The sequence below is a fragment of the Pseudophryne corroboree genome, unplaced genomic scaffold (genome assembly GCF_028390025.1).
Source record: "Pseudophryne corroboree isolate aPseCor3 unplaced genomic scaffold, aPseCor3.hap2 scaffold_184, whole genome shotgun sequence".
NCBI lineage: Eukaryota > Metazoa > Chordata > Amphibia > Anura > Myobatrachidae > Pseudophryne > Pseudophryne corroboree.
The window spans coordinates 297,995-368,718 of record NW_026968477.1 but is presented as its reverse complement, the minus strand read 5'-3'; the positions used below and the strand labels follow the sequence as shown (position 1 = coordinate 368,718).

The window sequence follows — 70,724 nt, the reverse complement described above, 5'->3', positions numbered from 1 at the left end:
TGTCCTTCGTTTGGGAGAAAAATGCAAAGGTACAAGACAGCTTTTCCTTGCCAATATCTCTCTTTTGCAAAGAGCTGCGCATTGGAAAATTCAGGGCTATGTCGTGTAGATGATGGCCTAACAGGAGGCTTTAAAATTTTCTTTCTAGTGTCCTTCGTTTGGGAGAAAAATGAAATGGTTCAAGACAGCTTTTCCTTGCCAATATCTCTCTTTTGCAAAGAGCTGCGCATTGGAAAAATCAGGGCTATGTCGTGTAGATGATGGCCTAACAGGAGGCTTTAAAATTTTCTTTCTAGTGTCCTTCGTTTGGGAGAAAAATGCAAAGGTACAAGACAGCTTTTCCTTGCCAATATCTCTCTTTTGCAAAGAGCTGCGCATTGGAAAATTCAGGGCTATGTCGTGTAGATGATGGCATAACAGGAGGCTTTAAAATTTTAATTCTAGTGTCCTTCGTTTGGGAGAAAAATGCAAAGGTACAAGACAGCTTTTCCTTGCCAATATCTCTCTTTTGCAAAGAGCTGCGCATTGGAAAATTCAGGGCTATGTCGTGTAGATGATGGCCTAACAGGAGGCTTTAAAATTTTAATTCTAGTGTCCTTCGTTTGGGAGAAAAATGCAAAGGTACAAGACAGCTTTTCCTTGCCAATATCTCTCTTTTGCAAAGAGCTGCGCATTGGAAAATTCAGGGCTATGTCGTGTAGATGATGGCCTAACAGGAGGCTTTAAAATTTTCTTTCTAGTGTCCTTCGTTTGTGAGAAAAATGAAATGGATCAAGACAGCTTTTCCTTGCCAATATCTCTCTTTTGCAAAGAGCTGCGCATTGGAAAAATCAGGGCTATGTCGTGTAGATGATGGCCTAACAGGAGGCTTTAAAATTTTCTTTCTAGTGTCCTTCGTTTGGGAGAAAAATGCAAAGGTACAAGACAGCTTTTCCTTGCCAATATCTCTCTTTTGCAAAGAGCTGCGCATTGGAAAATTCAGGGCTATGTCGTGTAGATGATGGCCTAACAGGAGGCTTTAAAATTTTCTTTCTAGTGTCCTTCGTTTGGGAGAAAAATGCAAAGGTACAAGACAGCTTTTCCTTGCCAATATCTCTCTTTTGCAAAGAGCTACGCATTGGAAAATTCAGGGCTATGTCGTGTAGATGATGGCTTAATAGGAGGCTTTAAAATTTTCTTTCTAGTGACCTTCGTTTGGGAGAAAAATGCAAAGGTACAAGACAGCTTTTCCTTGCCAATATCTCTCTTTTGCAAAGAGCTGCGCATTGGAAAATTCAGGGCTATGTCGTGTAGATGATGGCCTAACAGGAGGCTTTAAAATTTTCTTTCTAGTGTCCTTCGTTTGGGAGAAAAATGCAAAGGTACCTGACAGCTTTTCCTTGCCAATATCTCTCTTTTGCAAAGAGCTGCGCATTGGAAAATTCAGGGCTATGTCGTGTAGATGATGGCATAGCAGGAGGCTTTAAAATTTTAATTCTAGTGTCCTTCGTTTGGGAGAAAAATGCAAAGGTACAAGACAGCTTTTCCTTGCCAATATCTCTCTTTTGCAAAGAGCTGCGCATTGGAAAATTCAGGGCTATGTCGTGTAGATGATGGCCTAACAGGAGGCTTTAAAATTTTCTTTCTAGTGTCCTTCGTTTGGGAGAAAAATGCAAAGGTACAAGACAGCTTTTCCTTGCCAATATCTCTCTTTTGCAAAGAGCTGCGCATTGGAAAATTCAGGGCTATGTCGTGTAGATGATGGCCTAACAGGAGGCTTTAAAATTTTCTTTCTAGTGTCCTTCGTTTGGGAGAAAAATGCAATGGTACAAGACAGCTTTTCCTTGCCAATATCTCTCTTTTGCAAAGAGCTGCGCATTGGAAAAATCAGGGCTATGTCGTGTAGATGATGGCCTAACAGGAGGCTTTAAAATTTTCTTTCTAGTGTCCTTCGTTTGGGAGAAAAATGCAAAGGTACAAGACAGCTTTTTCTTGCCAATATCTCTCTTTTGCAAAGAGCTACGCATTGGAAAATTCAGGGCTATGTCGTGTAGATGATGGCCTAACAGGAGGCTTTAAAATTTTCTTTCTAGTGTCCTTCGTTTGGGAGAAAAATGCAAAGGTACAAGACAGCTTTTCCTTGCCAATATCTCTCTTTTGCAAAGAGCTGCGCATTGGAAAATTCAGGGCTATGTCGTGTAGATGATGGCCTAACAGGAGGCTTTAAAATTTTCTTTCTAGTGTCCTTCGTTTGGGAGAAAAATGCAATGGTACAAGACAGCTTTTCCTTGCCAATATCTCTCTTTTGCAAAGAGCTGCGCATTGGAAAATTCAGGGCTATGTCGTGTAGATGATGGCCTAACAGGAGGCTTTAAAATTTTCTTTCTAGTGACCTTCGTTTGGGAGAAAAATGCAAAGGTACAAGACAGCTTTTCCTTGCCAATATCTCTCTTTTGCAAAGAGCTGCGCATTGGAAAATTCAGGGCTATGTCGTGTAGATGATGGCCTAACAGGAGGCTTTCAAATTTTAATACTAGTGTCCTTCGTTTGGGAGAAAAATGCAAAGGTACCTGACAGCTTTTCCTTGCCAATATCTCTCTTTTGCAAAGAGCTGCGCATTGGAAAATTCAGGGCTATGTCGTGTAGATGATGGCATAGCAGGAGGCTTTAAAATTTTAATTCTAGTGTCCTTCGTTTGGGAGAAAAATGCAAAGGTACAAGACAGCTTTTCCTTGCCAATATCTCTCTTTTGCAAAGAGCTGCGCATTGGAAAATTCAGGGCTATGTCGTGTAGATGATGGCATAACAGGAGGCTTTAAAATTTTAATTCTAGTGTCCTTCGTTTGGGAGAAAAATGCAAAGGTACAAGACAGCTTTTTACTTGCCAATATCTCTCTTTTGCAAAGAGCTGCGCATTGGAAAATTCAGGGCTATGTCGTGTAGATGATGGCCTAACAGGAGGCTTTAAAATTTTAATTCTAGTGTCCTTCGTTTGGAGAAAAATGCAAAGGTACAAGACAGCTTTTCCTTGCCAATATCTCTCTTTTGCAAAGAGCTGCGCATTGGAAAATTTAGGGCTATGTCGTGTAGATGATGGCCTAACAGGAGGCTTTAAAATTTTCTTTCTAGTGTCCTTCGTTTGGGAGAAAAATGCAATGGTACAAGACAGCTTTTCCTTGCCAATATCTCTCTTTTGCAAAGAGCTGCGCATTGGAAAAATCAGGGCTATGTCGTGTAGATGATGGCCTAACAGGAGGCTTTAAAATTTTCTTTCTAGTGTCCTTCGTTTGGGAGAAAAATGCAAAGGTACAAGACAGCTTTTCCTTGCCAATATCTCTCTTTTGCAAAGAGCTACGCATTGGAAAATTCAGGGCTATGTCGTGTAGATGATGGCCTAACAGGAGGCTTTAAAATTTTCTTTCTAGTGTCCTTCGTTTGTGAGAAAAATGCAAAGGTACAAGACAGCTTTTCCTTGCCAATATCTCTCTTTTGCAAAGAGCTGCGCATTGGAAAATTCAGGGCTATGTCGTGTAGATGATGGCCTAACAGGAGGCTTTAAAATTTTAATTCTAGTGTCCTTCGTTTGGGAGAAAAATGCAAAGGTACAAGATAGCTTTTCCTTGCCAATATCTCTCTTTTGCAAAGAGCTACGCATTGGAAAATTCAGGGCTATGTCGTGTAGATGATGGCCTAACAGGAGGCTTTAAAATTTTCTTTCTAGTGACCTTCGTTTGGGAGAAAAATGCAAAGGTACAAGACAGCTTTTCCTTGCCAATATCTCTCTTTTGCAAAGAGCTGCGCATTGGAAAATTCAGGGCTATGTCGTGTAGATGATGGCCTAACAGGAGGCTTTAAAATTTTAATTCTAGTGTCCTTCGTTTGGGAGAAAAATGCAAAGGTACCTGACAGCTTTTCCTTGCCAATATCTCTCTTTTGCAAAGAGCTGCGCATTGGAAAATTCAGGGCTATGTCGTGTAGATGATGGCATAACAGGAGGCTTTAAAATTTTAATTCTAGTGTCCTTCGTTTGGGAGAAAAATGCAAAGGTACAAGACAGCTTTTCCTTGCCAATATCTCTCTTTTGCAAAGAGCTGCGCATTGGAAAATTCAGGGCTATGTCGTGTAGATGATGGCCTAACAGGAGGCTTTAAAATTTTTTCTAGTGTCCTTCGTTTGGGAGAAAAATGAAATGGTTCAAGACAGCTTTTCCTTGCCAATATCTCTCTTTTGCAAAGAGCTGCGCATTGGAAAAATCAGGGCTATGTCGTGTAGATGATGGCCTAACAGGAGGCTTTAAAATTTTCTTTCTAGTGTCCTTCGTTTGGGAGAAAAATGCAAAGGTACAAGACAGCTTTTCCTTGCCAATATCTCTCTTTTGCAAAGAGCTGCGCATTGGAAAATTCAGGGCTATGTCGTGTAGATGATGGCCTAACAGGAGGCTTTAAAATTTTAATTCTAGTGTCCTTTGTTTGGGAGAAAAATGCAAAGGTACAAGATAGCTTTTCCTTGCCAATATCTCTCTTTTGCAAAGAGCTGCGCATTGGAAAATTCATGGCTATGCCGTGTAGATGATGGTCTAACAGGAGGCTTTAAAATTTTCTTTCTAGTGTCCTTCGTTTGGGAGAAAAATGCAATGGTACAAGACAGCTTTTCCTTGCCAATATCTCTCTTTTGCAAAGAGCTGCGCATTGGAAAATTCAGGGCTATGTCGTGTAGATGATGGCCTAACAGGAGGCTTTAAAATTTTCTTTCTAGTGTCCTTCGTTTGGGAGAAAAATGCAAAGGTACAAGACAGCTTTTCCTTGCCAATATCTCTCTTTTGCAAAGAGCTGCGCTTTGGAAAATTCAGGGCTATGTCGTGTAGATGATGGCCTAACAGGAGGCTTTAAAATTTTCTTTCTAGTGTCCTTCGTTTGGGAGAAAAATGCAATGGTACAAGACAGCTTTTCCTTGCCAATATCTCTCTTTTGCAAAGAGCTGCGCATTGGAAAATTCAGGGCTATGTCGTGTAGATGATGGCCTAATTAAAATTTTCTTTCTAGTGTCCTTCGTTTGGGAGAAAAATGCAAAGGTACAAGACAGCTTTTCCTTGCCAATATCTCTCTTTTGCAAAGAGCTGCGCATTGGAAAATTCAGGGCTATGTCGTGTAGATGATGGCCTAACAGGAGGCTTTAAAATTTTCTTTCTAGTGTCCTTCGTTTGGGAGAAAAATGCAAAGGTACAAGACAGCTTTTCCTTGCCAATATCTCTCTTTTGCAAAGAGCTGCGCATTGGAAAATTCAGGGCTATGTCGTGTAGATGATGGCCTAACAGGAGGCTTTAAAATTTTCTTTCTAGTGTCCTTCGTTTGGGAGAAAAATGCAAAGGTACAAGACAGCTTTTCCTTGCCAATATCTCTCTTTTGCAAAGAGCTGCGCTTTGGAAAATTCAGGGCTATGTCGTGTAGATGATGGCCTAACAGGAGGCTTTAAAATTTTCTTTCTAGTGTCCTTCGTTTGGGAGAAAAATGCAATGGTACAAGACAGCTTTTCCTTGCCAATATCTCTCTTTTGCAAAGAGCTGCGCATTGGAAAATTCAGGGCTATGTCGTGTAGATGATGGCCTAATTAAAATTTTCTTTCTAGTGTCCTTCGTTTGGGAGAAAAATGCAAAGGTACAAGACAGCTTTTCCTTGCCAATATCTCTCTTTTGCAAAGAGCTGCGCATTGGAAAATTCAGGGCTATGTCGTGTAGATGATGGCCTAACAGGAGGCTTTAAAATTTTCTTTCTAGTGTCCTTCGTTTGGGAGAAAAATGCAAAGGTACAAGACAGCTTTTCCTTGCCAATATCTCTCTTTTGCAAAGAGCTACGCATTGGAAAATTCAGGGCTATGTCGTGTAGATGATGGCTTAACAGGAGGCTTTAAAATTTTCTTTCTAGTGACCTTCGTTTGGGAGAAAAATGCAAAGGTACAAGACAGCTTTTCCTTGCCAATATCTCTCTTTTGCAAAGAGCTGCGCATTGGAAAATTCAGGGCTATGTCGTGTAGATGATGGCCTAACAGGAGGCTTTAAAATTTTCTTTCTAGTGTCCTTCGTTTGGGAGAAAAATGCAATGGTACAAGACAGCTTTTCCTTGCCAATATCTCTCTTTTGCAAAGAGCTGCGCATTGGAAAATTCAGGGCTATGTCGTGTAGATGATGGCCTAACAGGAGGCTTTAAAATTTTCTTTCTAGTGTCCTTCGTTTGGGAGAAAAATGCAATGGTACAAGACAGCTTTTCCTTGCCAATATCTCTCTTTTGCAAAGAGCTACGCATTGGAAAATTCAGGGCTATGTCGTGTAGATGATGGCCTAACAGGAGGCTTTAAAATTTTAATTCTAGTGTCCTTCGTTTGGGAGAAAAATGCAAAGGTACAAGATAGCTTTTCCTTGCCAATATCTCTCTTTTGCAAAGAGCTACGCATTGGAAAATTCAGGGCTATGTCGTGTAGATGATGGCCTAACAGGAGGCTTTAAAATTTTCTTTCTAGTGACCTTCGTTTGGGAGAAAAATGCAAAGGTACAAGACAGCTTTTCCTTGCCAATATCTCTCTTTTGCAAAGAGCTGCGCATTGGAAAATTCAGGGCTATGTCGTGTAGATGATGGCCTAACAGGAGGCTTTAAAATTTTAATTCTAGTGTCCTTCGTTTGGGAGAAAAATGCAAAGGTACCTGACAGCTTTTCCTTGCCAATATCTCTCTTTTGCAAAGAGCTGCGCATTGGAAAATTCAGGGCTATGTCGTGTAGATGATGGCATAACAGGAGGCTTTAAAATTTTAATTCTAGTGTCCTTCGTTTGGGAGAAAAATGCAAAGGTACAAGACAGCTTTTCCTTGCCAATATCTCTCTTTTGCAAAGAGCTGCGCATTGGAAAATTCAGGGCTATGTCGTGTAGATGATGGCCTAACAGGAGGCTTTAAAATTTTCTTTCTAGTGTCCTTCGTTTGGGAGAAAAATGAAATGGTTCAAGACAGCTTTTCCTTGCCAATATCTCTCTTTTGCAAAGAGCTGCGCATTGGAAAAATCAGGGCTATGTCGTGTAGATGATGGCCTAACAGGAGGCTTTAAAATTTTCTTTCTAGTGTCCTTCGTTTGGGAGAAAAATGCAAAGGTACAAGACAGCTTTTCCTTGCCAATATCTCTCTTTTGCAAAGAGCTGCGCATTGGAAAATTCAGGGCTATGTCGTGTAGATGATGGCCTAACAGGAGGCTTTAAAATTTTAATTCTAGTGTCCTTTGTTTGGGAGAAAAATGCAAAGGTACAAGATAGCTTTTCCTTGCCAATATCTCTCTTTTGCAAAGAGCTGCGCATTGGAAAATTCATGGCTATGCCGTGTAGATGATGGTCTAACAGGAGGCTTTAAAATTTTCTTTCTAGTGTCCTTCGTTTGGGAGAAAAATGCAATGGTACAAGACAGCTTTTCCTTGCCAATATCTCTCTTTTGCAAAGAGCTGCGCATTGGAAAATTCAGGGCTATGTCGTGTAGATGATGGCCTAACAGGAGGCTTTAAAATTTTCTTTCTAGTGTCCTTCGTTTGGGAGAAAAATGCAAAGGTACAAGACAGCTTTTCCTTGCCAATATCTCTCTTTTGCAAAGAGCTGCGCTTTGGAAAATTCAGGGCTATGTCGTGTAGATGATGGCCTAACAGGAGGCTTTAAAATTTTCTTTCTAGTGTCCTTCGTTTGGGAGAAAAATGCAATGGTACAAGACAGCTTTTCCTTGCCAATATCTCTCTTTTGCAAAGAGCTGCGCATTGGAAAATTCAGGGCTATGTCGTGTAGATGATGGCCTAATTAAAATTTTCTTTCTAGTGTCCTTCGTTTGGGAGAAAAATGCAAAGGTACAAGACAGCTTTTCCTTGCCAATATCTCTCTTTTGCAAAGAGCTGCGCATTGGAAAATTCAGGGCTATGTCGTGTAGATGATGGCCTAACAGGAGGCTTTAAAATTTTCTTTCTAGTGTCCTTCGTTTGGGAGAAAAATGCAAAGGTACAAGACAGCTTTTCCTTGCCAATATCTCTCTTTTGCAAAGAGCTACGCATTGGAAAATTCAGGGCTATGTCGTGTAGATGATGGCTTAACAGGAGGCTTTAAAATTTTCTTTCTAGTGACCTTCGTTTGGGAGAAAAATGCAAAGGTACAAGACAGCTTTTCCTTGCCAATATCTCTCTTTTGCAAAGAGCTGCGCATTGGAAAATTCAGGGCTATGTCGTGTAGATGATGGCCTAACAGGAGGCTTTAAAATTTTCTTTCTAGTGTCCTTCGTTTGGGAGAAAAATGCAATGGTACAAGACAGCTTTTCCTTGCCAATATCTCTCTTTTGCAAAGAGCTGCGCATTGGAAAATTCAGGGCTATGTCGTGTAGATGATGGCCTAACAGGAGGCTTTAAAATTTTCTTTCTAGTGTCCTTCGTTTGGGAGAAAAATGCAATGGTACAAGACAGCTTTTCCTTGCCAATATCTCTCTTTTGCAAAGAGCTACGCATTGGAAAATTCAGGGCTATGTCGTGTAGATGATGGCTTAACAGGAGGCTTTAAAATTTTCTTTCTAGTGTCCTTCGTTTGGGAGAAAAATGCAATGGTACAAGACAGCTTTTCCTTGCCAATATCTCTCTTTTGCAAAGAGCTGCGCATTGGAAAATTCAGGGCTATGTCGTGTAGATGATGGCCTAACAGGAGGCTTTAAAATTTTCTTTCTAGTGTCCTTCGTTTGGGAGAAAAATGCAAAGGTACAAGACAGCTTTTCCTTGCCAATATCTCTCTTTTGCAAAGAGCTGCGCATTGGAAAATTCAGGGCTATGTCGTGTAGATGATGGCCTAACAGGAGGCTTTAAAATTTTCATTCTAGTGTCCTTCGTTTGGGAGAAAAATGCAAAGGTACAAGACAGCTTTTCCTTGCCAATATCTCTCTTTTGCAAAGAGCTGCGCATTGGAAAATTTAGGGCTATGCCGTGTAGATGATGGCCTAACAGGAGGCTTTAAAATTTTCATTCTAGTGTCCTTCGTTTGGGAGAAAAATGCAAAGGTACAAGACAGCTTTTCCTTGCCAATATCTCTCTTTTGCAAAGAGCTACGCATAGGAAAATTCAGGGCTATACCGTGTAGATGAAGCACTAACAGGAGGCTTTAAAATTTTCATTCTAGTGTCCTTCGTTTGGGAGAAAAATGCAAAGGTACAAGACAGCTTTTCCTTGCCAATATCTCTCTTTTGCAAAGAGCTAAGCTTTGGAAAAGTAAGGGCTATGTCGTGTAGATGATGCACTAACAGGAGGCTTTAAAATTTTCTTTCTAGTGTCCTTCGTTTGGGAGAAAAATGCAAAGGTACAAGACAGCTTTTCCTTGCCAATATCTCTCTTTTGCAAAGAGCTACGCATTGGAAAATTCAGGGCTATGTCGTGTAGATGATGGCCTAATAGGAGACTTTAAAATTTTCTTTCTAGTGTCCTTCGTTTGGGAGAAAAATGCAAAGGTACAAGACAGCTTTTCCTTGCCAATATCTCTCTTTTGCAAAGAGCTACGCATTGGAAAATTCAGGGCTATGTCGTGTAGATGATGGCCTAACAGGAGGCTTTAAAATTTTCTTTCTAGTGTCCTTCGTTTGGGAGAAAAATGCAATGGTACAAGACAGCTTTTCCTTGCCAATATCTCTCTTTTGCAAAGAGCTGCGCATTGGAAAATTCAGGGCTATGTCGTGTAGATGATGGCCTAACAGGAGGCTTTAAAATTTTCTTTCTAGTGTCCTTCGTTTGGGAGAAAAATGCAAAGGTACAAGACAGCTTTTCCTTGCCAATATCTCTCTTTTGCAAAGAGCTACGCATTGGAAAATTCAGGGCTATGTCGTGTAGATGATGGCTTAACAGGAGGCTTTAAAATTTTCTTTCTAGTGACCTTCGTTTGGGAGAAAAATGCAAAGGTACAAGACAGCTTTTCCTTGCCAATATCTCTCTTTTGCAAAGAGCTGCGCATTGGAAAATTCAGGGCTATGTCGTGTAGATGATGGCCTAACAGGAGGCTTTAAAATTTTCTTTCTAGTGTCCTTCGTTTGGGAGAAAAATGCAATGGTACAAGACAGCTTTTCCTTGCCCATATCTCTCTTTTGCAAAGAGCTGCGCATTGGAAAATTCAGGGCTATGTCGTGTAGATGATGGCCTAACAGGAGGCTTTAAAATTTTCTTTCTAGTGACCTTCGTTTGGGAGAAAAATGCAATGGTACAAGACAGCTTTCCCTTGCCAATATCTCTGTTTTGCAAAGAGCTGCGCATTGGAAAATTCAGGGCTATGTCGTGTAGATGATGGCCTAACAGGAGGCTTTAAAATTTTCTTTCTAGTGTCCTTCGTTTGGGAGAAAAATGCAAAGGTACAAGACAGCTTTTCCTTGCCAATATCTCTCTTTTGCAAAGAGCTGCGCATTGGAAAATTCAGGGCTATGTCGTGTAGATGATGGCCTAACAGGAGGCTTTAAAATTTTCTTTCTAGTGTCCTTCGTTTGGGAGAAAAATGCAAAGGTACAAGACAGCATTTCCTTGCCAATATCTCTCTTTTGCAAAGAGCTGCGCATTGGAAAATTCAGGGCTATGTCGTGTAGATGATGGCCTAACAGGAGGCTTTAAAATTTTCTTTCTAGTGTCCTTCGTTTGGGAGAAAAATGCAAAGGTACAAGACAGCTTTTCCTTGCCAATATCTCTCTTTTGCAAAGAGCTGCGCATTGGAAAATTCAGGGCTATGTCGTGTAGATGATAGCCTAACAGGCGGCTTTAAAATTTTCTTTCTAGTGTACTTCGTTTGGGAGAAAAATGCAAAGGTACAAGACAGCTTTTCCTTGCCAATATCTCTCTTTTGCAAAGAGCTACGCATTGGAAAATTCAGGGCTATGTCGTGTAGATGATGGCTTAACAGGAGGCTTTAAAATTTTCTTTCTAGTGACCTTCGTTTGGGAGAAAAATGCAAAGGTACAAGACAGCTTTTCCTTGCCAATATCTCTCTTTTGCAAAGAGCTGCGCATTGGAAAATTCAGGGCTATGTCGTGTAGATGATGGCCTAACAGGAGGCTTTAAAAGTTTCTTTATAGTGTCCTTCGTTTGGGAGAAAAATGCAATGGTACAAGACAGCTTTTCCTTGCCAATATCTCTCTTTTGCAAAGAGCTGCGCATTGGAAAATTCAGGGCTATGTCGTGTAGATGATGGCCTAACAGGAGGCTTTAAAAAATTTTTTCTAGTGTCCTTCGTTTGGGAGAAAAATGCAATGGTACAAGACAGCTTTTCCTTGCCAATATCTCTCTTTTGCAAAGAGCTGCGCATTGGAAAATTCAGGGCTATGTCGTGTAGATGATGGCCTAACAGGAGGCTTTAAAATTTTCTTTCTAGTGTCCTTCGTTTGGGAGAAAAATGCAAAGGTACAAGACAGCTTTTCCTTGCCAATATCTCTCTTTTGCAAAGAGCTACGCATTGGAAAATTCAGGGCTATGTCGTGTAGATGATGGCTTAACAGGAGGCTTTAAAATTTTCTTTCTAGTGACCTTCGTTTGGGAGAAAAATGCAAAGGTACAAGACAGCTTTTCCTTGCCAATATCTCTCTTTTGCAAAGAGCTGCGCATTGGAAAATTCAGGGCTATGTCGTGTAGATGATGGCCTAACAGGAGGCTTTAAAATTTTCTTTCTAGTGTCCTTCGTTTGGGAGAAAAATGCAATGGTACAAGACAGCTTTTCCTTGCCAATATCTCTCTTTTGCAAAGAGCTGCGCATTGGAAAATTCAGGGCTATGTCGTGTAGATGATGGCCTAACAGGAGGCTTTAAAATTTTCTTTCTAGTGTCCTTCGTTTGGGAGAAAAATGCAATGGTACAAGACAGCTTTTCCTTGCCAATATCTCTCTTTTGCAAAGAGCTACGCATTGGAAAATTCAGGGCTATGTCGTGTAGATGATGGCTTAACAGGAGGCTTTAAAATTTTCTTTCTAGTGTCCTTCGTTTGGGAGAAAAATGCAATGGTACAAGACAGCTTTTCCTTGCCAATATCTCTCTTTTGCAAAGAGCTGCGCATTGGAAAATTCAGGGCTATGTCGTGTAGATGATGGCCTAACAGGAGGCTTTAAAATTTTCTTTCTAGTGTCCTTCGTTTGGGAGAAAAATGCAAAGGTACAAGACAGCTTTTCCTTGCCAATATCTCTCTTTTGCAAAGAGCTGCGCATTGGAAAATTCAGGGCTATGTCGTGTAGATGATGGCCTAACAGGAGGCTTTAAAATTTTCATTCTAGTGTCCTTCGTTTGGGAGAAAAATGCAAAGGTACAAGACAGCTTTTCCTTGCCAATATCTCTCTTTTGCAAAGAGCTGCGCATTGGAAAATTTAGGGCTATGCCGTGTAGATGATGGCCTAACAGGAGGCTTTAAAATTTTCATTCTAGTGTCCTTCGTTTGGGAGAAAAATGCAAAGGTACAAGACAGCTTTTCCTTGCCAATATCTCTCTTTTGCAAAGAGCTACGCATTGGAAAATTCAGGGCTATACCGTGTAGATGAAGCACTAACAGGAGGCTTTAAAATTTTCATTCTAGTGTCCTTCGTTTGGGAGAAAAATGCAAAGGTACAAGACAGCTTTTCCTTGCCAATATCTCTCTTTTGCAAAGAGCTAAGCTTTGGAAAAGTAAGGGCTATGTCGTGTAGATGATGCACTAACAGGAGGCTTTAAAATTTTCTTTCTAGTGTCCTTCGTTTGGGAGAAAAATGCAAAGGTACAAGACAGCTTTTCCTTGCCAATATCTCTCTTTTGCAAAGAGCTACGCATTGGAAAATTCAGGGCTATGTCGTGTAGATGATGGCCTAATAGGAGACTTTAAAATTTTCTTTCTAGTGTCCTTCGTTTGGGAGAAAAATGCAAAGGTACAAGACAGCTTTTCCTTGCCAATATCTCTCTTTTGCAAAGAGCTACGCATTGGAAAATTCAGGGCTATGTCGTGTAGATGATGGCCTAACAGGAGGCTTTAAAATTTTCTTTCTAGTGTCCTTCGTTTGGGAGAAAAATGCAATGGTACAAGACAGCTTTTCCTTGCCAATATCTCTCTTTTGCAAAGAGCTGCGCATTGGAAAATTCAGGGCTATGTCGTGTAGATGATGGCCTAACAGGAGGCTTTAAAATTTTCTTTCTAGTGTCCTTCGTTTGGGAGAAAAATGCAAAGGTACAAGACAGCTTTTCCTTGCCAATATCTCTCTTTTGCAAAGAGCTACGCATTGGAAAATTCAGGGCTATGTCGTGTAGATGATGGCTTAACAGGAGGCTTTAAAATTTTCTTTCTAGTGACCTTCGTTTGGGAGAAAAATGCAAAGGTACAAGACAGCTTTTCCTTGCCAATATCTCTCTTTTGCAAAGAGCTGCGCATTGGAAAATTCAGGGCTATGTCGTGTAGATGATGGCCTAACAGGAGGCTTTAAAATTTTCTTTCTAGTGTCCTTCGTTTGGGAGAAAAATGCAATGGTACAAGACAGCTTTTCCTTGCCCATATCTCTCTTTTGCAAAGAGCTGCGCATTGGAAAATTCAGGGCTATGTCGTGTAGATGATGGCCTAACAGGAGGCTTTAAAATTTTCTTTCTAGTGACCTTCGTTTGGGAGAAAAATGCAATGGTACAAGACAGCTTTCCCTTGCCAATATCTCTGTTTTGCAAAGAGCTGCGCATTGGAAAATTCAGGGCTATGTCGTGTAGATGATGGCCTAACAGGAGGCTTTAAAATTTTCTTTCTAGTGTCCTTCGTTTGGGAGAAAAATGCAAAGGTACAAGACAGCTTTTCCTTGCCAATATCTCTCTTTTGCAAAGAGCTGCGCATTGGAAAATTCAGGGCTATGTCGTGTAGATGATGGCCTAACAGGAGGCTTTAAAATTTTCTTTCTAGTGTCCTTCGTTTGGGAGAAAAATGCAAAGGTACAAGACAGCATTTCCTTGCCAATATCTCTCTTTTGCAAAGAGCTGCGCATTGGAAAATTCAGGGCTATGTCGTGTAGATGATGGCCTAACAGGAGGCTTTAAAATTTTCTTTCTAGTGTCCTTCGTTTGGGAGAAAAATGCAAAGGTACAAGACAGCTTTTCCTTGCCAATATCTCTCTTTTGCAAAGAGCTGCGCATTGGAAAATTCAGGGCTATGTCGTGTAGATGATAGCCTAACAGGCGGCTTTAAAATTTTCTTTCTAGTGTACTTCGTTTGGGAGAAAAATGCAAAGGTACAAGACAGCTTTTCCTTGCCAATATCTCTCTTTTGCAAAGAGCTACGCATTGGAAAATTCAGGGCTATGTCGTGTAGATGATGGCTTAACAGGAGGCTTTAAAATTTTCTTTCTAGTGACCTTCGTTTGGGAGAAAAATGCAAAGGTACAAGACAGCTTTTCCTTGCCAATATCTCTCTTTTGCAAAGAGCTGCGCATTGGAAAATTCAGGGCTATGTCGTGTAGATGATGGCCTAACAGGAGGCTTTAAAAGTTTCTTTATAGTGTCCTTCGTTTGGGAGAAAAATGCAATGGTACAAGACAGCTTTTCCTTGCCAATATCTCTCTTTTGCAAAGAGCTGCGCATTGGAAAATTCAGGGCTATGTCGTGTAGATGATGGCCTAACAGGAGGCTTTAAAAAAATTTTTCTAGTGTCCTTCGTTTGGGAGAAAAATGCAATGGTACAAGACAGCTTTTCCTTGCCAATATCTCTCTTTTGCAAAGAGCTGCGCATTGGAAAATTCAGGGCTATGTCGTGTAGATGATGGCCTAACAGGAGGCTTTAAAATTTTCTTTCTAGTGTCCTTCGTTTGGGAGAAAAATGCAAAGGTACAAGACAGCTTTTCCTTGCCAATATCTCTCTTTTGCAAAGAGCTGCGCATTGGAAAATTCAGGGCTATGTCGTGTAGATGATGGCCTAACAGGAGGCTTTAAAATTTTCTTTCTAGTGTCCTTCGTTTGGGAGAAAAATGCAAAGGTACAAGACAGCTTTTCCTTGCCAATATCTCTCTTTTGCAAAGAGCTGCGCATTGGAAAATTCAGGGCTATGTCGTGTAGATGATGGCCTAACAGGAGGCTTTAAAATTTTCTTTCTAGTGTCCTTCGTTTGGGAGAAAAACGCAAAGGTACAAGACAGCTTTTCCTTGCCAATATCTCTCTTTTGCAAAGAGCTGCGCATTGGAAAATTCAGGGCTATGTCGTGTAGATGATGGCCTAACAGGAGGCTTTAAAATTTTCTTTCTAGTGTCCTTCGTTTGGGAGAAAAATGCAAAGGTACAAGACAGCTTTTCCTTGCCAATATCTCTCTTTTGCAAAGAGCTACGCATTGGAAAATTCAGGGCTATGTCGTGTAGATGATGGCTTAACAGGAGGCTTTAAAATTTTCTTTCTAGTGACCTTCGTTTGGGAGAAAAATGCAAAGGTACAAGACAGCTTTTCCTTGCCAATATCTCTCTTTTGCAAAGAGCTACGCATTGGAAAATTCAGGGCTCTGTCGTGTAGATGATGGCCTAACAGGAGGCTTTAAAATTTTCTTTCTAGTGTCCTTCGTTTGGGAGAAAAATGCAAAGGTACAAGACAGCTTTTCCTTGCCAATATCTCTCTTTTGCAAAGAGCTACGCATTGGAAAATTCAGGGCTATGTCGTGTAGATGATGGCCTAACAGGAGGCTTTAAAATTTTCTTTCTAGTGACCTTCGTTTGGGAGAAAAATGCAAAGGTACAAGACAGCTTTTCCTTGCCAATATCTCTCTTTTGCAAAGAGCTGCGCATTGGAAAATTCAGGGCTATACCGTGTAGATGAAGCACTAACAGGAGGCTTTAACATTTTCTTTCTAGTGTCCTTCGTTTGGGAGAAAAATGCAAAGGTACAAGACAGCTTTTCCTTGCCAATATCTCTCTTTTGCAAAGAGCTGCGCATTGGAAAATTCAGGGCTATGTCGTGTAGATGATGGCCTAACAGGAGGCTTTAAAATTTTCTTTCTAGTGTCCTTCGTTTGGGAGAAAAATGCAAAGGTACAAGACAGCTTTTCCTTGCCAATATCTCTCTTTTGCAAAGAGCTACGCATTGGAAAATTCAGGGCTATGTCGTGTAGATGATGGCTTAACAGGAGGCTTTAAAATTTTCTTTCTAGTGTCCTTCGTTTGGGAGAAAAATGCAAAGGTACAAGACAGCTTTTCCTTGCTAATATCTCTCTTTTGCAAAGAGCTGCACATTGGAAAATTCAGGGCTATGTCGTGTAGATGATGGCCTAACAGGAGGCTTTAACATTTTCTTTCTAGTGTCCTTCGTTTGGGAGAAAATGCAAAGGTACAAGACAGCTTTTCCTTGCCAATATCTCTCTTTTGCAAAGAGCTACGCATTGGAAAATTCAGGGCTCTGTCGTGTAGATGATGGCCTAACAGGAGGCTTTAAAATTTTCTTTCTAGTGTCCTTCGTTTGGGAGAAAAATGCAAAGGTACATGACAGCTTTTCCTTGCCAATATCTCTCTTTTGCAAAGAGCTACGCATTGGAAAATTCAGGGCTATGTCGTGTAGATGATGGCCTAACAGGAGGCTTTAAAATTTTCTTTCTAGTGACCTTCGTTTGGGAGAAAAATGCAAAGGCACAAGACAGCTTTTCCTTGCCAATATCTCTCTTTTGCAAAGAGCTGCGCATTGGAAAATTCAGGGCTATGTCGTGTAGATGATGGCCTAACAGGAGGCTTTAAAATTTTCTTTCTAGTGTCCTTCGTTTGGGAGAAAAATGCAATGGTACAAGACAGCTTTTCCTTGCCAATATCTCTCTTTTGCAAAGAGCTGCGCATTGGAAAATTCAGGGCTATGTCGTGTAGATGATGGCCTAACAGGAGGCTTTAAAATTTTATTTCTAGTGTCCTTCGTTTGGGAGAAAAATGCAATGGTACAAGACAGCTTTTCCTTGCCAATATCTCTCTTTTGCAAAGAGCTGCGCATTGGAAAATTCAGGGCTATGTCGTGTAGATGATGGCCTAACAGGAGGCTTTAAAATTTTCTTTCTAGTGTCCTTCGTTTGGGAGAAAAATGCAAAGGTACAAGACAGCTTTTCCTTGCCAATATCTCTCTTTTGCAAAGAGCTGCGCATTGGAAAATTCAGGGCTATGTCGTGTACATGATGGCCTAACAGGAGGCTTTAAAATTTTCTTTCTAGTGTCCTTCGTTTGGGAGAAAAATGCAAAGGTACAAGACAGCTTTTCCTTGCCAATATCTCTCTTTTGCAAAGAGCTGCGCATTGGAAAATTCAGGGCTATGTCGTGTAGATGATGGCCTAACAGGAGGCTTTAAAATTTTCTTTCTAGTGTACTTCGTTTGGGAGAAAAATGCAAAGGTACAAGACAGCTTTTCCTTGCCAATATCTCTCTTTTGCAAAGAGCTACGCATTGGAAAATTCAGGGCTATGTCGTGTAGATGATGGCTTAACAGGAGGCTTTAAAATTTTCTTTCTAGTGACCTTCGTTTGGGAGAAAAATGCAAAGGTACAAGACAGCTTTTCCTTGCCAATATCTCTCTTTTGCAAAGAGCTACGCATTGGAAAATTCAGGGCTCTGTCGTGTAGATGATGGCCTAACAGGAGGCTTTAAAATTTTCTTTCTAGTGTCCTTCGTTTGGGAGAAAAATGCAAAGGTACAAGACAGCTTTTCCTTGCCAATATCTCTCTTTTGCAAAGAGCTACGCATTGGAAAATTCAGGGCTATGTCGTGTAGATGATGGCCTAACAGGAGGCTTTAAAATTATCTTTATAGTGTCCTTCGGTTGGGAGAAAAATGCAATGGTATAAGACAGCTTTTCCTTGCCAATATCTCTCTTTTGCAAAGAGCTGCACATTGGAAAATTCAGGGATATGTCGTGGAGATGATGGCCTAACAGGAGGCTTTAAAATTATCTTTCTAGTGTCCTTCGTTTGGGAGAAAAATGCAAAGGTACAAGACAGCTTTTCCTTGCCAATATCTCTCTTTTGCAAAGAGCTGCGCATTGGAAAATTCAGGGCTATACCGTGTAGATGAAGCACTAACAGGAGGCTTTAAAATTTTCATTCTAGTGTCCTTCGTTTGGGAGAAAAATGCAAAGGTACAAGACAGCTTTTCCTTGCCAATATCTCTCTTTTTGCAAAGAGCTGCGCATTGGAAAATTCAGGGCTATACCGTGTAGATGAAGCACTAACAGGAGGCTTTAAAATTTTCATTCTAGTGTCCTTTGTTTGGGAGAAAAATGCAAAGGTACAAGACAGCTTTTCCTTGCCAATATCTCTCTTTTTGCAAAGAGCTACGCATTGGAAAATTCAGGGCTATGTCGTGTAGATGATGGCCTAACAGGAGGGTTTAAAATTTTCTTTCTAGTGACCTTCGTTTGGGAGAAAAATGCAAAGGTACAAGACAGCTTTTCCTTGCCAATATCTCTCTTTTGCAAAGAGCTGCGCATTGGAAAATTCAGGGCTATGTCGTGTAGATGATGGCCTAACAGGAGGCTTTAAAATTTTCTTTCTAGTGTCCTTCGTTTGGGAGAAAAATGCAAAGGTACAAGACAGCTTTTCCTTGCCAATATCTCTCTTTTGCAAAGAGCTGCACATTGGAAAATTCAGGGCTATGTCGTGTAGATGATGGCCTAACAGGAGGCTTTAAAATTTTCTTTCTAGTGTCCTTCGTTTGGGAGAAAATGCAAAGGTACAAGACAGCTTTTCCTTGCCAATATCTCTCTTTTGCAAAGAGCTACGCATTGGAAAATTCAGGGCTATGTCGTGTAGATGATGGCCTAACAGGAGGCTTTAAAATTTTCTTTCTAGTGACCTTCGTTTGGGAGAAAAATGCAAAGGTACAAGACAGCTTTTCCTTGCCAATATCTCTCTTTTGCAAAGAGCTGCGCATTGGAAAATTCAGGGCTATGTCGTGTAGATGATGGCCTAACAGGAGGCTTTAAAATTTTCATTCTAGTGTCCTTCGTTTGGGAGAAAAATGCAAAGGTACAAGACAGCTTTTCCTTGCCAATATCTCTCTTTTGCAAAGAGCTGCGCATTGGAAAATTCAGGGCTATGCCGTGTAGATGATGGCCTAACAGGAGGCTTTAAAATTTTCATTCTAGTGTCCTTCGTTTGGGAGAAAAATGCAAAGGTACAAGACAACTTTTCCTTGCCAATATCTCTCTTTTGCAAAGAGCTACGCATTGGAAAATTCAGGGCTATACCGTGTAGATGAAGCACTAACAGGAGGCTTTAAAATTTTCATTCTAGTGTCCTTCGTTTGGGAGAAAAATGCAAAGGTACAAGACAGCTTTTCCTTGCCAATATCTCTCTTTTGCAAAGAGCTAAGCATTGGAAAAGTCAGGGCTATGTCGTGTAGATGATGCACTAACAGGAGGCTTTAAAATTTTCTTTCTAGTGTCCTTCGTTTGGGAGAAAAATGCAAAGGTACAAGACAGCTTTTCCTTGCCAATATCTCTCTTTTGCAAAGAGCTACGCATTGGAAAATTCAGGGCTATGTCGTGTAGATGATGGCCTAACAGGAGGCTTTAAAATTTTCTTTCTAGTGTCCTTCGTTTGGGAGAAAAATGCAAAGGTACAAGACAGCTTTTCCTTGCCAATATCTCTCTTTTGCAAAGAGCTACGCATTGGAAAATTCAGGGCTATGTCGTGTAGATGATGGCCTAACAGGAGGCTTTAAAATTTTCTTTCTAGTGTCCTTCGTTTGGGAGAAAAATGCAATGGTACAAGACAGCTTTTCCTTGCCAATATCTCTCTTTTGCAAAGAGCTGCGCATTGGAAAATTCAGGGCTATGTCGTGTAGATGATGGCCTAACAGGAGGCTTTAAAATTTTCTTTCTAGTGTCCTTCGCTTGGGAGAAAAATGCAAAGGTACAAGACAGCTTTTCCTTGCCAATATCTCTCTTTTGCAAAGAGCTACGCATTGGAAAATTCAGGGCTATGTCGTGTAGATGATGGCCTAACAGGAGGCTTTAAAATTTTCTTTCTAGTGACCTTCGTTTGGGAGAAAAATGCAATGGTACAAGACAGCTTTTCCTTGCCAATATCTCTCTTTTGCAAAGAGCTGCGCATTGGAAAATTCAGGGCTATGTCGTGTAGATGATGGCCTAACAGGAGGCTTTAAAAATTTCTTTCTAGTGTCCTTCGTTTGGGAGAAAAATGCAAAGGTACAAGACAGCTTTTCCTTGCCAATCTCTCTCTTTTGCAAAGAGCTGCGCATTGGAAAATTCAGGGCTATGTCGTGTAGATGATGGCCTAACAGGAGGCTTTCAAATTTTCTTTCTAGTGTCCTTCGTTTGGGAGAAAAATGCAAAGGTACAAGACAGCTTTTCCTTGCCAATATCTCTCTTTTGCAAAGAGCTGCGCATTGGAAAATTCAGGGCTATGTCGTGTAGATGATGGCCTAACAGGAGGCTTTAAAATTTTCTTTCTAGTGTCCTTCGTTTGGGAGAAAAATGCAATGGTACAAGACAGCTTTTCCTTGCCAATATCTCTCTTTTGCAAAGAGCTGCGCATTGGAAAATTCAGGGCTATGTCGTGTAGATGATGGCCTAACAGGAGGCTTTAAAAATTTTTTTCTAGTGTCCTTCGTTTGGGAGAAAAATGCAATGGTACAAGACAGCTTTTCCTTGCCAATATCTCTCTTTTGCAAAGAGCTGCGCATTGGAAAATTCAGGGCTATGTCGTGTAGATGATGGCCTAACAGGAGGCTTTAAAATTTTCTTTCTAGTGTCCTTCGTTTGGGAGAAAAATGCAAAGGTACAAGACAGCTTTTCCTTGCCAATATCTCTCTTTTGCAAAGAGCTGCGCATTGGAAAATTCAGGGCTATGTCGTGTAGATGATGGCCTAACAGGAGGCTTTAAAATTTTCTTTCTAGTGTCCTTCGTTTGGGAGAAAAATGCAAAGGTACAAGACAGCTTTTCCTTGCCAATATCTCTCTTTTGCAAAGAGCTGCGCATTGGAAAATTCAGGGCTATGTCGTGTAGATGATGGCCTAACAGGAGGCTTTAAAATTTTCTTTCTAGTGTCCTTCGTTTGGGAGAAAAATGCAAAGGTACAAGACAGCTTTTCCTTGCCAATATCTCTCTTTTGCAAAGAGCTGCGCATTGGAAAATTCAGGGCTATGTCGTGTAGATGATGGCCTAACAGGAGGCTTTAAAATTTTCTTTCTAGTGTCCTTCGTTTGGTAGAAAAATGCAAAGGTACAAGACAGCTTTTCCTTGCCAATATCTCTCTTTTGCAAAGAGCTACGCATTGGAAAATTCAGGGCTATGTCGTGTAGATGATGGCTTAACAGGAGGCTTTAAAATTTTCTTTCTAGTGACCTTCGTTTGGGAGAAAAATGCAAAGGTACAAGACAGCTTTTCCTTGCCAATATCTCTCTTTTGCAAAGAGCTGCGCATTGGAAAATTCAGGGCTATGTCGTGTAGATGATGGCCTAACAGGAGGCTTTAACATTTTCTTTCTAGTGTCCTTCGTTTGGGAGAAAAATGCAAAGGTACAAGACAGGTTTTCCTTGCCAATATCTCTCTTTTGCAAAGAGCTGCACATTGGAAAATTCAGGGCTATGTCGTGTAGATGATGGCCTAACAGGAGGCTTTAAAATTTTCTTTCTAGTGTCCTTCGTTTGGGAGAAAAATGCAAAGGTACAAGACAGCTTTTCCTTGCCAATATCTCTCTTTTGCAAAGAGCTGCGCATTGGAAAATTCAGGGCTATGTCGTGTAGATGATGGCCTAACAGGAGGCTTTAAAATTTTCTTTCTAGTGTCCTTCGTTTGGGAGAAAAATGCAAAGGTACAAGACAGCTTTTCCTTGCCAATATCTCTCTTTTGCAAAGAGCTACGCATTGGAAAATTCAGGGCTATGTCGTGTAGATGATGCACTAACAGAAGGCTTTAAAATTTTCATTCTAGTGTCCTTCGTTTGGGAGAAAAATGCAAAGGTACAAGACAGCTTTTCCTTGCCAATATCTCTCTTTTGCAAAGAGCTACGCATTGGAAAACTGACTCGCTGTTTATCCTCTACGCACCAAACAAGATGGGTGCTCCTGCTTCAAAGCAGACTATTGCTCGCTGGATATGTAGCACAATTCAGCTTGCACATTCTGCGGCGGGACTGCCGCATTGTAGATCAGTAAAAGCCCATTCCACGAGGAAGGTGGGCTCTTCTTGGGCGGCTGCCCGAGGGGTCTCTGCTTTACAACTTTGCCGAGCTGCTACTTGGTCGGGGTCAAACACATTTGCAAGATTTTACAAGTTTGACACCCTGGCTGAGGAGGACCTGGAGTTCGCTCATTCGGTGCTGCAGAGTCATCCGCACTCTCCCTCCCGTTTGGGAGCTTTGATATAATCCCCATGGTCCTTACGGAGTCCCAGCATCCACTTAGGACGTCAGAGAAAATAAGATTTTACTCACCGGTAAATCTATTTCTCGTAGTCCGTAGTGGATGCTGGGCGCCCATCCCATGTACTTGTACATAGTTATTGTTAACAAAAGGGTTATTGTTGAGAGCCATCTGTGCAGAGGCTCCGTTGTTGTCATACTGTTAACTGGGTATAATATCACGAGTTGTACGGTGTGATTGGTGTGGCTGGTATGAGTCTTACCCGGGATTCAAAATCCTTCCTTAGTGTCAGCTCTTCCGGGCACAGTATCCTAACTGAGGTCTGGAGGAGGGTCATAGGGGGAGGAGCCAGTGCACACCAGGTAGTCCTAAAGCTCTCTTTAGTTGTGCCAAGTCTCCTGCGGAGCCGCTATTCCCCATGGTCCTTACGGAGTCCCAGCATCCACTACGGACTACGAGAAATAGATTTACCGGTGAGTAAAATCTTATTATATATATATATATATATATATATGACTTGGGGTTTGTTTTATTAGATAGAGCATGTCCCTGTGAAGTGCCTTTTGGGGTTGTGGTTTTTCAGAAAGTTACAGGTTTTTTTTAATTAAGAGAAATATGCCCCATTATAGAGATCGGGCATTTCAATTTGTTGCGCCTGCGCAGTGGCCGCCAGCAGGGGGTGTACTAGAGTGCCTTCTCTTGAGAGCCGCAATATGGCCGCCTTCTCCCCGGTTATTCTGTAAATAGGAAAATAACCTCACAGGTTCACATAGGGCAGAGTTGCCACTACTAGTGCAGGGCTGTAACTTACAGTACTAAGGAAAAGCCATATACTAAAGCGGCACGGTGACCTCACCCCTCTCAGAGACACCAGGGCGCAGCACACTGGTACACACACCTGTTAGCTCAGGGCAGCACTATAGGACCCTCCTGTAATGCTGTGCTGGCGGCGTGTAGTGATCAGGGCACTGGGAGACTGGCTGGCTGGTCTCCGTCTCTGCTGCCTATAGAACTTCCACCTCTGTTATATATCAGGGCTGCTGTCCTGTTGTTATGATTCCAATACTCTGGTCTGGGGATATCTTATAGCAAGGACCTGAGTACTGGAACGTAATGCTTGGAAAGGGAGTGGGAACGGGAATAGCCCCTGGCGCCCTATCTCCGTTGTCTCGCCCGTGCTGTCAGAAATCTCTTGCGAGACTATGGTTGCTTGGGCCCATGGCAGCCGCGTTTGAAGGGCGGATTACGTCTGCCCAACTCCGATGCCCCCTCAGGTCTTAATGGGAGACAAAGAGAAATCCGAGACAGGGTGATAACAAGGGGCCCTCTACTAAACAACAAAGCCAGGGGCTCAAAACTAACTTTAAACTAGAGTATGTGCGGAAAACCGCCAGGGAAAAGGACAACCAAAATACCCACTTGTCCACTCTTCTACCCGTCACCGGCGAGTTCCGGAGAGGAGTGTGGGAGAGTAAACCTCCGCAAATGCACCAACACAGAATACAAAATAAAGCGGCCTAGGCCGCAGCACGTGGCAGAGCCGCCACTCACGAAAACCACACGAGATCCTCTAGCGACTGTTGCGGGTAAATGAGGACTGGAAGACTCCCTTGGAAGAGATGACAACACTAAGATTCAGGAACTCTGAGGACAGGAATGACCGGACACAGCAGAACTGGAACAGACGTCAGCAAACCAAAGCAGCATGCAGGAAGCTATTACCGGCGTCTGTGTGAAGCACTGAGAAGGTATTTAGCAGGGAGTCCTTCAATCAGAAGTTCAGAGCCTGATTAGCACAATGCCGTGCAGCTGCCTTGCTGCACGACCAGAAGACAAGTGTGTGTGTGTAGTTCACTTGATTGACCCTGCAAGGGGAGCGCAGTCCGTCCGTGGCGTCCCCGTTGCTAGGGTCCAGGCGGCTCAGCGCGCCCGGCGTCCTAGCGTTGCTAGGGAGCCGGCGGCTAGCACGCTCGGCGTCCCTAGTTGCTAGGCGCCGGGCCGCGAGGACATCGCGGACCACGGCGCCTAACACCTGTGTGTTCTCTTCCTCTCCTACCTCACACTGGAACTGGCCGCCCAGAGAACGAGAGGGCAGCGGCTGACATCAGAGAGGGTGCAGCAATATGTGTGGGCAAAGCCCCTCACAGCAAGGTGTCCTTATGCTGTGCCCCGTGTAATCACTGTGATCCATACAGACTCTCACCCTGGTATGCTCTCTATTATTTATTTTTTTACACTGCGGCATGCTCGAGGGAAGGGAGCAGGCACCACCCCACCGCCACTACTCCTCCGCCAGCATCACTGCCGAGCCGGTCAGTGTTTCGGCGGCAATGAGCAGTAGGCAGCCACCAGCAACAACAGTCAGGAAGCTGTTACTCCCGGCAGCAGTAGCGTCAAGCTGCAATTCAGCCAGCGGCACGATGATCCGGGAGACAGTGGCAGCACAGGGAAGCAGTACCCCCTCCAATCGCAGCACCAACTAGGAGACTGAGGCAGCAACCTGCCCCCAGCAGCAGCACCACCCTGATGATAGGTAAGATGCATTTTGGTGTCACAAGAAGGTGGCCGGAGTAGTGGCTGGCTGTGGTCACACCCCGGGGAAAAGTGATAGTGATTTCAGTGTTCCCTTGCGCGGGGATTGGATGTGTAGATGTATGGAGGCTATGTATGTATAGATGTGAGCGGCAGTGTGCGGATGTATGAGAGCGGCAGTGTGCGGATGTATGAGAGCGGCAATGTACGGCTGTTTAACTGCGTCGGTGTGCGGCTGTATGAGTGCGATGGTGTGCGGCTGTATGCGTGCGGCGGTGTGCTGCTGTAAGAGTGCGGCAGTGTGCGGCTGTAAGAGTACGGCTGTAAGAGTACGGCTGTAAGAGTGCGGCTGTAAGAGTGCGGGGTTGTACGGATGTATGAGAGCGGGGTTGTACGGATGTATGAGAGAGGGGTTGTACGGATGTATAAGAGCGGCAGTGTATGGATGTATGTGAGAGCAACAGTGTACAGTTGTGTGAGAGCGGCAGTGTGCGGATGTATATGAGTGGCGGTGTACGGATGTATGAGAGCGGCAGTGTATGGATGGCAGCGTCATAGGGAGGGATGTCGGAATGCTGTTATAGGGTTCCTAATACAAAATGCCACGTTGGGCTTGATGGGCAGGTAGTGCGGCAAGCACACCCAAATTGGCATCTGACGTCGCCTGCAGTCCACACTGTTGTGAGGAGTCAGAGTTAATTTTGACTGTGTAGTGTACTCACAGAGGACCTACCGCCCGTCCCCTCCTCGCATCTGAGCAGCAGGTCAGGCTCTTATTTTCTTTTTAATCAGGAGAGGCCGAGTGAACTGTGAGCAGGGGGGCAGAGCTACATGGGACCCAGAGGGGCTGCTGTGCTGTCAGAGAGGGAGAGGAAGAGAGAGATGAAGCTACTGCAGATCCCCAGCTGATTGTGAGGTGCCGGGTTGAAGGGTGATGTGATCACCCTTCTCCCTCGCTGCCGCTGGGGACCGCATCTAGGCTTCCTCCATCGAGGGCATGCGGCGCAGCAGTGGGCAGCGTGTAATGAGTTTGTCTGACTCATTATACTGCTGCCTGTTGTGGACACCTCCGTCCGTACGGACTGGTGTACATGCCCAGCACAGAGGTGACAGTGTTGGTGGAAGTGCTGCCCAGTTCTGACCCTGCAGGCCTCCCTCATCTGACTGCGGCCGCTGCTACTGCTGCGGCCCGAAACCCCTGCCGGTCCCCTCCATAGACTTCTGCCTGTCCAGCGCTGAGGTACTAGGGGTATCCCAGCTGCGGGAAGGGTATGTCTCTGGCTTTCTCTCCGGCAGGGGAAGGTGACAGCGGCGGAGGAAGTGTTGCCCACCTCAGACACTGCAGGCCTCCCCGATCCAGCTGCGGCCACAGCTGATGCTGCCAGAACCCCCTGCTGGTCTCCTTTGTTGACTGCCGCATGGCCAGTGCTGAAGTACTGGGGGTAGGCCAGCTACGGGAAGAGTGTCTCTGCCTCGGGCTCTCTCTCTCTGTCAGGGGAAGGAAGGGCTGATTCTCTGGCACAACAGGGAGGGCTAGGCTGCAGGAACACAGCACTGGAAGAAACAGGAGGCCGAACTCATGACCAAAAAGTGAGCAGTGCAGTGATCAGCCCCCTAGTCTTTCCCTCTCTCTGGGTGCAGAGCTGTATTCTACAGAGAGAGCTGGGATGGGAAGAAGGGGAACGGCACCTGACACACACATACACGCGCGGCACCTGACACACACATACACGCGCAACACCTGACACACACACATACACGTGCGGCACCTGACACACACACACGTAGCATCAGACACAATAAAATAAACATGCAGCACCTGACCCACACATACACGCGCAACACCTGACACACACACATACACGTGCGGCACCTGACACACACACACGTAGCATCAGACACAATAAAATAAACATGCAGCACCTGACCCACACATACACGCGCAACACCTGACACACACACATATACACGTGCGGCACCTGACACACACATGTACCATCAGACACAATAAAATAAACATGCAGCACCTGACACATGCATATACACGCAGCACCTGACACATGCATATACACGCAGCACCTGACACATGCATATACACGCAGCACCTGACACATGCATATACACGCAGCACCTGACACATGCATATACACGCAGCACCTGACACATGCATATACACGCAGCACCTGACACATACATATACACGCACACCATCAGACACACACATACACACGCAGTGCCTTACTCACACACACATAGACACGTGCAGCACCTGAGGCACACACATGTACACGCGCAGCACCTGACGCACACACATGTACACGCGCAGCACCTGACGCACACTCATGTACACACGCAGCACCTGACGCACACTCATGTACACGCGCAGCACCTAATGCACACTCATGTACACGTGCAGCACCTGACGCACACTCATGTACACGCGCATCACCTGACACAGACATACGTATTCATGCACAGCACCAGACATACACTTGTACACACGCGGAGCACCTGATACTCACACACATATACACCCGCAACACCTGACACACACACACACGTGCGGCAGCTGACGCATACACACGCACCATCAGACACACTCATATATACACGCAGCACCTGACACACACATACACACAGGAGCTGACACACACATACACAGGCAGCACCTGACACACACACACATATACACGCGCAGCACCTGACACCACGCACTCACACGTACAAGCAATGCATTTCACGCCTACCTCCAGCCTCAGTTACAGGCTGCTGCCGCCTACCCCCCTCCCTGCATCAGCTGCAAAGGCAGCAAAATATTTTGACCAAAGTCTAAAGGCCCGTACACATTAAACGATGTCGCTCTGTGAGCTACATCGTCTAATGTTTCCCCTCCCGGGCCGGCCGGCGGCCGACTGTACACACTGAGCGATATGACCGCTCATATCGCTCAGTGACGTCACGCCCCCGCCAGCCCTGCATGAAGGTCGTGGACGACAGTCCACATCCTTCCTGCATGCCCTACCGACAGCGAAGATTGTTGCCGACCCGCGGGGCCGCGCATCGTTTGTCGCTGGCTGCATACACACTTAACGATAAAATGAGCGACGTCGCTCATTAAATCGTTAAGTGTGTACGGACCTTAAACAATTTGGTTTGGTTAATAAAATAATTTTGCACAGAACAGTGATGTTATACGAACATTTTCATTAAACATTTAAAAAATCAAATGTTTATTCTTACAGTGAAATTTTACATTTCTGAATAAAAAAATTTTTTTTTTTAAAAAGCGATGAAATTCCATAGACAAAAAACCTTACGGTTTCACATGTCCCATTAAGGCTTCTTAGACATGATCGAAATTTCAGAAACCTGTTGTAACTCTTCCACTCAAACTCCAAAAAGCAATGAAATTCCGATCATTAAGGCTGACGCCTTAATGGACGTGTTCCTTGCGTAATACAGATATGGTATGCCTTCACAGCCTGTGGGTAAGTGCAGATTCAGCACTCTCACAGAGTGAGATTGCTGTCACTCACACAATGGTGGAGCTGCTAATTCACAGATTTGTGTGCTCATTGGAATACACACATGCAGTCTATGCAACTGAAGGTCTGAGCGGAAGACAAAGCTGCTCAGATGAGGTAAGAGTGTTGTTGATTGGAGGGAGGAGAGCGGTGTGGATGGGGGAACAGAAGTGTGTGGATAGAGGGAACACTAAGCAGCACTAATGGGGGGGACAGAGAAACACAGGGGGTAATTCAGACCGCAGCAGCAGCAGCGATTGCAGTCTGAATTAGTTTGTGAGGTGCGCACGTGCAATGGCCGCACTGCGCGTGCGTACCCCAGGAGCCCAGTGAGATGCTATCACCCTGCCTGATTGATAGGCAGAGGTGGTTGCGGGGAAGGAGGGGGGCGTGCAAACAGCGTTAGAATGCCATTGGCAGGGCATGGTCTGCACAACGGAGGCGTTTCCGGACCACTGGGGGGTGGGCTGTGGCGGTTATCCCCCTGCCAAGAGCGCAGGATCCACTAAATTTACCTTCAGGATGTCAGCTACATGAATAGGGTAAGAGTGGTGTGGATAGGGGGTAGATTAAGCAGCAAGTATGGGAAGGGAGACAGAGCGGTGCAGATGGGGGAAATGGTGCAGATGGGTTGAAAACACTGGCATGGATGGGTAGAAAACTGGTGCAGATGGGAGAGAAGACAGTGTGCCATGTACTGGAGGAGGCAGAGTGACGTTGAAGAAGGAAACACTGAGCAGCACAGAGAGAAGGAAACGGTGGTACAGACAATGCACAGGTGGGGAAAGACAGATGGTACAGATAAGTTAGTACAGACTAGCACAGATGGGAGAACACAGCAGTAGGGATTGGGGAAGACCGGGCAGCATGGGGGTGTATAGGGGAAGTAAGTGTAGATGCATAGACCGTAGATGGGGTATTATAGTTTAGCAATTAACCAAGATGTTTGAGGGAGCTAAATGTGTATACTAAGTGAGATGGATGTATGGAGTTAGAAGGATGTTGTAACAAGGTGGCTTTGTTGTGTTGACTGAATGGGATGGTTGTGGGCACTGTGTGGGATGGGAGCACCACAAAACTGCTCAGACCTTCAGTTGCATAGACTGCATGTGTGTATTCCAATGAGCACACAAATCTGTGAATTAGCAGCTCCACCATTGTGTGAGTGACAGCAATCTCACTCTGTGAGAGTGCTGAATCTGCACTTACCCACAGGCTGTGATGGCATACCATATCTGTATTGCGCAAGGAACACGTCCATTAAGGCGTCAGCCTTAATGATCGGAATTTCATTGCTTTTTGGAGTTTGAGTGGAAGAGTTACAACAGGTTTCTGAAATTTCGATCATGTCTAAGAAGCCTTAATGGGACATGTGAAACCGTAAGGTTTTTTGTCTATGGAATATATATATGTATCACAAACATATATGATTCATACATATATCACACACACATACATGATACATACATGAGAAAGACCTGGGATGGTGATGAGGCCAGGGCCCCCTGCTGATGTTGCGTTGAGGAAGGCAGTGTTCCAGGGCGGATGCCAGTCGGGGAGAGCGCCGCGCAGCCCGGGAAAAATACTGCTGAGGAGCTACATCTGGAAGAGCCCCTGGGAGGGAGAATGCCACATGCCCCATCCTGCGCGGCAGACTCTGCAAGCCTGCACATGGGAAGGGAGGTCTCTGGCCACACATACTCACCCTTCTGCTGAAGCCCCGCTGCTGTCCCCATCAGCGATCTCCAGCGGGGAGCGTGGCCAGGATGAACCTCAACCTGAGAGAACTATCTTCATGATCAAGAGATCTCATATGCAAGATAAGTATGTTTTGGGATAGGGCTGGGGAGGGCGGCTGCTCGGGCACAGCCCCGTCAAGTTAAGGAGATTTAACTGAGGAAGCACAAGGGAACTCTCGTCTGGGGACAACAACTGCAGGGAGACCACATCTTTTCAGATGAACATGGGAGGGCGGAAGGCTGCCTAATACTGAAGCACCCTCAGACATTAAACCATATGCAACAACTATTGCAAGCATTCCTGGGGGAAGGTCTGCAGCAGACGGATTTGCATACGGTGATGTCATCCAAGCAGTGGGCCAAAGTTGGCTGGAACCCTCATCTGTATATGAAAAGAGAAAAGGGGCATGCAGGGCATGGCGGCCTTTTGCGGCGCTTGGATAACCCCAAGTTTGCATTAAACACCCCCACCCTCCTTCGGTGTGGGGCTCATGTTAGCCATGCCCAAGCCCCTGAAGCATTCAAGCTGATTTCTTGCAGCAGCTGGGCACTGTAACAGCTTCAGAGCTGCTCTACAAGACAAGTAAAAGGGTGTGGGCCCTGCAGCACCACCTGTAGTTTGCATACACACATATATAGGACAGCATCTCTTATATGCCCCAGGGTCAATAAAATAGTATCCTTGTCTAGGCTATCCATCCCCTCAGATAAGGTATTTGTCCATGCCGCTACAGCACTACACACCCAGGCCGACGCAATTGCCGGTCTGAGTAAGGTACCTGAATGTGTATAAATGGACTTCAGGGTAATCTCCTGTTTGCAGTCAGCACACTCTTTGAGGGTAGCCGTATCCTGGGACGGGAGGGCTACCTTCTTGGATAAGCGTGTTAATGCTTTGTCCACCCTAGGGGAGGATTCCCATCGTAACCTATCCGTTGATGGGAAAGGATACGCCATAAGAATCCTTTTGGAAATCTGCAGTCTTTTATCTGGAGATTCCCAAGCTTTTTCACATAACTCGTTCAGCTCGTGTGAGGGGGGAAAGGTTACCTCAGGCTTCTTACCCTTGTACATATGTACCCTCTTGTCAGCGACAGGGGGTTCCTCTGTGATGTGCAAAACATCTTTTATTGCCATAATCATAAATCGAATGGATTTTGCCAATTTTGGCTGTAACTTTGCATCATCGTAATCGACACTGGAGTCAGAATCCGTGTCGGTATCTGTGTCAACAATCTGGGATAGTGGGCGCTTATGAGACCCTGACAGTCCCTGCAACATAGGATCAGGCATGGGTTGAAACCCTGACTGTCCCAAAGCTTCTGCCTTGTCTAATCTTTTGTGCAATGAGTTTACACTAGCATTTAAAACATTCCACATATCCATCCAATCAGCTGTCGGCGGAGACACCACATTCATTTGCTCCCGCTCCTCTCTAATATAGCCTTCTTCCTCAGACATGTCGACACACGTGTACCGACACACTACACACACAGGGAATGCTTTTTCTGAAGACAGTTTCCCCACAAGGCCCTTTGGAGAGACAGAGAGAGAGTATGCCAGCACACCCCCCAGCGCTATATAACCCAGGAATAAAACAGTAACTTAATGTTTGCCCAGTAGTGCTGCTGTATGTAATTTGCGAATTATGTGCCCCCCCCCTCTTTTCAACCCTCTTGTCTAACGTGGTATAAGCAGGGTAGAGTCCGGGGAGCTTCCTCTCAGCGGTGCTGTGGAGAAAAAATGGCGCTGGTGAGTGCTGAGGGAGAAGCCCCGCCCCCTCGGAGGCGGGCTTCTGTCCCGCTTAAACTGTAAAATTGGTGGGGGCTTATACATATATAAAGTGCCCAGGTGTATATATGTTATATTTTTGCGAAAGAGGTTTATATTGCTGCCCAGGGCGCCCCCCCTGCGCCCTGCACCCTTACAGTGACCGGAGTATGTGAGGTGTATAGGAGCAAAGGCGCACAGCTGCAGTGCTGTGCGTTACCTCAGTGAAGATCATGAAGTCTTCTGCCGCCTCTGAAGTCTTCTTTTCTTCTCATACTCACCCGGCTTCTATCTTCCGGCTCTGCGAGGGGGACGGCGGCGCGGCTCTGGGACGGACGGCGAGGGTGAGATCCTGCGTACCAATCCCACTGGAGCTAATGGTGTCCAGTAGCCTAAGAAGCAGGACCTTGCAACTCAGAGAGTAGGGCTGCTTCTCTCCCCTCAGTCCCTCGATGAGGGAGTCTGTTGCCAGCAGTGCTCCCTGAAAATTAAAAACCTAACAAAATACTTTCTGTCAGAAAGCTCAGGCGAGCTCCTGAAAAGCACCCAGTCTCCACTGGGTACAGTATCAAACTGAGGTCTGGAGGAGGGGCATAGAGGGAGGAGCCAGTGCACACCCAGAACTAAAGCCTTTCTTAAAGTGCCCATGTCTCCTGCGGAGCCCGTCTATCCCCATGGTCCTTACGGAGTCCCCAGCATCCTCTAGGACGTTAGAGAAAATAGGATTTTAATACCTACCGGTAAATCCTTTTCTCTTAGTCTGTAGAGGATGCTGGGCACCCGTCCCAGTGCGCACTGTGTCTGCAGTTATTAAATGGCCCTTAACTCCAGAACATTTATGTGGAGATGAAAACATCCAAGGAAGACTTGACCATCTTCCTTGGATGTTTTCCCCCTGTGTGACTGCTCTCCAGCCTCGGAGGGTTGCATCCGTGGTCCCTAGGATCCCGTCCTGGATCCCGAACCATCGCCCCTCTAGGTGGTGAGAACTGTGCAGCCACCAATGGAGTGAGATTCTGGTCTTGGAAGACAGGATTATCCTCCGGTGCATGTGTAGGTGGGATCCGGACCACTTGTCCAACAGGTCCCACTGGAACACTCTGGCATGGAACCTGCCAAACTGAATGGCCTCGTTGGCCGCAACCATCTTCCCCAGCAACTGAATGCATTGATGGATTAACACTCTTGCTGGTTTCAGAATTTGTTTGACCAGACTCTGGATCTCCAGAGCCTTTCCACTAGAAGAAAACCTCTTCTGTGTCCAGTATCACTCCCAAAAACAACAACCGCGTCATTGGGACCAACTGCGATTTTGGCAAGTTTAGGAGCCAACCATGTTGTTGAAGAACTGTCAGGGAGAGTAGATGTTTTGCACCAACTGGTCCCTGGATCTCGCCTTTATCAGGAGATCATCCAAGTACGGGATAATTGTGACTCCTTGCTTGCGAAGGAGGACCATCATTTCCGCCATCACCCTGGTGAAAATCCTCGGAGCCGTGGACAGACCAAACGGCAACGTCTGAAATTGGTAATGACAATCCTGAATTGCAAACCTCAGGTAGCTTGATGCAGTGGCTAAATGGGAACATATAAGTAGGCATCCTTTATGTCTACCAAAACCATGAAATCTCCTTTATCCCCCGGACTGGAGATCACTACCCTGAGAGATTCCATCTTGAAATTGAATTTCTTTAGGTAGAAATTAAGGGATTTCAGATTTAAGATTGGTCTGACTGAGCCGTCCGGCTTCGGGACCACGAAGAGGCTTGAATAAAAACCTTCTCCCTGCTGACTAAGGCTGATTTGAACAATCGGTGAGGGGGAACGTCTTGAAACCCCAGTTTGTACCCTTGGGACACTATTTGTAAAACCCACGAGTCCAGGTCCGAATGAATCTAGAACTGACAGAAGAGTTTTAGACGTGCCCCCCACTGGTGCGGGCTCCTGCAAGAGAGCCCCAGCGTCATGCAGTGGATTTGGCAGAAGCAGAGGACGATCTCTGCTCCTGCGATCTTGAAGAGGCTACAGACCTCTTCCCTCTTTTCCTTCCTCTACCTGCAAAGAAAGGGGAATCTTAACTTCTTGCATATCTATTGGGCCGAAATGACTGCGTCAGATAATGATGCGTCTTCATCCGTTGAGAGGGAACATAGGGCAAGAAGGATGACTTACCTGCGGGAGCTGCCGAGATCAAATTAACTAGGCCGTCGCCAAACAAGGCTTCACCTTCATAGGGAAGAGACTCCCTTTCTTCTTGGAGTCAGCATCAGCATTCCCTTGGTGAATCCACAATGCCCTCCTATCCGAGACTGCCATGAAATTGGCCCGTGAGCACTTGTGCCCGGTGTAGGATTTTTAAATATGTGTAGTTTACTGTATGCAAGGGTTTAAAACCTTTTAGGAACTGAGCTCTAAGGTGTATTACATGTAGTTTAAAAAAAAACAAAAAAGGTTTATTTTATTGCAGTAGTTTCCAAACTGGGGTTCTTGCACTGGTAGCATAGTTTGGTGGTCCAGGACCAATTAAAATTATTTATACTTTATTAAATTGGCAAAACCATTCCCTCACAACATAACTGAACCTGAGTTGCTATAAACACAATTTACTTAATTTTATATTTTTTTCTGAATTTCTCAATAAAAAAAACTTTGGCCTAGGGGTGCCGTGAAACAAATTTTGATACTCTAGGGCAGGGGTGTCAAACCCATGGGCCGCATGCCGCCCCCAATGCATCCTTTTGTGGCCCACAGGCCGGGGTCCGGCAGGGGTCCGACAGGGGTCCTTTTGTGGCCCGATCACCTTGCTTAGAGCGAGGGCAGGAGAGTGCAGCCAGAGTCTTTGCTTTCTATGTGCGGCACCATCTTCCCGAAGAGATCACCGGGAAGATAGTGCCCCTTCCACTGGCTACAGCACAGGTATACTGGGGTGGGGTAGCAAACTGGGGGCCCCAATGGGCCCCTCCAGCAGTCCCTCTACCAAAACACGTCTTTTGGTGGTTTTGCGGTGTTGTTATAACTACATGGTGACGATACTGTAGCACAGAGATTTTCAACCATTTACAACTCACGTCACACAGAACAAGATTTAAATATTGACAAGGCACACTGAAATATAATGGTGATGCATGGTGCAGTATCGTGTCCTAGGATGTCATGTTGCAGCTTCTCCATAGGTAACGCCTGAACAGGCCCGGTGACAGGGGGGACAAAGGGGACACTTGTTCAGGGCTCCAAGTATTAAGAACAGAAATAATGGGGCCACAGTGCCAATATTGCTTTTTAAAGTGTATCCACCAACTGCTCAATTTAAGCAGGAAAACAATTAACAGGCCAACTAAACCCTCCCCCCTCCTTTTACCCCATCACTTTGTCCAGTCCCTGTGGTCCATACTGTATTGCCATTATTATGCATGTTGCTGTGCTGGCCCTTTTCTGAATGTCCCTGCCACCGCCACCGAAGAGCTGGATAGCCCAGTATGAAAACCACCTGCCGGCCTCACTGACGGTCCGAGTCAAAGGCTCCATTTTTTTTTAAAGATCCCTCTGCCAAGTTAAGGGGGGGTTGAGGGGGCCCCAGAGATATCAGTGTACTGGGCCCCGAGATTTCTGTTTCTGGCCCTGACCCTCAGGGGCGTATCTACCCCTTGGCCAGGATGGCACTTGCCAGGGGCACCATCCAGCTGTGCCAACCGTGGCTAAGGGATAGAGTTCTGCAGTCTCGAAAGGGCGCTATGGCAATCAGCGTGGGACTGACCAATTAGACGGTGAGGGAAGGATACTGAAATTGTCCCAACCCTGTTACAGTTTGAAACGCCCCTCAACTGCTGTCCACTGCTTCACTCCTAGCTCTGCCCCTTTGAAATTATTAATCCCTACCCCCCGGTAGGCGGAGTTCTCCAGGCCCATACTCAGGAGTCACCACTGCTGTACATTATGTGCCGGTTGTAGAGGCAGAGCGGGGAACATCAGAGAACGCCACAAATTACACAGTGGGCAAGGAGATGGCTGGAGACAGCTGCACAGCCATGCCTTGCAAGTTCGAGAGAGCTGTTGAATTTCAGCACTTCAAGTCAGAGCCTGCCCCCTGCTGCCCAAGCAGTCCGTGACAGTTAGTGTCGAGGAGGGGGGGATTTGTGCATGTGTGCTTTCAGTGTGTGTGTGGGGGGGGGGGGGTGGGGGGGTGGAGGATGTGTGTGACTGTGAGGGAGCTGTCAGTGTCAGTGGGGAGAGGAGCAGGAGGGAGTTGTCAGTGTGTGGAAGTGATGAGAGTTGTCAGTACTGGGGAAATGTGTGTGTGTGTGTGTGTGTGTGTGTGTGTGTGTGTGTGTGTGTGCTAGATTTAGGAGTGTGTGTTTGTGAGAGGTTTCAGTTGGGGAATTAGAGTTCATACAGTAATTAAATGTTTTCATATTGAGAACTACATCTCCCAGCATATACAGTGTGCTGGGGATGCTAACAAGCTTTATTTAAAAGTTTAAAAAACATTGCTTTTATGACTGCAATGGTTAAAAAGGGAGAGCTATAAATCAATTTATCAGTGAATGATCGCAGTTTGAGCTGTTACATTTTACTGAACCACCTATCCCTCCACACTCACTACCTGTCCTCAGGATACATTTACCATCCCGGCAGACGGTATACCGGCGGTCATTTGACCGATGTTGGAATCCTGACACCACTTGGGAGACTGGTGCCGGCACACAGACAGCCAACATCCCGAAGGCGAGTATTGGAGGGAGGGTTAGGACCGGGGGAGGGGGTGTTAGGGAAGGCACTAGGAGGGGGGGGGGGGGTTAGTCCTAGCTGCCACCCCCTGAGGGTTAGCCCTATCCGCCACCCCCCCAGAGGGTTAGGATTAGGATTAGGTATCATGTGACTGCTGGAATCCCGAGCGCCGGATGCCATACCCAACCCCCTTTACTTTTTCAGGCATTTCTATCTCTCCTCTCTCTATGGTGTTCCGATTGCCCACTTTCCCTTGTGCTTTTCTCTCTCTCTCCTTTGTTTAGAGCATCAGTTTCTGTAGTCCACTTTATCCTTATTTTTTCCAGTGTTTCACTATCTCTCTGATGTAATGAGGATGTATGGTCTAGAGGGATCAGTAATGCATTGTACTGTATAGAGGCGTCAGGGATGTAGCGTAGGGTATAGAGGCGTCAGGGTTGTAGCGTAGGTTATAGAGGCATCAGGAATGTAGCGTAGGGAATAGAGGCATCATTGATGTAGCGTAGGGTATAGAGGCGTCAGGGATGTAGCATAGGGAATAGAGGCATCAGGGATGTAGCGTAGGGAATAGAGGCGTCAGGGATTTAGCTTAGGGAATATAGGCATCAGGGATGTACTAGCAGGTATATAGAGGTCAGTGTACTGTATAGAGGGGTCAGTAATGCAGTGATGGTTATAGAAAGGTCAGTGATGTAGTGTAGGGTATAGAGGGGTCAGTTATGTAGTGTGGGGTAAAGAGGGGTCAGTAAAGATACTAAGCTGAAGTACTTAGAACACTTCTTGAATTAAGACACAACCTGCAAGAAAAAGTATGCAATATGGGTGAAAAGGCAAATGTCAGAGGTCTGATACAAGTGACCAGCTCCACACCTTGCACCACATAGCGTTATGTTAAACTGGGATATGTTCTTTTTTGTGTGTGTGTGTGTGTGTGTGTGTGTGTGTGTGTGTATGTGTGTGTGTGGGGGGGGGGGTGCCAAAGGAAATTTTTGCCATTGGCTCCTTTGGTCTAGAACCAGCCCTGATCACAAAATATTTTTGTCTGAGCAGACTGGACACTGATCAGCGTTGGCTCATTCTCAGCCCCCCGCCCAGCCTCTGCTGCCAACAGACTGCTATTAGCTAGTTAACCTTCTGCCTTCCCTATCTATGACACAGACTGCTGCTAATGCTACCAGAATGTTCCCAGTGGCTTCACACCAACAGTGAATCCCAGCCGATGATGTAGGGCAGCGTGTGGGGGAGGGGGTCAGTTGCTGTGGCTCCAACATGGTAACCGCCAATGGACTGCAATGCTTTATCGAAAGGGGGGGCGCCAGTCCCTTACTTTGCCAGGGGCGCTTGGACCCCTAGCTACACCTCTGTTGACCCTAACCGATACCCCTAAACTAACCATAATTCCTGCAGTAAAAATCCATGTTTCTATGTATATAGGGGGTCATTCCGAGTTGATCGCTTGCTGCCGTTGTTCGCTGCGTAGCAATCAGTTGAAAAAAAATGGCTAATCTGTGCATGCGCATGCTCCGTAATGTGCATGCGCATCGTACGGGTACAAAGTCCATTGTGGTTTTGCACTAGTTCTAGCGATTATTCCAATCACAGAACAGGCCACAAGGAGATTGACAGAAAGAGGGCGTTTCTGGGTGTCAACTGACCGTTTTCAGGGAGTGCTTGGAAAAATGCAGGCGTGGCAGAAGAAATGCAGACGTGGCTGGGCATTCGCTGGATGGGTGTGTGACATCAAAAGCCGTCCCTCGGTTGTTAGAATCAACGCACACGAAGTGTAACTACAGTGCTGGTCTTATTTTGAAACGATTTTGCAGGCGCTCTGCTGCTCAAGTGTTCGCACTTCTCCAAAGTGAATATACACTCTCCAGTGGGCAGCGACAATGCGTTTGCATGGCTGCTAAAAACTGCTAGCGAGCAATCAACTCAGAATGACCCCCATAGTGTATTGCAAGAAAATATCTGTAAATCCAATGGTACCGTAAGTGCGGTATATACTCGCACTTCTTTGCGGGGTGAGAACATCTCCCCTAAGTGAAGTCAGCCCTATGAATAGAGTTTGTGTGATCCCTGTGCAGCAGTCACAGAAAGGGTTCATCTCTGCAGTTTGTCACTCAAATTACATTGCTGCATTTTTTCTAGAAGTGGATCTGAGAGCTGTTACCCGCAGACCAGCTACAATAATTATCCTGGGTACTCACTAGACCAGTGGTTCTCAAACTGCACCCTGGGGTGCCTCAGGACACTTGCAGGGGTGCCTTGGATTGGTGGTCCAGGACCAATTCAAAATATTTATAGTTAGTGTTATAGGCAAAACCAGTGCTGTTGGCTGGCAATCATAACATATGTGCACAAGCAGAAGCAAATCCTGTCCCCTACCAAAGGGCCAGTGCTAGGGTGTTTGGCGCCTCCCTGCAAACTATTAATTTGGGCCCTCTCTCCAATACTTAATAAAGGGACAGTGCGCTCCTTAAAAAAAGAAGGTGTGGTATCACAAGGAAGGGGCATGGCCACACAATAGCACCCCAAATCAAAATACGCCACACAGTAGCACTATCTTATTGTATTACACCGCATGTAATAATAATAATAATAATAATAATAATAATACCCACAGTCGCAGTGCCCTTTATACACATAACCACCATATCAGTGCAGCTTACACACATAATGCCAACAGTAGCAGTGCCCCTTCTACACATGCCCACGGTGGCAATCCTTTACATGGCAAATATCAACCTGGTTTTGCCATGTAAAGGATTGCCACTTTAAAAAACAAACAATAAAAAAAAAAAAAAACAGGAAAAAACACAAAATCTCTCACTTTCTGATTCTCACACCCTATTACATTCCTCCCTATATATTTAAATGTTTCTATTACTGTATGTTCCCTCTTCCCTTCTCCAAACTATACACATCAACATTTTTTAGTATTTCCAGGTAAGTTTTGTGATGTAGGCCATGCACAATTTTAGTTGCCCTAATGTATTTACAGCCTTCTGGAGATATGGCTTCTGGAACTGAACACAGGATTCTAAATGTGGCTGTACCAAGGACCTATACAGTGGCATTACAGGTTGAGTATCCCTTATCCAAAATGCTTGGGACCAGAGGAATTTTGGATATCGGATTTTTCTGTATTTTGGAATAATTGCATACCATAACGAGATATTATGGTGATGGGACCTAAATCTAAGCACAGAATGCATTTATGTTTCATATACACCTTATACACACAGCCTGAAGGTCATTTTAGCCAATATTTTTTATAACTTTGTGCATTAAACAAAGTGTGTGTACATTCACAGAATTCATTCATGTGTCATATACACCTTATACACACAGTCACTCTGAAGTTCATTTAATACAATATTTTTAATAACTTTGAGTATTAAACAAAGTTTGTGTACACTGAGCCATCAAAAAACAAAGGTTTCACTATCTCAGTCTCACTCAAAAAAGTCCGTATTTCGGAATATTCCGTATTTCGGAATATTTGGATATGGGATACTCAACCTGTATTACTTTTTTCTGCTACTGGTTCTTTAACCTATGCAAACAAGCATCTGACTTGCCTTTCCTATTGCTTTGTTACATTGCTCACCTGAAATAGTAATACTTAGATAGCTTTCCTCTTGCCATTATAATGCCCTTAATATTATAGTTAGCCTTTGCATTTTTGAGACGTGTATGATTTTGCATTTTTTGGCATTAAATGTTGCCATGTTCTTGACCATTCCTCTAGTCCAGGGGCAGAACTGCCAGAGACAACGGAGTCAGTTGCCGCCGGGCTCCAGCCCTGAAGGGGCTCCAGCCCTAAAGGGGCTTCCTCCATTGCCCCCCGGCTGTTACGTGCCCTTCCTACTAAATAGACAAAGGCGCTACCAGCAGGGTCTCGCAGTTTGTACATTCCATGCCGTAACACCCTTCTTTCCACCTTTTTCAAGACCCAGCCCAGCAGCCTCGCCGCTGCCACCACCGCTAGCTGCAGCACTGCCAGCGGTGGGGTGCCCCTGCTTCTTCTCACACCACAGATAGCTGGGCAGCACTGCAACTGCCTGCCTGATTGCTCCGCCCCCTTCCGGCTCCCAAGCACCTCTGCTGCCCAGTGATCCAGGAGCCTGCTGCTAGGAAGAAGTGGCCGAGCTTCAGCAAGCGAGTCTGGACACTGGCGGAGGAAGCCATGATAACCAGATAATGGGGAGTGGAGAGCCAGTTCCAAGGTAATACTTTATACAGCTGGTTGAGATCCTGGTCGGTGGATATGGATTCCAAGAAAACCCTGGAGGTGCTTCCTTTCAAGGGAGACACTCTCTTTGGAGAAGACCTCAATAAGATTGTAGCTGATCTGGCTACTGCTAAAACAGCTTGCCTACCTCGTATGACTCCTACCACGCAGAAGGCTAAAAGTACTTTCCCTTGGCCCTTTCATCCCTCAGGTAAAGCGTACCCAAGGTCAGGCATACCCAAAGCAAGCTCATGCTTCCATACCTGCCAAGCCCAGACTGAAGCAAGCCTGGGCTGCCCATCAGCCTGCTTCCAAAACGGACAAGCCTGCCGCATGACGGTGCAGGCCTCCCTCTGGGGGATCCCAGGGTGGGGGGCCCGACTTCTAGGTTTGGCATAGAAAGGTATAATTCTAAGCTAGAGAATTCTGTTTGGAGCTCACCTTGTACTTTGTGAAGAAATAATCAGCATTGTGGCTGAGCAGATACATGTAGTGTGTGGCTGCAAACTGCATGGATCTGCTGCGTTGTAATGCTGATACTTTTTTTTTGCAAAGTACCAATAGCTTCATATAATGTTCACAATTTTTATGCAGGATCAAATAGCTCAATAGGTAGGGTGTTTGATTAGAATTCAACAGGTTATAGGTTTGAATCCTGGGTATGGTAGTTTGAGATGTGTTATTTAATAAAGTATGTTGTTCTGACTGCTGGGATATCATACTAAATAAATGGAGTTGATCAATTTTTTTTTTATTTTTTTTTTAAACTAGGGACAATTTCCAGATACTTTTCTTTATAACTGAGATTGCCCCCTGGAACTTCACATCAGTTGACAACTATGCATGAGTGGGCAGTGCTTGCTCTGGATCTGCCCACCCATTTATGTGCCGTCATAAAAGAAAGCACAACTGACAGTTATCCTGGGCGTACACTACACAATTATCTGTCAGGCTATCTATCCAGTCTGGATGGATGGAATGAAAATCTGGTAATGTATAGTAGCAAATGTCAATTAACCATTTGCTCCCAAACACTAGAAAAGTGGTCAAAAATGGTCATTACACAAATTGGTTAAACCCAAAATTTAACCAATTTGTTTAGGGGACCATGTTTGTCCATTTTCTAGTGTTTGAGAGTAAATCGTTGATGGTCATTTGCTCAAATAGATAACCGGATTTCTATTCCAACCAGCCAGTGTTGGAGATATGGTCTGCCAGATTACATAATGCATACCAGAGCCATAACTAGACTTTTTGGTGCCCTGTGACAGAGAATTATATGCCCCCCCCCCTCCCCTCCCCATTTTTGCAATATGGACAAAAGGCGCATGCCTTGTGGGGAAGGGGCATAACAAGATTGGTCTCAGAGAAAGCACATGAGATATGAAGATATATCTAGTATACTTGACACTCAATGGTTTGTGGTATTGCCGGGGTGCCCTCCTTAAATGCATATACAGTCACACATGGCGTGTTTGTGCAAATGGCATATCAGCAGTCAGCACTAACTGGTGACATGCCATTTGTACAAGTAAGCCATGTGTGACTAATATATAAACATACTTTATTAAATAACACCTCAAACTATCATACCCAGGATTCAAATCTATAACCTGTTGAATTCTAATCAAACACCCTACCCATTGAGCTACTTGATCCTGCATCTATTCTAACCTCCAAAAACAGATTCGGTTGCATTTTCCAGCGTGTTTTGTTTGCGCCTTTGCAAATGTCTTACATCGACAAACTTATTTAGTACTATTTTGCAAATAGGGTTACATTGTCGCAACATTGTGTTCCCTAATTGCTTGATTTTTTAAATGCAACAATTGATAAAGACACCTGATAATTGCTCTGTGGAGTGTTATTTTGTGTCTACTTCTTATCTACATTTAATTCCCTACCTCTAATCAAGGCATTTTTAAATGCTGGGGGCTGCCAGGACGTGAGGCCTACCTAGACTTTAGATCGGAATTTGAATGTACTTGTGAACTAACTTAATTTCCTACTTCTAAATTCATTCCTAAATTCACTACTTACATTAATCCTGTAGTTGGGCATTTTGAGCCTTCAATTGTGGGTATTGTTTTGTGTCCAGACCAGCAGCTGGTGGTGTGCATTTGCTGGAAAGGCATCGAAGACCTCCGATATGCTGCATCTCCTGATGTGTGTCTCCCTCAAGTGGCTGTCAGCAAATGCATGCTAGACACCCCATTCCAAGCTGATTGTGACATCACGGAACATGCATCATAGAACAGGCATGCTAGAATATGGGTCTTCAACCTGCGACCCTCCAGCTGCTGTGGAACTACATATACCAGCATGCCCTGCCTCAGTTTTAGCATACCTTAATAGCAAAACTGTGGCAGGGCATGCTGGGATGTGTAGTTTCACAGCAGCTGGAGGGCCACAGGATGAAGACCCATGTGCTAGAGCCAAGCCGCAGGTACATTGAATGCTAGCAAGCTGAATGTTTAAATCCTTTTTGTTCCGCAGCATTCCAATGCGGAAGATTCCATGGAACCAGAGATTATTCCATTGAGAAGGACATGCTGCCTGGATGACTGCACTGTGCAAATTAAATCACGGAGCCAGTTGGCTTGTGGGTGGCTCTGGTGACTGGGTGGTTGGGTGGGCGGTGTGTCAGAGGTGGAGCACATGCAAATGAATGTGTATCATCCTGCTAGTGAGAGTGAAAACTCATGCAGGAGTGTGCCTGCTTGTCAGTGGGTTATGCACCTTGCCAGGCGTCAAATCTACATGGAGCAGCTGGAGGGGACAAGAGCAGGTTTGCAAAATATAGATAGAAGAGCATATATGCTGGCGCATTCTCCATGATTGTGTCAGCTTATGTTTTGGTGCACTGCACTTTCCTCCACTAAGTTTTAGCCATTTTGGTTAAACGCAAGTGTAGTTGCTTCTCGCCCTTTTGGCTGTGATCTTGTATCGTGGTTGAAGAGTCTGCTGGAGGGATTGTTTTCTTCATTGACGAGAGACTGAAGATATTACAGGATGGAAGGCTTGGGAACACTATCTGTTTTTCAGTTGTGGAAGAGTTGAAAGACAGCTTTTCCTTGCCAATATCTCTCTTTTGCAAAGAGCTACGCATTGGAAAATTCAGGGCTATACTGTGTAGATGAAGCACTAACAGGAGGCTTTAAAATTTTCATTCTAGTTTCCTTCGTTTGGGAGAAAAATGCAAAGGTACAAGACAGCTTTTCCTTGCCAATATCTCTCTTTTGCAAAGAGCTGCACATTGGAAAATTCAGGGCTATGCCGTGTAGATGATGGCCTAACAGGAGGCTTTAAAATTTTCTTTCTAGTGTCCTTCGTTTGGGAGAAAAATGCAAAGGTACAAGACAGCTTTTCCTTGCCAATATCTCTCTTTTGCAAAGAGCTACGCATTGGAAAATTCAGGGCTATGCCGTGTAGATGATGGCCTAACAGGAGGCTTTAAAATTTTCTTTCTAGTGTCCTTCGTTTGGGAGAAAAATGCAAAGGTACAAGACAGCTTTTCCTTGCCAATATCTCTCTTTTGCAAAGAGCTACGCATTGAAAAATTCAGGGCTATACCGTGTAGATGAAGCACTAACAGGAGGCTTTAAAATTTTCATTCTAGTGTCCTTCGTTTGGGAGAAAAATGCAAAGGTAGCTTGTGCCATCGCCACTCTGCTCCTTGTGCCACCTTGGCGGTTTACATGAGCCACTGCGGTGACGTTGTCTGACTGGATCAGAACCGGTTGGTCGCAAAGTAAGGTCTCCGCTTGACGTAGGGCATTGTATATGGCCCCTAGTTTCAGGATGTTGATGTGAAGACAAGTCTCTTGACTTGACCAAAGACCTTGGAAATTTCTTCCCTGTGTGACTGCTCCCCAACCTTGGAGGCTTGCATCTGTGGTCACCAGGATCCAGTCCTGAATGCCGAATCTGCGTCACTCGAGAAGGTGAGCACTCTGCAGCCACCACAGGAGTGATACCCTGACCCTGGGGGACAGGGTGATCAACCAATGCATCTGTAAATGTGACCCAGACCACTTGTCCAGTAGGTCCCATTGGAAAGTCCTCGCATGGAACCTGCCGAATGGAATGGCTTTGTATGATGCCACCATCTTTCCCAGGACTCGAGTGCAGTGATGCACTGACACAAGTTTTGGTTTCAATAGGTTCCTGACAAGAGTCATGAGTTCCTGGGCCTTTTCTATCGGGAGATAAACCCTCTTCTGGTCTGTGTCCAGAATCATGCCCAAGAAAGACAGACGAGTCGTAGGAACCAACTGCGACTTTGGGATATTGAAAATCCAGCCGTGTTGCTGTAACACTTTCAGTGAAAGTGATACGCTGTTCAGCATCGGCTCTCTTGATCTCGCTTTTATGAGATCGCTCAAGTACGGGATAATTGTGACACATTGCTTGCGCAGGAGAACCATCATTTCCACCATTACCTTGGTGAAAATTCTCTGGGCCGTGGAGAGACCAAACAGCAACGTCTGAAATTGGCAATGACAGTCCTGTACCGCAAATCTGAGGTACGACTGATGAGATGGATAAATTTGGACATGAAGGTTTGCATCCTGTACACAAATGCGGACAACAGGTGTCAAGCCGTGTGTTGCCTTTGTCAAGCTGTAATAAGTAGGGGTAAGGACGTTAACCACCTCAGAACATCCTCCCTTATACGTCACCTGCAGCGCATTAATCATAAGTCAGTGACAAGTTCAAAAACTTTGGATGACAGCGGAAGCAGTCCACTGACCACTAAATCCCTTCCTCTTGTAACCAAGCTCCTGCAAACCACACCACCAACTCCCTCAGTGTCAATTTCCTCCTTAGACAGGAGAGCCAATAGTCCTGCAGGCCATGTCACTGGCAAGTCTGACGAGTCCTCTCCTGCCTGGGATTCCTCCGATGCATCCTTGAGTGTAACGCCTACTGCTGCTGGCGCTGCTGTTGTTGCTGCTGGGAGTCGATCGTCATCCCAGAGGGGAAGTCGGAAGACCACTTGTACTACTTCCAGTAGGCAATTGACTGTCCAGCAGTCCTTTGCGAGGAAGATGAAATATCACAGCAGTCATCCTGCTGCAAAGCGGATAACTCAGGTCTTGTCAGCCTGGGTGGTGAGAAACGTGGTTCCGGTATCCATCGTTAATTCAGAGGCAACTAGAGACTTGATTGAGGTACTGTGTCCCCGGTACCAAATGCCATCTAGGTTCCATTTCTCTAGGCAGGCGATACCGAAAATGTACACGCTTCTCCCAGGGCAAGGCTCACCCATTGCACTCTGGGTGTGCTGCTCCTGCGATTTCCCCAAATGTGGGACACTTGACTGCATAATTTGTGTTTCCTCTGGTCGGCTCTCGTATAATTCAGATCTCTTTGTCTCAGGTCTCTCTCCAGCCTAGTTTGCTGTCTGTTTCCACTTCTCTTTTCTTCAGCCGCTCCCTTCTATGCCCTTGCGCACTATCCTGACTTCTCCCGTCTGCTTACTTTGTGCCTTCCAACGCACAATGCGAACTACAGGTAGTGCTGCAGGGCCCACACCCTTTTAGTTGCCTTACAGAGCAGCTCTGGAGCTGTTACAGTGCCCAGCTGCTGCAAGAAATCAGCTGGAATGCTTCAGGTGCTGGGGCATAGCCAACATGAGCCCCACACCGAAGGAGGGTGGAGGTGTTTAATGCGAATTAGGGGTCATCCAAGGGCCGCAAAAGGCCGCCATGCCCTGCACATCCCTTTTTTCTTTTCATATGCAGACGAGGATTGAAGCCAACTTTGACCCACTGCTTGGATGGCATCACCATATGCAAATCCATCTGCTGCAGGCCTTCCCCCAGGAATGCTAGCACTAGTTGTTGCATTTGGTTTGTTGTTTGGGGGTGCTTCAGTATTAGGCAGCCTTCTGCCCTCCCATGTTCATCTGAAAATATGTGTTCTCCCTGCAGTTGTTGTCCCCAGATGAGAGTTCCCTTGTGCTGCCTCAGTTGAATCGCCTTTACTTGACAGAGATGTGCCTGAGCAGCGGCCCTCCCCAGCCCTATCCCAAATCATACTTATTTTGCATAGGAGATATCATGGTCATGAAGATTGTTCTCCCAGGGTGAGGTTCATTCATTGCATTCTGGGTATGATGACCCCTGTGATTTCCCCAAATGTGGGAAACTCGACTGCATTATTTGTGGTAGTGGGGGACTGTGTTGTGCTTTCCTCTGGTCAGCTCTGGTAAAAGTCAGATTTCTTTGTCTCAGATCTTCCTCTAGCCTTGTTCTTCTTTCGAGAGTTCCCTTGTGCTGCCTCAGTTGGATCTCCTTCACTTGACAGGGGGGTGCCCGAGCAGCGACCCTCCCCAGCTCTAGCCCAACTCCTACTTACCTGCCAGGTGAGATACTATGATCATGTAGGTGCTTCTCCCAGGGCAAGCCTCACCCATTGCACTCTGGGTGTGCTGCCCCTTTGATTTCCCCAAATGTGGGAAACTTGACTGCATAATTTGTGTTTCCCCTGGTCGGCTCTCATATAATTCAGATCTCTTTGTCTCAGGTCTCTCTTCAGCCTAGTTTGCTGTCTGTTTCCACTTCTCTTTTCTTGAGCCGCTCCCTTCTATGCCCTTGCGCACTATCCTGACTTCTCCCATCTGCTTACTTTGTGCCTTCCAACGCACAATGCAAACTACAGGTAGTGCTGCAGGGCCCACACCCTTTTACTTGCCTTACAGAGCAGCTCTGGAGCTGTTACAGTGCCCAGCTGCTGCAAGAAATCAGCTTGAATGCTTCAGGGGCTGGGGCATAGCCAACATGAGCCCCACACCGAAGGAGGGTGGAGGTGTTTAATGCGAACTAGGGGTCATCCAAGCGCCGCAAAAGGCCGCCATGCCCTGCACGCCCCTTTTCTCTTTTCATATGCAGATGAGGGTTGAAGCCAACTTTGACCCACTGCTTGGATGACATCACCATATGCAAATCCATCTGCTGCAGGCCTTCCCCCAGGAATGCGTGTACTAGTAGTTGCATTTGGTTTGTTGTTTGGGGGTGCTTCAGTATTAGGCAGCCTTCTGCCCTCCCATGTTCATCTGAAAATATGTGTTCTCCCTGCAGTTGTTGTCCCCAGATGAGAGTTCCCTTGTGCTGCCTCAGTTGAATCTCCTTTACTTGACAGAGATGTGCCTGAGCAGCGGCCCTCCCCAGCCCTATCCCAAATCATACTTATTTTGCATAGGAGATACCATGGTCATGAAGATTGTTCTCCCAGGGTGAGGTTCATTCATTGCATTCTGGGTATGCTGACCCCTGTGATTTCCCCAAATGTGGGAAACTCTACTGCATTATTTGTGGTAGAGGGGGACTGTGTTTGTGCTTTCCTCTGGTCAGCTCTGGTAAAAGTCAGATTTCTTTGTCTCAGATCTTCCTCTAGCCTTGTTCCTCTTTCGAGAGTTCCCTTGTGCTGCCTCAGTTGGATCTCCTTCACTTGACAGGGGGGTGCCCGAGCAGCGACCCTCCCCAGCTCTAGCCCAACTCCTACTTACCTGCCAGGTGAGATACTATGATCATGAAGGTGCTTCTCCCAGGGCAAGGCTCACCCATTGCACTCTGGGTGTGCTGCTCCTGCAATTTCCCCAAATGTGGGACACTTGACTGCATAATTTGTGTTTCCCCTTGTCGGCTCTCGTATAATTCAGATCTCTTTGTCTCAGGTCTCTCTCCAGCCTAGTTTGCTGTCTGTTTCCACTTCTCTTTTCTTGAGCCGCTCCCTTCTATGCCCTTGCGCACTATCCTGACTTCTCCCGTCTGCTTACTTTGTGCCTTCCAATGCACAATGCAAACTACAGGTAGTGCTGCAGGGCCCACACCCTTTTACTTGCCTTACAGAGCAGCTCTGGAGCTGTTACAGTGCCCAGCTGCTGCAAGAAATCAGCTTGAATGCTTCAGGGGCTGGGGCATAGCCAACATGAGCCCCACACCGAAGGAGGGTGGAGGTGTTTAATGCGAACTAGGGGTCATCCAAGCGCCGCAAAAGGCCGCCATGCCCTGCACGCCCCTTTTCTCTTTTCATATGCAGACGAGGGTTGAAGCCAACTTTGACCCACTGCTTGGATGGCATTACCATATGCAAATCAATCTGCTGCAGGCCTTCCCCCAGGAATGCTTGCACTAGTTGTTGCATTTGGTTTGTTGTTTGGGGGTGCTTCAGTATTAGGCAGCCTTCTGCCCTCCCATGTTCATCTGAAAATATGTGTTCTCCCTGCAGTTGTTGTCCCCAGATGAGAGTTCCCTTGTGCTGCCTCAGTTGAATCTCCTTTACTTGACAGAGATGTGCCTGAGCAGCGGCCCTCCCCAGCCCTATCCCAAATCATACTTATTTTGCATAGGAGATACCATGGTCATGAAGATTGTTCTCCCAGGGTGAGGTTCATTCATTGCATTCTGGGTATGCTGACCCCTGTGATTTCCCCAAATGTGGGAAACTCGACTGCATTATTTGTGGTAGTGGGGGACTGTGTTTGTGCTTTCCTCTGGTCAGCTCTGGTAAAAGTCAGATTTCTTTGTCTCAGATCTTCCTCTAGCCTTGTTCTTCTTTCGAGAGTTCCCTTGTGCTGCCTCAGTTGGATCTCCTTCACTTGACAGGGGGGTGCACGAGCAGCGACCCTCCCCAGCTCTAGCCCAACTCCTATTTACCTGCCAGGTGAGATACTATGATCAGGAAGGTGCTTCTCCCAGGGCAAGGCTCACCCATTGCACTCTGGGTGTGCTGCTCCTGCGATTTCCCCAAATGTGGGACACTTGACTGCATAACTTGTGTTTCCTCTGGTCGGCTCTCATATAATTTAGATCTCTTTGTCTCAGGTCTTTCTCCAGCCTAGTTTGCTGTCTGTTTCCACTTCTCTTTTCTTGAGCCGCTCCCTTCTATGCCCTTGCGCACTATCCTGACCTCTCCTGTCTGCTTACTTTGTGCCTTCCAACGCACAATGCATACTACAGGTAGTGCTGCAGGGCCCACACCCTTTTACATGCTTTACAGAGCAACTCTGGAGCTGTTACAGTGCCCAGCTGCTGCAAGAAATCATCTTGAATGCTTCAGGGGCTGGGGCATAGCCAACATGAGCCCCACACCGAAGGAGGGTTCATCCAAGCGCCACAAAAGGACGCCATGCCCTGCACATCCCTTTTTTCTTTTCATATGCAGACGAGGGTTGAAGCCAACTTTGACCCACTGCTTGGATGACATCACCATATGCAAATCCATCTGCTGCAGGCCTTCCCCCAGGAATGCTTGCACTAGTTGTTGCATTTGGTTTGTTGTTTGGGGGTGCTTCAGTATTAGGCAGCCTTCTGCCCTCCCATGTTCATCTGAAAATATGTGTTCTCCCTGCAGTTGTTGTCCCCAGATGAGAGTTCCCTTGTGCTGCCTCAGTTGAATCTCCTTTACTTGACAGAGATGTGCCTGAGCAGCGGCCCTCCCCAGCCCTATCCCAAATCATACTTATTTTGCATAGGAGATACCATGGTCATGAAGATTGTTCTCCCAGGGTGAGGTTCATTCATTGCATTCTGGGTATGCTGACCCCTGTGATTTCCCCAAATGTGGGAAACTCGACTGCATTATTTGTGGTAGTGGGGGACTGTGTTTGTGCTTTCTTCTGGTCAACTCTGGTAAAAGTCAGATTTCTTTGTCTCAGATCTTCCTCTAGCCTTGTTCCTCTTTCGAGAGTTCCCTTGTGCTGCCTCAGTTGGATCTCCTTCACTTGACAGGGGGGTACCCGAGCAGCGACCTGATAAAGCTAAATATTTATCGTATATAAAACACTTTAAGAGGTCTAAGAACACTATACGCTATCTACGTAAGAAGTACCGTAAGGGTACGCAAGTTGTGTAGCGATCACTCAAGCGTCACGTTCGCTTACGGCCCAGTGATCACAGGCAGGCACGCTATTGGCTGCCGACTAACGTAATGATTCGCTATAGCGTAGCGTACGCTCGGGACCACGAGGAGATCACCAGCGGTGCAGACGCTTACAACGTTTAAACCTTTATCTCTATACCTTTAACGATGAGATACACAGTATACCTTAGTGTAGAGACAGAGTGTAAGTGCAACCTGGTGTAACCTGATTAACTACAAAGCTGCTTGAGCGTCACCGGCGCTCAGAGAATACTTAACACTATAAAGAATACACAGATACCTGGGCTTAGGGTCCGAAACCTATTATATGTATTATGACTATTATACTTGCAAAAAGAATCACAGTACAAAGCATACACTACAATATAACATAAACCAACTAACCAGATAAACTACACAGGAAATACAATACAATACAATTAAAGGAAAATACGAGAGAAAGAGAAGAGAGAGAGAGATAGAGAGAGAGAGAGATGGCTCACAGTAAGACAATATGATTACGGAGAAAACTTACGCACAAGGGGAACGATCGCATGCGCCTCGATATCCAGCTCCCGATTATCAGCAATGAGAACCGTTGAAGAGAGAGAGAACTGGATACGGTCGGCCTGCCTATTTATGCCCCACACACAATACAATTCAATGGTCCCTACAATCTCATTGTTCATTGGACACAGGAATTCGGCTTCGCATTATAACAAAAGGTCATAGGTTGATTCATACAGGTGGGCTGTGACTATTTCCAACTGCTCAGGTGGGAGGGAAACTGGGTATCCCGCCGCATGGGTAATAAAGTGCAAATAAAGTAAATGTTCATAAACTTCTTATGTCCATAACTATTCGCACGAGCGATTGATCTGCTTCAAACCAACACCGGAATATTTCTAATTAAATATTCTTCCGATGGATACTAAACACCACTGTATTACTCCTGTCTGACCCTTCGTATCAAACAAAGAGGGATTCCTCTGTTCATAAACATTCTATATTAACCAAACTTTCAGAATCTATCAAAGGGACCATGATCTACAAAATACATTATTAGTGAAAATATGTTACGATTGAGTCGCACGCTACAACCACATAAACTCTACCGTAAATACGCATACCATGCGCCTGCGGGTGCCCGCGACTGTGAGTATGCGCACGTACGGGAGAGCGTACGCATGCGCAGCACGGACCTGGGTGAGGTGCAAATATGGTAGTGTGCATAGAGATATTTTTCTGACTTTGACAGTCCACCCTTTGGCAGTCAATAATAACTGCCACTTCCTGAAAACATTTCAAAAGGAGAAAAATATATGTTAGGGGTTAATTCATTTCCATGGTTGGGTAAGGGAGGAGAGAGGAGTAGGTGTGAAGAGGGTATGACCTAGTGAGATAGCAGAAGCATGTGTGTATGAATCCGTGTTTGGGGGGTCATGTATCATCGTGCCGTACGTGTTGTAAATCAAGCTTCGAGGTATTGCGAAGTATACATTTGAATTCCTTCTTATCCCGTGGTACGGGTCTGTGGATGGGCTGTCAAACTTTACCGAGCTCTTTTCGGATTTTGAACAAAATGGGGAGCACATTTTAGTTGATGATACATGAATGGGGGAATATGTGATTGCTGATATCTGTGCCTGTATTCCCTATACTATGTGTGTCATTACCTGAGGGTTGTAGAAATGAAGAAAAGACATAATTACGGTAAATGCGGTGGTATTCTATGTCAGGTTAATGTATATCTGTCGGTTGAAGTTTTGTTCGGTATCAGTTGAAAGTCGTCTTCTTTGCGCTGTGTTGCCCATTAGGGGTGAGCAAAAAGCTTTGTCAATGCCATTAGATTTACAAAAAATGTTGGGCTAGCGTAAGTTTAAGAATTCTAGGGAAACTGGGGATCCATGGCAAAGTTCATCAAATGTCCATATCTCAAGTGGTCAAAACTTCTTCTTTGGTCTATCCGTTGTCTGTATAGCGTCTCGTCAACTTCCTCGTCCAAGTGGGTCTTTTTATCTTGGAGAAAAACCAGAAAAACAGGTGAAAGAAACGGACCGTAGAAATCGCATTTTCATCACATCATTGTTTCTATCATTGGGTCATAAATCAAATCCAGGTTAATTACAGTTTCCTCACTCCTCAAACTCATTACCTTAGTACGACGATTGCACCTCATTAAAGCCTGACCGCATCTAAATATCAAGCCAATGGTTATGATAACACCTAAGATACATAGGAGAAACTTCCCAACATCCATTATGACTCCTTGAGCCCAGTCTCCCAAACCGGAGAACCAATTTCGCGGGTTCAACCATGACACCCAACCAGTCAGCTCATTACCTACAGCAGCAAGAGTGAGATTGTGTTTTCGGCGAAATTCCCACTTCAATTGGAGAATATCGTCCATCTTTTGGTCTATGACCTCGACCGGATCCTCGGTGCTATTCGTGATATACGTGCAACACTTCACGCCGTACTGTGTTGCCAATGTAACATAGAATACGGGAAGAGAACTTCAAGCTTATAAAACAGAACTGGTGCAGCATAGAATGGTTCTTAATTACCTCACAGCAGTGACAGGCGGATAGCCTGTCACTGCTGTGAGGTAATTAAGAACCATTCTATGCTGCACCAGTTCTGTTTTATAAGCTTGAAGTTCTCTTCCCGTATATCTAAATGTGTCATCATACATTTCAGTGATATTGTCTAACAAATTTGCGAGCGCCGATATGTATTTATAATTTAGCACTCCTCTAGCGGTGCGGGTGAAATCTAACGCGATTAAGAATTGAATCCCGGTGGATTCACTTATCAGATCAGAGGCCGGATGCTCTGTCTTCTCTATCAGGTGTCTTTTAACAACGTGCTCGTAGTGGGTGTGAGTATAAGGAGCTTGGGCACCACGATGTATGTCCTTCATTTTGTCATGTGTTACAGTCATTACTTCAGGCAATACTTTTCCAATATAACACAATCCTTCAGAGTTTGGGGCAAGCCACTTGTACGCCTTTCTCCCGCATATGAAATATGCATCATCGGGGAGAACATATGGGACGGAGAAGGACATAACCATATTACACACCTTCCAGGTGAAATCTCCTAACCCTAATTCTTCCATCTGCTTAATACACGTATCAGGTTGTACGATATGTGCACAGTATCCTGGTGATACTTCTCCAACTCTCGTAATCCTATTTCCTAAGGTGTACCTATACCGGAAAGATTTTCCTCTACTGGCTATGTGGCGTACAAGCTCTGTATCTGTAGGCATTCTATCTGCTCTATGCGAAAAGGTCATGGTGTGGTTACTCCATGACACTTCCCAATTTCCCGGCTTTCTGGGATTGGAGATGTTGAAACATAATAGGGACCTATCCACATGGTATTGGTGGAGCTTCAAACTAGGAGGGCTGGAGATATTAAACCTCCTGTCCACCGGTCTCCCACCATTTAACTCAAGTACCTCCCCTATCGTTAAAGGAAATGGTACTAGCCCTGATTTGCTATGACCTTGAGGTACTTGAGAGCATACCCAACAATCTGTTTTGTTTAACACATTACCCACTAAGGAGTGATAGTCACTCAATGGATGCCGGTCCATATGGATATTAAAACTGGATTGGCATTTCTTAATGCACCCATCTTCAATGACATTGTTACAGAGCCTACAGATACAGTTTTCTTCAGCTAACAATCCGTCACAATTTCTTCTATGGTCAATGCTATCGGATCGTTTTCTGATACTCGCCTTTGCTTGTTGGTTAGGTTGATCCTGGAAAACTACGCCTCCATCTTTATCATCAGAACCCATTCCAGAACCTCTATCGACCTCCATGGTACTCTCGCCGGAACAGACTGCTCTGGTCAACATCATGGTCAACAGGAAAATCCGGATCACAGTCTCTTGGGGCAAGTCCATCTTATAGGAGGAAATGGAGAAGAATGAGAAGGAGGAAAAAGAAATTTGAGGGAGAGGGGATGGGAAGTGGAGGAAAATAATAAAAGGGAGTGGGGAGTCGACAACAGCTCTCGGTCTTCAAGGCTCAGGTGCCGCCTCAGTCCTCCTGGAACAGACACTCCAGTGATACAACCTCTACCGTCTGTTTCTTATCACGGGACTTCTCTGGATCAGCAACCTTCTTGCAGTGGGATGAATGGACCCAAGTCTCTCTCTCAGCAACCTTCAATGCCGTAGTGCTAGTCAATAAGACCTGGTATGGTCCTTCCCATCTGTCAATAAGGCAACCTGAGCGTAGAAAATTCCGTATCATTACATAATCCCCAGGTTCAATGTCATGACAATTACTATCTGGTAAATCAGGAATCACTAACTTCAGATTATCATTTTGATTCCTCAACTGTTTACTCATGTTAATCAAGTACTTTACAGTTACTTCATTGTTACATTTCAAATCATCCTGAGGGTTAATCATGGCATGCGGTTGTCGACCAAACAAGATTTCAAAGGGAGACAGATTAAGAGGGGACCTGGGAGTGGTTCTGATACTGTACAATACAATGGGTAAAGCTTCTGGCCATGTCAATCCTGTCTCTGCCATCACTTTACTCAATTTATTTTTAATAGTGCTGTTCACTCTTTCGACCTTCGCACTCGCCTGTGGACGGTACGGAGTGTGCAGCTTGCTATCAATTCCCATCAACTTACACATTCCTTGAAAGACATCACCTGTAAAATGGGTACCCCTATCACTTTCGATTATTCTAGGGATACCATATCTACATACAAATTCCTGCACAATTTTCTTAGCAGTAAACATAGCGGTATTTGTTGTCGCTGGAAATGCTTCGACCCAATTTGAGAAAACATCTATACAAACAAGTACATATTTCAAATTCCGACAAGGGGGTAATTGTATAAAGTCAATTTGTATTACCTGGAAAGGGCCGCCGGCAGGTGGGATATGGGATGGTTCTGTAGGTATTGCCTTTCCAATATTCTTTCTCAAACAGGTAAGGCATGACATTGCTCTTTTACTCGCATGAGAGGAGAATCCTGGGGCGCACCAGTATGCTCTTACCAATTTGCACATTCCTTCCTTGCCTAGATGAGTCAGCCCGTGAGCTGCTTCAGCCAGACATGGAAGATATGCTCTGGGGGCCACTGGTTTACCATGTCCATCCGTCCAGAGTCCTGAGGACTCCTGGCCACATCCCTTTGCCTTCCAGACTGCCCTTTCCTGTGTGGAACACAAATTTTGCATTTCACACAACTTCTGTGTGTTAATGGTATTAAATACCATTAATTGTGTGGTGTCTGTCTGTATGGGGGTAGCAGCTGCTAACTTAGCAGCTTCGTCTGCTCGGCTGTTACCAAGTGATACCGGGTCTTGGCTATATGTGTGTGCTTTACATTTGATAACAGCCACTCTGTCGGGTTCCTGTATCGCTGTTAGAAGCCTTTTTATGTGAGCTGCATGCGCTACCGGTGTACCAGCAGCCGTCATGAAATTTCTGAGGCGCCATAGGGCTCCGAAATCATGGACTACCCCGAATGCGTATCTAGAATCGGTGTAGATATTGGCTGACTTACCCTTAGCCAATTCACATGCTCTGGTTAGGGCGACCAGTTCAGCAACCTGGGCTGAGTGAGGTGGGCCTAGCGGTTCCGCTTCTATGGTGTCTTGGTCATCTACGACTGCGTATCCAGTACACAAGTCTCCCGAGTCTGACTGTCTATGACAACTACCGTCCGTGTAGAACGTGAGTTCTGCATCTTCCAGTGGGTTGTCACTGATGTCAGGCCTTGCGGTAAAATTTTGGGTCAAATATTCCATACAATCATGTGTATCTTCCTTTGTATTAAATCCTCCTTCCCCATCACTCTCACCTTCCACCCTTTGTGCCTGACCAGGCACACCTGGGAGATACGTTGCAGGATTTAATGCACTGCATCTCCTTATGGTGATGTTTACGGGGGCCATTAGTGCCAATTCCCATCTTGTAAATCTCGCTGATGAGACGTGTCTGGTTTGGGCAGAATTCAATAAGGCTGATACTGCATGTGGCGTATGGATTGTGAGGTTGTGGCCTAGCACGACGTCTTCGCTTTTTGTCACTAGCAATGCTATTGCAGCAACGCTTCGCAAGCATGTGGGGAGGGATCGCGCTACCGTGTCTAGCTGAGCGCTGTAGTATGCAACTGGCCTACTGGCATCACCGTGTTTTTGGGTTAGTACACCTGCCGCACAACCAGCACTTTCTGTTCCGTATAGTTCAAAGGGTTTCCCATAGTCTGGCATACCTAGTGCTGGTGCCTGCGTTAGGCACTGTTTGAGTCTCTCAAATGCTGTTTCGGACTCGTCTGTATGCGAAATCCTATCAGGTTTGTTTGAGGAGACCATTTCCTGCAAAGGTAACGCCAAAATGGAAAACCCTGGGATCCAATTACGGCAATACCCACACATTCCTAAAAACGTTCTGATCTGTTGCTGGGTTTGTGGCAGAGTCATGTCTCTAATTGCTTGGATTCTATCAGCGGTCAGGTGTCTCAGTCCTTGTGTTAGACAGTGTCCCAAATATTTTACCTTAGTTTGGCATAATTGTAACTTGTCTTTGGACACCTTGTGTCCGGTGTCTGAAAGATGAAACAGGAGCTGTTTCGTATCCTTCAGAGATGCTTCCAGTGAATCTGAACACAGTAATAAATCGTCCACATTCTGTATCAATACTGATCCACTGTCTGGTTGCAAAGACTGTAAACAATCATGCAAAGCCTGAGAAAATATACTTGGACTATCTATGAAACCTTGGGGTAATCGAGTCCACGTGTATTGGACTCCTCTGTATGTGAATGCAAACAAATATTGGCTGTCAGGGTGCAGAGGTACCGAAAAGAAAGCGGAGCAGAGGTCAATAACAGTGAAAAATTTGGCAGTGGGAGGGATTTGCATTAGGATGACAGCTGGATTTGGCACTACGGGGAACTGACTCTCAACTATTTTGTTAATCCCCCTTAGATCCTGCACTAGTCTGTAACCCCTCCCCCCACTCTTTTTCACAGGGAAGATGGGACTATTAGCAGTGCTGGACGTTCTTACCAGAATGCCCTGTTGTAGCAAGCGCTCTATTACTGGGTAAACTCCTAACTCCACCTCTGGCTTCAGAGGGTACTGTGGGATTTTTGGAGCTATCCTACCATCTTTTACTTGTACAACTACTGGAGCTACGTTTGCCATTAATCCAGTGTCTTGTCCGTCTTTTGTCCAAAGTGACTCTGGTATCTGAGATGTCATCTCTTCTATTTGGGATGGATTCCTATTTGTCATAATGGTATGTGACATTAATTTTGATGGGGAGTCTAACATGTCTCGCACTTCCTGAGCGTGTTTCTCAGGTATGTCCAAGAATACACCTTCAGGAGTACAATAAATGACGCACCCCATTTTACACAGTAAGTCTCTTCCCAGGAGATTGGTTGGTGCCGATGCAGCCAGCAAAAAGGAATGCTTGGTATGCAAAGGCCCTATTGTAATCTCGGCTGGTTTGCTAACAGGGTAGTGCTGGACTACTCCTGTTACTCCCATGGCTGGAATTGTCCTACCAGTGGTTCTCATGCCCACTGTCGAATTTATCACTGACCTGTGTCTACAAGAAAGTTTAAAGTTTTACCAGCTACATTAATTGCGATCTCGGGTTCACTTCCAAGATTGGCAATTAATTTTACTGGCTGCAGATTACAGGTATGGCCACACCCCTATTGGGTATGGTGACCTCCCTGAATCCCGCTGGCAGCAACTACTTGTGAGGGAGATAGTTGGGAACTACCAGAGGCATGCCAGTCTCTGTTTGGGGGATATCTTTTTGTTTCCCCTGTATGTGGCTCATAACTCCGTTTCTGCGGACCTTGCTCCCAATGTCGTGTGTCGTGTCGTTGTCTAGGGGTTTGGTATGAGTTTCGTGGATTCTTTACTCTACAATCTCGTGCCATGTGTCCCTGTTTGTGACAAGAATAACAAGTAACCATACTTGACTTACCCACAGGATTTGGTGATACAAACAAAGGCTGCCTTGTGGTCAGAGCCTGTATACTTACTGACATTAATTTGTCACCTTGTTGTTCCCTGTGTCTGGTGATGTTTCTGTCGTGATCAATAGCAGCCTCTCTCAAAGTAGCCACAGACAGACCTCGCCAACATGGTTGCGTGGTCTGTACCCTAGTCTTCAATGACTCTTTTAAACCATCCATCAGTACCGATACTGCTACTTCCCGATGGTTTGTGTCTGTTTTAATGTCCTCTATGCCTGTGTATTTGGCATTTCTAATAATGCTCTGTGAAAATACTCTGCAGCTGTCTCTGACTCCTTCTGTTTAATGGAGAATATCTTATTCCATTTAGCTACTGCTGGGAAATACTCTTTTAACTGCAAGTTTATTCTTTTCACATTATCTTGGTTGTACACATCTGTAAGAGGTACATCATGACCTAGTCCGCAATCAGCTAAAAATTGAGTTGCGTCGACATTTGAGGGTAAACATGCTCTCAGCAATATCTGCCAGTCTTTATTGTTGGGCTCTACAGTGTTACCTAAGTCTCTGATGTATTTTTGACTGGCAACTAAGTCTTTTCTAGGGTCAGGAAATTCAGACACTATGGTCCTTAATTCCATTCGGGAAAATGGAGTGTACATGGCAATGTTCCTAATGGGAGTGGCTCCTGATGCGTCTGTTTTCCCATTTGGCACTGCTATTACTCTAACAGGTGTAATTCTAACAACCTCATTCTGTGTAGATTCTACAGGCTGTGGTGAAATAGTTTCAGCATAATGCATGGTGCCGTACTTACCAGTTGATACGACCTCACCTATCCCTCCGCTAGGGGCCTTTACTAATCTCGTGGGTGGAGCTGTGCCTACTGTGGTCTCTGCTATGGTGGCTGCTAGAGAGAGCGCTGAAATCGTTGCCGATTCGTCCTCTTGATCACACTCCTGAGGAAAGTTCAAAACAGGGTACAACTTGCACGGGTTAATACTTGCATGGGTTAATGGGTTAACATTATCATTAACATTTACACAGTTACTAAGTGATTTTGTGTTACACCTTAGTGCGTCTTTCTCCGCAATCAACTTCTCTCCTGATATGTATGGTGGCGGCGGGGCCGTGGCAATCAGTTTTCTGTTAGAGCCAGATCCCGCCGCCTGAGCCAAACCTCTCTGTATCTCACCTTCCTGTTGCCACAACTGTAAATAATCATAATGCTGGATTCGTCTCTTTGTTGATTTTATGAGACATATCCTCCTCCTTAAATTTTGTAACACTTCTGAGCTGAAGCTCCCTACTCTTGGGAATTTCTCCCCGTCATGTACAGTCATTCTCTCCCATTCATCACATAAAGTTTCTGTGTGACTTCCATATTTCTCACACATTATATACCTGGCCGACCCAATTGGCCGGACCACTGAATCAACCCGAACCGAGGTTGATCGCCCCCTACCTGAACAAGTGGCCCCCATAGTTCGAAAGTGTTGCTTTATTTAGCCAACCCTTTACGCAAAACCAAATGCCAACAATAGGCTGACGGTGGCGGTTTACCGAGTACCCCACTCACTCGCCCACGCCGACCAATACGACCTGATCACACCGATATGGTGCTGGCGTACTCGACCTAGGGCCCCTGCGACCTGAACCTCTATTTACTGGAACCTGCGAGGGTTATCCGAAGAACACTTACTCTTTCCAGTAACTATTGGTTGCTGGATAGTTCCTGAGTGAGCAGCGAACTTCCCTTAAAATAAAAAAAATTACACAAATCACGTTAGAGTGTACAGATAGCGTTTGTGACCCCTTTACTCTAATGGTATTAGGTCAGATTACTAACTACTGCACACACTTACGTGCGGTCCAGTCGTTCAGTACACAAACAACTAAGCTTATGTACGGAAAGACCAATGGAATCGAAACTTACGACTGCGAATTCCTTCAGCCAGAGCTTATATGGCCTATATGGGTGTTGCACCAACCCTTTTCGGTGTTGTGCCTGTGAACTGTATAGCAGACTTCCTTGTCGGCTGTACCTGGACCTCCTGGTCTGTTATGACCTCCTGGTCTTGTTACAGTATGACCTCCTGGTCTGCTATACTCTAATGCTCAAAATTGTATATTTAACCAGAGATGCCTCCCTAGCCACCGTGCACGTCACTTACACGCATGTACCTCACGAGTACTCGACTTTTCTTGTGGTTCAACCTTTAAAAATTGTAAAAACACTCACTCATCACATGTACACTTTTGTTTCTATTTCTATTTCTGCGCAGAAATTTTTCTTCAGATCAGGTGTGTTACCAATTAGGAGCAGGATCTGTTAACTAAATTTCGGACACCCAAAAATAGACTTGCGTTATTTCTCGCCTCGCGTTATTTATCGCTTTGCGTTAAAAATCAACTTATCGTGACTTGAGCTACGTGGGCGTAACCGGACGCTCCGTTGCGTAACGTACGCTGCGTGCGTCGGCCTTTGGATTGCGTACGCAAGTCTTTGTTAGAGACACGTATACGCAAAGCAAAGATCCACCGTAACACAATTTATACTTTTATCAATGTAGATGATCCTTGATCATCTACCACACAAACACACTGACTTCGCCTTATCTCCCAGGCGAAACTGTGTGTTTGTCTATCTTTTAACTATATTACCTTTACTCTTAAACTATGAAATAACGGCAACTCTCTTTTTAGCACTTCTATTAACTATAAAAACTGGCAGACAGGAGAGTGATATACGAAAATGAAAAAGAAAAAGAAATGCAGATATATATATGTGTGCGTGCGTGCGTGTGTACGCAAGACAGAAAAATAAACAGTTTTAAAAGACACTAGCGTTTTGTTCTTACCTCCGGTTCCCGGATTCCTTCAGCACTCTTTACCTAAGTGAAGCAGACGCTTATCCTGTCAGCACTACGAGGGATACAACCTCCCGCCCTTTGCTGAGGGATAATGTCTGCTGATCTACCTAGTGCAGATATGTGAAGGACGGGCGAGCCGCCAATTGATAAAGCTGAATATTTATCGTATATAAAACACTTTAAGAGGTCTAAGAACACTATACGCTATCTACGTAAGAAGTACCGTAAGGGTACGCAAGTTGTGTAGCGATCGCTCAACCGTAGTCGAGACGCTCAAGCGTCACGTTCGCTTACGGCCCAGTGATCACAGGCAGGCACGCTATTGGCTGCCGACTAACGTAATGATTCGCTATAGCGTAGCGTACGCTCGGGACCACGAGGAGATCACCAGCGGTGCAGACGCTTACAACGTTTAAACCTTTATCTCTATACCTTTAACGATGAGATACACAGTATACCTTAGTGTAGAGACAGAGTGTAAGTGCAACCTGGTGTAACCTGATTAACTACAAAGCTGCTTGAGCGTCACCGGCGCTCAGAGAATACTTAACACTATAAAGAATACACAGATACCTGGGCTTAGGGTCCGAAACCTATTATATGTATTATGACTATTATACTTGCAAAAAGAATCACAGTACAAAGCATACACTACAATATAACATAAACCAACTAACCAGATAAACTACACAGGAAATACAATACAATACAATTAAAGGAAAATACGAGAGAAAGAGTAGAGAGAGAGAGATAGAGAGAGAGAGAGATGGCTCACAGTAAGACAATATGATTACGGAGAAAACTTACGCACTAGGGGAACGATCGCATGCGCCTCGATATCCAGCTCCCGATTATCAGCAATGAGAACCGTTGAAGAGAGAGAGAACTGGATACGGTCGGCCTGCCTATTTATGCCCCACACACAATACAATTCAATGGTCCCTACAATCTCATTGTTCATTGGACACAGGAATTCGGCTTCGCATTATAACAAAAGGTCATAGGTTGATTCATACAGGTGGGCTGTGACTATTTCCAACTGCTCAGGTGGGAGGGAAACTGGGTTTCCCGCCGCATGGGTAATAAAGTGCAAATAAAGTAAATGTTCATAAACTTCTTATGTCCATAACTATTCGCACGAGCGATTGATCTGCTTCAAACCAACACCGGAATATTTCTAATTAAATATTCTTCCGATGGATACTAAACACCACTGTATTACTCCTGTCTGACCCTTCGTATCAAACAAAGAGGGATTCCTCTGTTCATAAACATTCTATATTAACCAAACTTTCAGAATCTATCAAAGGGACCATGATCTACAAAATACATTATTAGTGAAAATATGTTACGATTGAGTCGCACGCTACAACCACATAAACTCTACCGTAAATACGCATACCATGCGCCTGCGGGTGCCCGCGACTGTGAGTATGCGCACGTACGGGAGAGCGTACGCATGCGCAGCACGGACCTGGGTGAGGTGCAAATATGGTAGTGTGCATAGAGATATTTTTCTGACTTTGACAGACCCTTCGCAGCTCTAGCCCAACTCCTACTTACCTGCCAGGTGAGATACTATGATCATGTAGGTGCTTCTCCCAGGGCAAGGCTCACCCATTGCACTCTGGGTGTGCTGCCCCTGTGATTTCCTTCAAATGTGGGAAACTTGACTGCATAATTTGTGTTTCCCCTGGTCAGCTCTCGTCAGATCTCTTTGTCTCAGGTCTCTCTCCAGCCTAGTTTGCTGTCTGTTTCAACTTCTCTTTTCTTGAGCCGCTCCCTTCTATGCCCTTGCGCACTATCTTGACTTCTCCCATCTGCTTACTTTGTGCCTTCCAACGCACAATGCGAACTACAGGTAGTGCTGCAGGGCCCACACCCTTTTACTTGCCTTACAGAGCAGCTCTGGAGCTATTACAGTGCCCAGCTGCTGCAAGTAATCAGCTTGAATGCTTCAGGGGCTGGGGCATAGCCAACATGAGCCCCACACCGAAGTAGGGTGGAGGTGTTTAATGCGAACTAGGGGTCATCCAAGCGCCGCAAAAGGCCGCCATGCCCTGCACGCCCCTTTTCTCTTTTCATATGCAGACGAGGGTTGAAGCCAACTTTGACCCACTGCTTGGATGACATCACCATATGCAAATCCATCTGCTGCAGGCCTTCCCCCAGGAATGCTTGTACTAGTTGTTGCATTTGGTTTGTTGTTTGGGGGTGCTTCAGTATTAGGCAGCCTTCTGCCCTCCCATGTTCATCTGAAAATATGTGTTCTCCCTGCAGTTGTTGTCCCCAGATGAGAGTTCCCTTGTGCTGCCTCAGTTGAATCTCCTTTACTTGACAGAGATGTGCCTGAGCAGCGGCCCTCCCCAGCCCTATCCCAAATCATACTTATTTTGCATAGGAGATATCATGGTCATGAAGATTGTTCTCCCAGGGTGAGGTTCAATCATTGCATTCTGGGTATGATGACCCCTGTGATTTCCCCAAATGTGGGAAACTCGACTGCATTATTTGTGGTAGTGGGGGACTGTGTTTGTGCTTTCCTCTGGTCAGCTCTGGTAAAAGTCAGATTTCTTTGTCTCAGATCTTCCTCTAGCCTTGTTCTTCTTTCGAGAGTTCCCTTGTGCTGCCTCAGTTGGATCTCCTTCACTTGACAGGGGGGTGCCCGAGCAGCGACCCTCCCCAGCTCTAGCCCAACTCCTACTTACCTGCCAGGTGAGATACGATGATCATGTAGGTGCTTCTCCCAGGGCAAGCCTCACCCATTGCACTCTGGGTGTGCTGCCCCTTTGATTTCCCCAAATGTGGGAAACTTGACTGCATAATTTGTGTTTCCCCTGGTCGGCTCTCATATAATTCAGATCTCTTTGTCTCAGGTCTCTCTTCAGCCTAGTTTGCTGTCTGTTTCCACTTCTCTTTTCTTGAGCCGCTCCCTTCTATGCCCTTGCGCACTATCCTGACTTCTCCCATCTGCTTACTTTGTGCCTTCCAACGCACAATGCGAACTACAGGTAGTGCTGCAGGGCCCACACCCTTTTACTTGCCTTACAGAGCAGCTCTGGAGCTGTTACAGTGCCCAGCTGCTGCAAGAAATCAGCTTGAATGCTTCAGGGGCTGGGGCATAGCCAACATGAGCCCCACACCGAAGGAGGGTGGAGGTGTTTAATGCGAACTAGGGGTCATCCAAGCGCCGCAAAAGGCCGCCATGCCCTGCACGCCCCTTTTCTCTTTTCATATGCAGACGAGGGTTGAAGCCAACTTTGACCCACTGCTTGGATGGCATTACCATATGCAAATCAATCTGCTGCAGGCCTTCCCCCAGGAATGCTTGCACTAGTTGTTGCATTTGGTTTGTTGTTTGGGGGTGCTTCAGTATTAGGCAGCCTTCTGCCCTCCCATGTTCATCTGAAAATATGTGTTCTCCCTGCAGTTGTTGTCCCCAGATGAGAGTTCCCTTGTGCTGCCTCAGTTGAATCTCCTTTACTTGACAGAGATGTGCCTGAGCAGCGGCCCTCCCCAGCCCTATCCCAAATCATACTTATTTTGCATAGGAGATACCATGGTCATGAAGATTGTTCTCCCAGGGTGAGGTTCATTCATTGCATTCTGGGTATGCTGACCCCTGTGATTTCCCCAAATGTGGGAAACTCGACTGCATTATTTGTGGTAGTGGGGGACTGTGTTTGTGCTTTCCTCTGGTCAGCTCTGGTAAAAGTCAGATTTCTTTGTCTCAGATCTTCCTCTAGCCTTGTTCTTCTTTCGAGAGTTCCCTTGTGCTGCCTCAGTTGGATCTCCTTCACTTGACAGGGGGGTGCACGAGCAGCGACCCTCCCCAGCTCTAGCCCAACTCCTATTTACCTGCCAGGTGAGATACTATGATCAGGAAGGTGCTTCTCCCAGGGCAAGGCTCACCCATTGCACTCTGGGTGTGCTGCTCCTGCGATTTCCCCAAATGTGGGACACTTGACTGCATAATTTGTGTTTCCTCTGGTCGGCTCTCATATAATTCAGATCTCTTTGTCTCAGGTCTTTCTCCAGCCTAGTTTGCTGTCTGTTTCCACTTCTCTTTTCTTGAGCCGCTCCCTTCTATGCCCTTGCGCACTATCCTGACCTCTCCCGTCTGCTTACTTTGTGCCTTCCAACGCACAATGCATACTACAGGTAGTGCTGCAGGGCCCACACCCTTTTACATGCTTTACAGAGCAACTCTGGAGCTGTTACAGTGCCCAGCTGCTGCAAGAAATCATCTTGAATGCTTCAGGGGCTGGGGCATAGCCAACATGAGCCCCACACCGAAGGAGGGTTCATCCAAGCGCCACAAAAGGACGCCATGCCCTGCACATCCCTTTTTTCTTTTCATATGCAGACGAGGGTTGAAGCCAACTTTGACCCACTGCTTGGATGACATCATATGCAAATCCATCTGCTGCAGGCCTTCCCCCAGGAATGCTTGCACTAGTTGTTGCATTTGGTTTGTTGTTTGGGGGTGCTTCAGTATTAGGCAGCCTTCTGCCCTCCCATGTTCATCTGAAAATATGTGTTCTCCCTGCAGTTGTTGTCCCCAGATGAGAGTTCCCTTGTGCTGCCTCAGTTGAATCTCCTTTACTTGACAGAGATGTGCCTGAGCAGCGGCCCTCCCCAGCCCTATCCCAAATCATACTTATTTTGCATAGGAGATACCATGGTCATGAAGATTGTTCTCCCAGGGTGAGGTTCATTCATTGCATTCTGGGTATGCTGACCCCTGTGATTTCCCCAAATGTGGGAAACTCGACTGCATTATTTGTGGTAGAGGGGGACTGTGTTTGTGCTTTCCTCTGGTCAGCTCTGGTAAAAGTCAGATTTCTTTGTCTCAGATCTTCCTCTTGCCTTGTTCCTCTTTCGAGAGTTCCCTTGTGCTGCCTCAGTTGGATCTCCTTCACTTGACTTTTTAAAGTTTTTCTAGGAAACGTTCTAGATGAATGCTTATTAGCCTTTGTCAGTATGTACTTTTTGCAAAGTGTCTCTGTGGCGCAATTGGTTAGTGTGTACGGCTATTAACCAAAAGGTTGGTGGTTAAATCCTACCCAGGGACGTAATTGACCTTGTGATCAGATTTTGGTGATATTTAAGTAGACAAGTCAAAATTTCAAACCCCCTCTTATTGTGTAGGGTACCTAGCCTTCTCTGATGTAATCAGAGTTAGATTTGATTCAGTGATTTTATAAAAACAGCTAGGAAGCACAATTTAGCAGTGGGTTGCAGAGAAAAAGAAATATGCTGGCAAAAAAATCCAATTGAGTGATTAAACAGCTCTTCATTTCTGGCTTTATTTTTATGCTAACAAATTTGTTCTCTGAAAAGTGTCCACAAAGCCAAGTCTCTGATTAACACCTTTGTAGGGATGGTTTTTCACATATTACTAAATTAAACTTGCTTCATTGTAAAGGCAGCAAGATGCATCCTCATTTCAATGTCTACTGAAATAATACAAGTTGACACCAGGAAACATTAACGCCACTGCATCCTTGCTGCTTTCTCATGTGGAAGTCTGTTTAATGTGAAAACAAGGTGATATCTAATTAGCACACAAGTAAGGAATTAAGAAAATCTTTATTTAAGGGTGAAGATGTTTCTCACAAAATCGTTGCCCCAATGCATCATTGAAATTCAAGCTGGAAAGATGATTTTAATATATCACTTGTACATTTTGTATTGCTCTTCTGGTGACAATGTAGTTTGTTTTTGTCAATTACCATTTTAATAATAGGGTAAAGAAAATTAAGTGGATTTTTGAAAGAAAACAATACTGTCAATATACTATTAAAACAAATTAAAATGGTAAAAGAAATTGTACTTTAAGTAAAAATAAAAGAGGCAAAATATCAATCCCAGTTTTGGATTACTTTAATTAACAAAAAAAAAATGCATATAGCAGAGGATAGTTTCAATCTGCCTACCTCTGGGTTATGGGCCCAGCATGCTTCCATTGCTGTACTCTGCTGCACATGTAAGTGCAAGAGATCCTGAAGCACTCACTCATCATGGGAAAGTACCAATGTGTTTCTTCGTTGGTTGATGGAAGAAACATCTTACAAAAACTCTCCAGATTATTGACTTTTTAAAGTTTTTCTAGGAAACGTTTTAGATGAATGCTTATTAGCCTTTGTCAGTATTTACTTCTGCAAAGTGTCTCTGTGGCGCAATCAGTTAGTGTGTACGGCTACTAACCAAAAGGTTGGTGGTTCAATCACACCCAGGGACGTAATTGACTTTGTGATCAGATTTTGGTGATCTTTAAGTAGACAAGTCAAAATTTCAAACCCCCTGTTATGGTGTAGGGTACCTGGCCTTCTCTGATGTAATCAGAGTTAGATTTGATTCAGTGATTTTATAAAAACAGCTAGGAAGCACAATTTAGCAGTGGGTTGCAGAGAAAAAGAAATATGCTGGCAAAAAAATCCAATTGAGTGATTAAACAGCTCTTCATTTTCTGGCTTTATTTTTATGCTAACAAATTTGTTCTCTGAAAAGTGTCCACAAAGCCAAGTCTCTGATTAACACCTTTGTAGGGATGGTTTTTCACCTATTACTAAATTAAACTTGCTTCATTGGAAAGGTAGCAAGATGCATCCTCATTTCAATGTCTACTGAAATAATACAGGTTGACACCAGGAAACATTAACGCCACTGCATCCTTGCTGCTTTCTCATGTGGAAGTCTGTTTAATGTGAAAACAAGGTGATATCTAATTAGCACACAGGTAAGGAATTAAGAAAATCTTTATTTAAGGGTGAAGATGTTTCTCACAAAATCGTTGCCCCAATGCATCATTGAAATTCAAGCTGGAAAGATGATTTTAATATATCACTTGTACATTTTGTATTGCTCTTCTGGTGACAATGTAGTTTGTTTTTGTCAATTACCATTTTAATAATAGGGTAAAGAAAATTAAGTGGATTTTTGAAAGAAAACAATACTGTCAATATACTATTAAAACAAATTAAAATGGTAAAAGTTATTGTACTTTAAGTAAAAATAAAAGAGCAAAAATATCAATCCCAGTTTTGGATTACTTTAATTAACAAAAAAAAATGCATATAGCAAAGGATAGTTTCAATCTGCCTACCTCTGGGTTATGGGCCCAGCATGCTTCCATTGCAGTACTCTGCTGCACATGTAAGTGCAAGAGATCCTGAAGCACTCACTCATCATGGGAAAGTACCAATGTGTTTATTCGTTGGTTGATGGAAGAAACATCTTACAAAAACTCTCCAGATTATTGACTTTTTAAAGTTTTTCTAGGAAACGTTTTAGATGAATGCTTATTAGCCTTTGTCAGTATTTACTTCTGCAAAGTGTCTCTGTGGCGCAATCAGTTAGTGTGTACAGCTACTAACCAAAAGGTTGGTGGTTCAATCACACCCAGGGATGTAATTGACCTTGTGATCAGATTTTGGTGATCTTTAAGTAGACAAGTCAAAATTTCAAACCCCCTCTTATTGTGTAGGGTACCTGGCCTTCTCTGATGTAATCAGAGTTAGATTTGATTCAGTGATTTTATAAAAAACAGCTAGGAAGCACAATTTAGCAGTGGGTTGCAGAGAAAAAGAAATATGCTGGCAAAAAAATCCAATTGAGTGATTAAACAGCTCTTCATTTTCTGGCTTTATTTTTATGCTAACAAATTTGTTCTCTGAAAAGTGTCCACAAAGCCAAGTCTCTGATTAACACCTTTGTAGGGATGGTTTTTCACCTATTACTAAATTAAACTTGCTTCATTGGAAAGGCAGCAAGATGCATCCTCATTTCAATGTCTACTGAAATAATACAAGTTGACACCAGGAAACATTAACGCCACTGCACCCTTGCTGCTTTCTCATGTGGAAGTCTGTTTAATGTGAAAACAAGGTGATATCTAATTAGCACACAGGTAAGGAATTAAGAAAATCTTTATTTAAGGGTGAAGATGTTTCTCACAAAATCGTTGCCCCAATGCATCATTGAAATTCAAGCTGGAAAGATGATTTTAATATATCACTTGTACATTTTGTATTGCTCTTCTGGTGACAATGTAGTTTGTTTTTGTCAATTACCATTTTAATAATAGGGTAAAGAAAATTAAGTGGATTTTTGAAAGAAAACAATACTGTCAATATACTATTAAAACAAATTAAAATGGTAAAAGTTATTGTACTTTAAGTAAAAATAAAAGAGCAAAAATATCAATCCCAGTTTTGGATTACTTTAATTAACAAAAAAAATGCATATAGCAAAGGATAGTTTCAATCTGCCTATCTCTGGGTTATGGGCCCAGCATGCTTCCATTGCAGTACTCTGCTGCACATGTAAGTGCAAGAGATCCTGAAGCACTCACTCATCATGGGAAAGTACCAATGTGTTTCTTCATTGGTTGATGGAAGAAACATCTTACAAAAACTCTCCAGATTATTGACTTTTTAAAGTTTTTCTAGGAAACGTTCTTGATGAATGCTTATTAGCCTTTGTCAGTATGCACTTTTTGCAAAGTGTCTCTGTGGTGCAATTGGTTAGTGTGTAAGGCTATTAACCAAAAGGTTGGTGGTTCAAACCCACCCAGGAACGTAATTGACCTTGTGATCAGATTTTGGTGATATTTAAGTAGACAAGTCAAAATTTCAAACCCCCTCTTATTGTGTAGGGTACCTGGCCTTCTCTGATGTAATCAGAGTTAGATTTGATTCAGTGATTTTATAAAAAACAGCTAGGAAGCACAATTTAGCAGTGGGTTGCAGAGAAAAAAAATATGCTGGCAAAAAAAATCCAATTGAGTGATTAAACAGCTCTTCATTTTCTGGCTTTATTTTTATGCTAACAAATTTGTTCTCTGAAAAGTGTCCACAAAGCCAAGTCTCTGATTAACACCTTTGTAGGGATGGTTTTTCACCTATTACTAAATTAAACTTGCTTCATTGGAAAGGCAGCAAGATGCATCCTCATTTCAATGTCTACTGAAATAATACAAGTTGACACCAGGAAACATTAACGCCACTGCATCCTTGCTGCTTTCTCATGTGGAAGTCTGTTTAATGTGAAAACAAGGTGATATCTAATTAGCACACAGGTAAGGAATTAAGAAAATCTTTATTTAAGGGTGAAGATGTTTCTCACAAAATCGTTGCCCCAATGCATCATTGAAATTCAAG

At 44.8% G+C, this 70,724-nt stretch overlaps 9 non-coding genes and 4 pseudogenes across 9 annotated transcripts; all 13 read left to right on the top strand.

Moving 5' to 3' along the window:
• The first annotated feature begins 46,870 nt into the window (after positions 1-46,870).
• LOC135003182 (U1 spliceosomal RNA) lies at positions 46,871-47,033 on the top strand. Its single transcript, XR_010204248.1, has one exon. It is a non-coding gene; the product is annotated as a U1 spliceosomal RNA (small nuclear RNA).
• Positions 47,034-47,185: 152 nt separating this feature from the next.
• On the top strand, positions 47,186-47,327 carry LOC135003187 (U1 spliceosomal RNA; annotated as a pseudogene).
• Positions 47,328-48,019: 692 nt separating this feature from the next.
• LOC135003179 (U1 spliceosomal RNA) lies at positions 48,020-48,183 on the top strand. Its single transcript, XR_010204245.1, has one exon. It is a non-coding gene; the product is annotated as a U1 spliceosomal RNA (small nuclear RNA).
• Positions 48,184-48,335: 152 nt separating this feature from the next.
• Positions 48,336-48,471, top strand: LOC135003183 (U1 spliceosomal RNA; annotated as a pseudogene).
• A 698-nt stretch (positions 48,472-49,169) lies between these two features.
• On the top strand, positions 49,170-49,333 carry LOC135003177 (U1 spliceosomal RNA). The gene has a single exon (XR_010204243.1). It is a non-coding gene; the product is annotated as a U1 spliceosomal RNA (small nuclear RNA).
• Positions 49,334-49,485: 152 nt separating this feature from the next.
• Positions 49,486-49,639, top strand: LOC135003185 (U1 spliceosomal RNA; annotated as a pseudogene).
• Positions 49,640-50,294: 655 nt separating this feature from the next.
• Positions 50,295-50,458, top strand: LOC135003180 (U1 spliceosomal RNA). Its single transcript, XR_010204246.1, has one exon. It is a non-coding gene; the product is annotated as a U1 spliceosomal RNA (small nuclear RNA).
• Positions 50,459-63,115: 12,657 nt separating this feature from the next.
• Positions 63,116-63,273, top strand: LOC135003186 (U1 spliceosomal RNA). Its single transcript, XR_010204250.1, has one exon. It is a non-coding gene; the product is annotated as a U1 spliceosomal RNA (small nuclear RNA).
• Positions 63,274-63,944: 671 nt separating this feature from the next.
• On the top strand, positions 63,945-64,108 carry LOC135003181 (U1 spliceosomal RNA). Its single transcript, XR_010204247.1, has one exon. It is a non-coding gene; the product is annotated as a U1 spliceosomal RNA (small nuclear RNA).
• A 152-nt stretch (positions 64,109-64,260) lies between these two features.
• LOC135003188 (U1 spliceosomal RNA) lies at positions 64,261-64,402 on the top strand (annotated as a pseudogene).
• Positions 64,403-65,094: 692 nt separating this feature from the next.
• Positions 65,095-65,258, top strand: LOC135003175 (U1 spliceosomal RNA). The gene has a single exon (XR_010204242.1). It is a non-coding gene; the product is annotated as a U1 spliceosomal RNA (small nuclear RNA).
• Positions 65,259-65,410: 152 nt separating this feature from the next.
• On the top strand, positions 65,411-65,573 carry LOC135003184 (U1 spliceosomal RNA). The gene has a single exon (XR_010204249.1). It is a non-coding gene; the product is annotated as a U1 spliceosomal RNA (small nuclear RNA).
• A 643-nt stretch (positions 65,574-66,216) lies between these two features.
• On the top strand, positions 66,217-66,380 carry LOC135003178 (U1 spliceosomal RNA). Its single transcript, XR_010204244.1, has one exon. It is a non-coding gene; the product is annotated as a U1 spliceosomal RNA (small nuclear RNA).
• Positions 66,381-70,724: the final 4,344 nt, after the last annotated feature.